This window comes from Triticum aestivum, chromosome 7D (genome assembly GCF_018294505.1).
Source record: "Triticum aestivum cultivar Chinese Spring chromosome 7D, IWGSC CS RefSeq v2.1, whole genome shotgun sequence".
Lineage (NCBI taxonomy): Eukaryota > Viridiplantae > Streptophyta > Magnoliopsida > Poales > Poaceae > Triticum > Triticum aestivum.
The window spans coordinates 287,724,313-287,796,401 of NC_057814.1; positions in this window are offsets into that span (position 1 = coordinate 287,724,313).

Here is a 72,089-nt window from a genome sequence, read left to right on the forward strand (position 1 = left end):
CCAATTGGTGAATAAACTTCAGCAAATAGGCCCCTGGAGGAAAAACTGAACGTGCCTTCGGGCCGAATACGTTTTCTGAAAAGCGAAACGTATTTTATGCCGCAGAAGAAGAGAATACGCTTTCCTGAAGGGAAAACGCATTTTGGATAAAAGAGGAAGGAAATACGCTGTCATATAGCGAAAACGCATTTCAAGAAAACGTTTCCACTTATAGACGCGGGCCCGGGGCGGGGTCAACGCCGAGACACTGCCAGGTGGGGTCGAGGAAAGCCCGGGGCCCGCCTGGCCTCGTCTTCTTCCTCCTGCTTCCGGCCCCGACGGAAGCAGAGAAGGGCCCGACCAGGGGCGCTGCCGACGATGTGGCGGGCGACTCCGGCCACCTCAGGCGACGACGAGGGCACCGGCGGCTGTGGCCAGGTCTCCCGCATCCATCCCGAGGGCTAGCAGATGAGAAGAAGCAGAGCTTCGAGGGGAATAGAGGAGCGGGCGGCGGCTGTTGCACGCGGGGACGACGGCCCTGGTGGCTCCGGCGGTAGGAGAAGGGTGTGGGGAGAGTCCCCGGAGTGGGAGGAATCTGGTGGTGGCTACTGGAGGGAGAGAAGAGCACCGGATGGCCGAGACGACGAGGCGACTGAATGGTGGAGGCGGCGGCTGAACTTGGGAGACGCGGCCACGGGGCTCTCCGGCGAGGGGCAAGGGGTTGGGGCGAACCGCGGGGACGAGGGGAAGCTCGTGGACAGCTCGGGAGGAGAGGAGAGGGGCTAGGTTTGCCGGAATCATGCCGAGACCGAGGCAGCCATGGCGACCTCCGGCAAAAAGAAGAGAGGGCCGAGGAGTCCGGTGGGCTAGGGAGGCAAGTGAGGAGTGGATGAGCTGCGGGAGGGCTCGGGCACGCTTATATAGCCGAGGGGAAGGCTCTGGAGCACGCTAGCGAGCTCGAGCAGTGCTCTAATGGAGGTCAGTGGCTGGGCATCACACGGGCATGGAGCTAGCGGCTCATTTATGGCGACCACGACGAGCCACCGATGCAGGGCGATGCAGTCGAGCACGGGCGAGCTCCAGGACACGAATGGAGGTCGAGACGAGGAGGGAGGAGACGAGAACAGTGGCCGGAACAAGCCAGAGCACGTGTTCAGCCATGACGCAAGCGTGATCACCACGCGCACTGGCGCAAGCGGCACTCTTTGGCGTGGCCAACCATGTCCAGTAGATTGACCTTGGTGCCCTTAGTCCAACTGAAGAAATAAATCGGTGCAGGGGCAAAGAAGAGATTTGCACTAACCTCCAAAGTAAATCAGTAAGAAGGTGTTTGTAACTCTCTGTGGTTGAACCGGCCTGGTAACATGGTAAAGGGTTTGTCTGCTGATGATCACGCACTAAGGTGATGCTGATCACCAAAAATCAGACCAAGAGGAGGAGTTTAGATGAGGGTTGCTGTAGAAAGTGCAAAACTGGCCAGAATTAGGGATTTGGATGATACACTCACATACTTGATCTCTGTGAGCTGAAGTTTGGTAGAGAGGGGTTATATGATGGTATGAAGCTGCTGTAAAGATTTCATGCCATTTGGAAATACCAAAGTGGCACTTGCTTCACAAAGCTTCATTCTGGACAGAAACTTGCAAAACTTCTAGAGGAATAATGGCTTGATGAACCATGCCCAAAATGGGTGGAGGTAAGTTATATGGATAATAGAAGGCCTGGAAAAATTGGCAGACATAATGGAGCAAGATAAAATGTACTTGCTTCACAAACTGAAATTTTGGACAGAATCAAAGAATTGAAGATGAGCTCACATGGAGGCATAACATGAGCTCTACTTTTGTGAAGGGCTACGATATGATGATATGAGGGATCATGCAAAATGGCAACTCATTTGGATATGTCTAGCTTGCACCTCCTTCACAAAGCGTCTTTCTGAATAGAAACTTTGGAAAATCATAATTAAATAATTACTAGGCAAATGACATTGCATTTTGGCATGTGGCAATGATATGGACAGGAAAAGGTGTCCAAGGAGTTTGAGGTCAATTGGGAAGAGGAAAATAGCACTTGCTTCACAATGTGCCATTTAGGGTAGAATAGGAATTGAATTATTTGAGCATGATGATAAACATGACAAATGAAATATTTTGCCATATTAGAGAAAGATATGACCCAAACAATTTATGAGAATTATTTGGGAATTTTAGGAGTGATGGAAATAAAGGTTTCTTCACAACCTCGGGCAATTTGAGTTATTCCTTTAATAGAAAAGGAATATTCCTAATAAAAAGAATATTGGGATTTGGGCTAGGATGAAAATGACAGGGTCTAGGGAAGGATTTGGGTATGACAAGCCACTCTGGAAGCAAAGAAGAGTTCATCTTCTTCAGTTTCTAGACCACATAGCCACGGAAAAAGGAAATCTCAGGCAAAAACCTCAGAACAACAAAAGAAAAAGAAAGGGCCAAAAATCAGGCTGTCACATGCTGGCATGAGGAACTTGCACACGCTCGCGAAGAAGAAGCATGTCATTGGCATCGAGGGCATCAAATTCCTCAAGGATCACCTGTATGGAGCTTGTGAAGCTGGAAAGATGACCAAGGCCAAGCATCCCTCAAAGACTATCATGACTACCACGCGTCGATTTGAATTGCTTCACATGGATCTCTTTGGCCCTACTCATTATACCACATTCACAAATGCCGCATCTTTATATGGCTTTGTTATTGTTGATGACTATTCTCGTTACACATGGGTGCATATCATCACTTACAAAACTGAAGTGCAAGAAGTCTTCAAACGATTTTCCTCGAGGGCTTAAACCAATTTCGGTGTGAAGATCAAGCACATTAGAAGTGACAATGGGACCGAGTTCAAGAATATTGTTCTTGATGACTATATTGATGAACTTGGTATTACTCACGAGTTATCTGCTCCTTATACTCCTACGCAGAATGGCGTCGTGGAGCGCAAGAACATGACTCTTGTTGAGATGGCTTGCACTATGCTTGATGAATACAAGACGCATCGACACTTTTGGCCTGAGGCAATTGATACTGCGTGCCACATTATCAATAGGGTATATCTTCACAAATTCTTCAAAAAGACCTCATATGAACTCCTCACGGAGAAGAAACCCAATGTGAGTTATTTCAAAGTCTTCGGTGCTAAATGTTGGATAAGAGATCCTCATCACAATTCTAAATTTGCACCGAAAGCACATGAAGTTTTTATGCTTGGTTACGGAAAGGACTTGCACAACTACAGAGTCTTCAACACCGTTCACCACAAGGTTGTTGAAACTGTAGATGTGCGGTTCGATGAAACTAGTGGCTCGCAAAGAGAGCACCTACCTCCTGTGCTAGATGAAAAGTCACCCGAGGAATCCATTAAGTTCAAGGCTATTGAGGATGTCATTCCTACCGAAGAATTTGCTGAAGAAGTCATTCCAGATCGTGAAGAACATCATGCTGGTGCACCTGAGGAAAATGGCTTTGAAGAAAATGCTGAGCCAACACAACGTCGTCAACCCTCTCATCCTCGCGTTGCAAATGAAGTGCAGATCGAGAAAATTATCAGCGACATCAACACACTAGGTCCTCTCACATGCTCAAAGGCTTCACATTTGTCTAAATTTTGCGGGCACTTTGCTTTTGTCTCTATCACAGAGCCCACCAAAGTAGATGAGGCATTTTTGGAGCCTGAGTGGATTCAAGCGATGCAAGAGGAATCACATCAGTTCGAGCTCAACAATGTCTGGGAACTTGTCAAGCGACCAGACCCACGCAAGCGCAATATCATCGGTACCAAATGGATCTATCGTAACAATCAAGATGGAAATGGCCTTGTGGTGAGGAACAAGGCACGGCTTGTAGCTCAAGGCTACACACAGGTTGAAGGAATTGATTTCGATGAAACTTTTGCACCCGTTGCTAGACTTGAGGCTATTCGCATATTGCTTGCTTATGCTAACCATCATAATATCATCTTATATCAAATGGATGTGAAAAGTGCATTCCTCAATGGCAAGCTTGAGGAAGAAGTATGTGTTGCTCAAGCCCCAGGTTTTGAAGATCCAAAGCATCCCGACAAAGTCTTTAGACTCAATAGGCCCTCTATGGCCTCAAGCAGGCCCCTCGGGCATGGTATGATACTTTGAAGGAATTCCTCATGAAGAAAGGCTTCAAACCCGGTTCACTTGACCCAACCCTTTTCACCAAAACCTATGATGATGAATTATTCATGTGCCAAATATATGTTGATGATATTATCTTTGGTTGTACTGACCAACATTACAATGACGAATTTGCCTATATGATGAGTGAGGAATATCAAATGTCTATGATGGGAGAATTGAAATTCTTCTTAGGTCCTCAAATTCGTCGACAACACAAGGGCATCTTGATATCTCAAGAGAAGTACCTCAATGATGTGTTGAGGAAATTCGGCATGCAAGATTGCAAAGGCGTCAAAATCCCTATGCCCACAAATGGCCATCTATGCACTGATGAAAATGGTATTGACTTCGATCAAAAGGTATACCGCTCCATGAATGGCTCTTTATTGTATCTATGTGCATCTAGGCCAGATATTATGCTTAGTGTTTGCATGCGTGCCCGTTTTCAAGCTACACCGAAGGAATCACACCATAAGGCTGTGAAGCATATTCTTCAATATCTAGCTCACACTCCAACACTTGGATTATGGTATCCCAAGGGCTCAGCTTTTGATCTCATTGGATATTCTGACTCTGACTATGCTTGTGATCGTGTGGACCACAAGTCAACATCAGGCACATGCCATTTCCCTGGACGATCCTTGGTATGTTGGTCCTCGAAGAAGCAGAACTGCGTATCACTCTTTACTGCTGAAGCTGAGTACATTGCTACTGGTTCGTGCTGTGCTCAATTGCTATGGATGAAGCAAACCCTCAAGGACTATGACATCAGTGTGAAGAATGTGCCTCTCTACTGTGACAATGAGAGTGCCATCAAGATTGCTCATAACCCAGTTCAGCACTCGAAGACAAAGCACATCCAGATTCATCATCATTTTCTTCGAGATCATGTGTTGAAGGGCGTCATCTCTATCAAGCACGTGAAGACTGAAGAACAGATAGCCGATATCTTCACAAAGCCCTTGGATGAGAAGAGATTTAGCAAGTTGCGGTGTGAGCTAAATATCTTAGAATCTTCGAATGTCGTTTGAAAAGGACACACATCCGAACACTTATGCAAAATTGATGACTTAGATGTGCAACACACGAAGTAACGTTTTTCTTCGATCAATGAAGACTAACCCTCTAAGTGTGAAGAAATTAACGAAGAATTTGATTCTCAGAGCCCTACGACAATTGTACGCGGCGTCTGAAATCACCATTCTTATACGGTGGGTCACGCCACGAACAAAAGTTGAAAATCTTCAATTTGAGTTTTTTTGAAATTCCTCAGTTGTTCAAATTCTTCAACTTTGCATTGTCTTCACTCTTTCCGACTGTGTTCTTCATTGACTATATATATTTGAGTTTTCTGTCCTCTACAGCATTCACTTATTGTCAATTCTTCAAGTTGACTTTTCTGCGAAGTGAATGTGATCAGACCCGTCCCCTTCTATGCTAAACTCAACGCAGTCTGTTCACAAATTCTTCATGTGCGTTCTATTTGAAACCCGTTCAAAATCTTCACTGTATCCTTGACAGCTGAAGAATTTGCGAACGAAACTTTAAAATATTCTTATCTGAATTTTCAGCTTTTGCCGCTCAAACTGTTCCACATCCCTCGATATGATTATTATATTCACCCATGATCTCACACGATCTCCACTTAATAGTACGTGGGTGACACATGTCACTAGGATGAGAAGGTTCAGGGGCACGTTCGTCCATTTTCCTCGGACGAGCAGTGTTTCACCTCAGCTATAAATACCCCTCACCCTCCTCAGACCGCATTTACCCCGCTCGACATCACTCCCCTCGCTCGAGCTCTCTGACCTAGCGCCGCCGCTACTTCCATCGTCACCGGTGAGGAAGAGCTTCACTGCCTCGACCTCGTCGCCGTCGTGCTCGCGCCGGCCGCGGAAATCTTCACTCCGCCACCACCGTAGCTGTCTTCCGCCGCCAAGTTAGGGCGTGGAAGATCTGAACGGACGAACTTCTCAAGTCCTACTCCCAGTTCGTCGTGTTCTTCGTCAAGGGTAAATAAAATCTATTTTTACTACCCTTGTTGATTCTGATTATTTCCACAAAATGTTCAAAAGGTGTTTATTCTTCAACTTCCACACTCGTAAACACCACACTTGCATCTGTTTCTTGATTTGTTTCTGTAAGCAACATTTTTCTTCAAGATTCCTCAGTTGTGTGGATTTTCAATCTATACAACTCTGGAACCTAAGTCAAAGACCGCTTAGTGAAATTCCTTAAGACACTCCTGGTCAAATTCCTCAAACTTGTTTCTTTTGAAAAACTTCTGAGAACGCATATGACCTCTCCAAATTCAACGCACCTATACTCTGTTCACAAGTACACATGTCCGCTGCTGAATATCTAGGTTCTCATCAACTTAACTCATTTGCAGCGTTCCTTGAAGACAAATTGCATACCTCGTCAGAGAATTCTATTGTTCAAAATCCTCAGCTGAAGAAAATGGCTGATGGCAAGAGACCTCAGAAGGGAGGCAAGAGACCAGAAGTGAATACAACTTTTGAGATCCTGATGAAATTTATGAGGAATATTGTACTCCTGATGAAGCCAAAGATGGCAAGGAGAACAAAAATTAGCGCAAGGTGCGCATTCAGAGGATCGAAAGGAGATGGGCACGAGAATGGAGGGAGTACAGATATGTAACTCCAAATTACATGAAGAAATTCGCCTTACACCCTCCTTGCCCAAGACCTCCATTGGCACCTGGCCAAGTTGCTGACCCCACTAGCATCAAGCGTGCTGAGGACTTTCCACAAGAATGGGCCAAGTGGCAAGCCAAGTTGCCCAAAATGGCCAAAGAAGCAGTGAGGAAATTCAATGAAGATTCTGCTGCTGCCGCTGCTGAGGCCTCTGCTAGCAAGCCTAAGAAGGCTATGCCAAACAAGCCTGCTCACAAGCCCAGTTCCTCAGCAATGCCCTCATGTCCAAGCTCATCAAAACCCTCACGGCAAATTCCTCAAGCAGCTCAAGTACCCACTGTTACAAAACCTTCAGCTGCTGCTGCAAAGTCCTCGACACCTGCGCATCTCGCCTATTGCCAAAGGACCACTGGTATCTCTATTGCTTCAGGAGCATATGCAAGTTCTTCAGCTCCTCCTCGGTCCTCAACAGGCCCAACTCTGCTGAAGAAAAAGGTCACTGCTGAACAAGGCACAAGGACAAGTCCTCACAAGAAGCAGGTTGCCTTCCAAGTGCCGTCTAGTGAAGACGAAACTGATGATGAGGAATTAGCAGAAATCATCAAAGACAGACAGCAAAGGGCCACTAGAGCCAAAGGCAGTAATGTGCCTCTTCTGCTGGATCCCAAGCTGATCCTGGACTTCATTGATCTCTAGCACAAGGACCCCAACACTCCTATGCCTGAGTTCAATCTCACACCTGGCCAAAGTCATATGTTGACAGCCTTCATAGGCGAAGAAAAACAGAAGTTTGAAAAGGCCAGGCAACTGAAGAAAGCTCAGTACAAGAAGGAGCGTTTTTTGAAGAAAAATGTTGTCAAAATGACTCCTGACGAACTTGTGGCCACGCAAACTAAGATCAAAGCACTCAGTGATGAATTTGATGCATACCGTGTAGATTGGCTAGGATCCAAGGTCCGATTTGTTAGAATGGCAAAGGGATTTACCTCAAATTTTGCAGCTTCAACGCAACATGAAATTCCTTAGGCTGAGGCATCTACTCAGCCTACTGAAGAACATGCAAGCACAATTGATGAAAATCAGGCTGTTGAAGAAAATGAGAGCACCAGGGCTGATGAAGATATTCCAGCCGCTGAAGAAACTGCCAGGGCAACCTCTAGTGTTGCGCCTGAAGAACAAGCCAAGCCAGTTGAAGCATCTACTACTACGCCTGAAGAAATCGAACATGTCAGGGCATCTGCATCAGTTGCGCGTGAAGAAATCGCACCAATTTCCTCTGCTCCTCCTGCACAGACGACAAGTTATCACCTTCCTTCTGCATCAGAAGCGAAGAAAACCAAAGCTGCGGAGCGAGCAGCTATGAAGAAAAGGAAAGCATCTGCATCCTCAGAGTCTTGAGCTCCAAAGAAAGTGAAGACTTTGACAAGCTCTTATGAAAATCCCATAGATGCTGTTCCTATATCAAGCATGCCATCAAAGGAGATTGTTCCCTTTGGTGAGGAATATGTGATTCCAAGTGAATCAGATGAAGAAGATCCTTCTGCTGCTTCGTCAGAGCAGTTGGATGAAGACATTAAAGTGGATGATATCCCTTCAACTCCTCTGGTATCATCGCCCATGCCTCAGTTCACAGCTGAAGAGGCTGGCGTTGAGGAAATTGATGAAGAAGACGAGGACGTGGACATTGGGTCAACAACGCCAATCCTGAATGATGACTATTGGGAAAGTCTTCACCCCAATTCTCCACTGACCACACCACTGCACCAACTTCCTCAGTCCCCAGTCCAAACTGAAGACATTCATATGGGCTCTGAAGAACGTCAAGCTTCTCTTCTCACTATTCCTGAAGAAGTTCCAGCCACTAGTGCTGATGTAAATGTTGCTGAATAAAATGGAGGCCAAGGCTGCTACTGATGACATTGCTCCTGAAATTCCACAGCGTGTGGCTGGAGAGACTGTGATTCAAGAGGCTGTAAAGACTTCAACTGCTAATCTTCAGCCCAAGCCACATAATCCTCACTCCAAGAAGCAGAAGTTCAAGGCTGAAGACTTCTTCAATGAGCATATTTTCTTCACTGACTACAATCCTTATGATGCTGCTCGACTTCGTCGCAAGCGCTTTTGAAATTCTATTCCTTGCTACTGTTTGATAAAGACAAGATCTTTGACCATGAGAAAATTACTCCTGTGGAGATGGAGTCTCTACCGTGCTTCACCCCAGTCCTCAATGTTCTTCATGATGCTGGGCTGCTCAACATCTGCACCGACATCTATGACTGGAATGAAGAACTCATTCTTCAGTTCTATGCCATGTTGCACATCACTGGCAACGTTGAAGATGTGAATTCATGGATACTGGACTAGATGACTGAAAACACTCACTATAAAGCTCTGGCCTCTGAATTGCTTCATGCCGTCCCAGTCAGTCCTCCCGTTGAAGGTGCAAGGATCATCTATGCTGAACCTGAAATCTCGGAAATCTGATGCAAGTGCTGATGAAGCCTTTGAAGCCAGGCCAAGCTCCAAGGACCAAATTCCTCGTCAAGGAATTGCTCTATGTGCCAAGGATAGTATACAGAATATTTACCAAAACCCTCAGTCCGATCAAGGGACACAACTTCGATGAAGAAGAGGTTGTTGGCATCATGAAGAATCTGCTTTTCAACATCATACATGGTATTCCTATCAACTACCACGATTTCTTCATGAGGACTTTGGCCAATGTAGCTTTGTCACCATTTGAATTGAAGCCTTACACTCCCTGGATTATGAGATTCATTAGATCAAGGTCTTCAATCAACTACAAGGCTGACATTCTAAATCATCACAGCTACTTGCCCCCAATCGAAGTCCTCAAATGGCCTATTTCCTCCGCTGATGAGAAGGGCAAGGCTGCTGTTATTGATGAAGGTACACGTCCATTGGATGGACAGTTTTGCAAAGCTGTATCCTACTCCACCAATGATGACTCTGCCACACATGATACTGCCACAAATGCTTCAAAGCAATATCCTCAAGCCACAACTCTGCGTGTGATAACTGATCGTGAGGTTCTCCTCAGTCTTCATCAGAAGGTCATTCACAATCACAAGTGGGTCAAGCGTCAATTTGGTTCAATTCTTCAGAACATGACAAGCATGCAAAACACTGTGAAGAAGAACCATTACTATCCACATGAAGTTTTTGATCGCATTTGGGCTGTATTCTCTCACCTCTACGGTGATGAAGATCTCAAGCAAATGGGCTTCAAGCAGGACTTTGACTGGTCTCAGCCGCCTTCAAAGAAATTCAAGAAGGTCAAAGTTCCTCATGTGGTGGCTAGCTCATACTCTTCATCACGCGAGACAGATGAAGCTGAAGATTTAAACGACACCGCGGCAGGCCCTACTCCAACGGACGACCCCAACAATGCTGGTGCTCCTCCATGGACATCATGATGATATTCTTTAGGGGTGTTAGTCCTCATTTTTCATCCCTTTTGGTCATTCGATGACAAAGGGGGGTAAATTTGAGTTAGACTTCAAGCGGGTCTATTTATGGGCGTTTTTTGTTAAGTTACAACTCTCGCTCTTCTGAAGAATTTGTTGGGTCAAGTTGTAAACTTAAGTCCTATGGTGGTCTGATACTTTTTCTCTATTTCTCTGCATGCTATTTCCTCAAGTTAGTAAATGCACGCATATTGAATTTCATCAGTCACCATATTTCATCACGCATTTGAAATTCTTCATATCATATGTTAAATGCGTGTATGAATTACAAGATATAGGGGGAGATCTCCATGATTCTACTCTACAATGTGCATTTGCTATTCAAAGCAAATTCCTCACATATGCACATCTTCAGGGGGAGTTCTTCTATATCTTGTAATCAAATTCCTCAATATCAGTATTTACACTTCATATGTTTATCCCCGTTGAAAACTTAACCTATATTGTCATCAATCACCAAAAAGGGGGAGATTGTAAGTGCATCTAGTGCCCCTTAGTGATTTTGGTGTATTGAAGACTTATAGGTTAAGGGACTAATGTGTTTGTGAGTGTACACAGGTCTATAAGTCTATGAGGAGTTTGATATTTACGATGAAAGTTGGCCCCTAAAAATGAATGTCTTCAACTGAAGACTTTGGCTTTCTGAAGACTTTGAAAGTGAAGAAATTGGTGTGACCATGAAGACTTGATATTCATGCGAGGAATATGAAGCGTGAAGACTTTTGTTTTCGTAGTTTTGTTTTTCTCTTCCTTGAGTCATAGGAAACACCGTATTGTTAAAGGGGGTCAAGGTAAAACTAAGGAAAAGTTTCCAAGTGATGCTCATCTCAAAATCCTACACCCACCAAGCCTTTCGAGTGAAGCCATTGGAAATCTCATACAGTTCAGTCAAGTTCTTCAGTGACAGAGATGAAGATTTTCTGGTCTCTGAGGAATTTGTTCTGACTGAGGAGTTAGGAATTCACCAGTGCGGATTGCCTACAAGTGTGGAACATGATAGCCCTGAGTAATTTGATAGATCAAATATCCAACCATTGTTGTGCTATGCGCCAGCTGTCCCAAAATATCTACCCACCTAACGGTCATATCATGGAAAAGCATTTATGTCTTATCATGTCGGGCTGCTCCCTAGGTTATAAATAGCTGCCCCCTACAACCACTAGCTGGTTGGCTGCTCCGAGAGAAGCTGACACTTTTCATTTAGAGCATCCCATCCTCCGAGGACTTTGAGCGAAAATCATCAAGTGAGGAAAACCCAAGCCCAAACACCTAAAAACCCAAAGTGATTGAGCATCACTGAAGAGATTGTTCCTATGTGGAACCGACGCTTGTTACCTTTGAGGATTGTGCATCCTCCAGACGGTTAGGCGTCATGGTCTAGAGCATCCAAGAGGAAATTGTGGATCGCCGAGTGACCGAATCTGTGAAGGTTTGGAAGTCACCTGAAGACTTATCACGAGTGATTGGGCGAGGTCTGTGTGACCTTAGCTCAAGGAGAATACGGTGAGGACTGTGTGTCCTCAGGTTTAATTACCTAGCCGCTCCAACAAGATGTACGACTGTCACAACAGTTGGAATTGGTCTACCAAATCACTGACTTCACCGAGCTACTGGTTCTATTTCCTCAACCCTTCCATTTCCTCATTCATGTACTGCTGTACTTGATCGTTACTGTTTGAAGACTTTGACTGAAGACTTTCTCAATTTCCTCAGTCCTAATTCTCCAGTCACTCTGTCTTTAGCCTGCTTATCCTATGTTTACGCTACTTGTACTCCGTGCTTGTTTTCATTTCATCCTGATGACTGTGCTATTGCTCTGTTGTGCTTGCATCTGAGTACTTATTCCGCTGCTAGTTGTTCGTGACTTAGGAATTTCCTTACTTTGAAATTCCTCAGTGACGAATTTGTAAAAATCGCCTATTCACCCCCCTCTAGTTGATATAACGCACTTTCAGCGGCGCGCTCTGCTTGCGTCCGTCCGCGCATTTTGCTCACCATTGAGGCGGCTGCGGCACGCTCCACTTTGGCATCCCTGCGCGCGCTCTGCTCGCCGTTGAGGCAAATTTACAATGGCAACGGTTAATAATTCTTAATAATTGTCTTACATATGCAGGATAATTTAAAATGCCCCATGCGGCAAGGCCCAGAACACTCATGACCTATCATGTGCGATACTCCTAGCCACCGCAAGCAACTAGGTTGCATTTTTCAAAGTTTTTTGTACACACAGAATCGCACACGATCTAACTGTATTAACCGCCTGTATTGTAATTTCTCATCGCGAACAGTTCATCCGAGTCGGCTGTTTTCCACGTATCACACACATCTTATTAAGTTCAACTGTTTTTGTTGTGTTCCCTAATCGAAAATTGTTCGTCCGAGTGAACCGTATGCCGTATATCACACACACCTTGATTTGGCTAACCGTTTCTGTTGCACTCCCTAATAGCAAAAAGGTTCATCAGAGCGAACTGTATGCCGTATATCACACACACATTGATATGGCTGCCTATTTCTTTTGTTCCGCCTCATTGCAAATAGTTCGAATGGATTAATCGTGTGCCCTCCATTGCAGACGCAACTAAAATCTGAACCGTGTTTGATGGCTCTGCCATCGCAAACGTTTTGCATATTTTTGACGGTCTTTCTACATCCCCATTTGTGATTAATGCATCGCACAGTTTCGTCGAAGGGTCTCCGATCGTAGTGTCACGTTAGCAGCATCCTGCAGTAGTGAGAACAGTTATGTCAGTGAACACATACTCAAAATGTCTATGTATCATAACCACTTGACTCAGCTGAGAGTTGAACTTCCGGTTGATAGTGTTATTGACAGAGTTCTTCAATCACTGCCACCAAGCTACAAAGGCTTCGTGATGAACTATAATATGCAAGGGATGAATAAAACGATTCCTAAGCTCTTCGCAATGCTTAAGGCAGTGGAGGTAGAAATCAAGAAGGAGCATCAAGTATTGATGGTTAACAAGACAACTAGTTTCAATAAAAAGGGCAAGGGAAAGAAAGGGAACTTCAAGAATAATGGCAAGCAAGTTGCCACTCCCGGGAAGAAACCCAAAGCTGGACCTGATACGTCACCAACGTATCTATAATTCACGAAGTATTCATGCTGTTATATTATCATTATTGGATGTTTTACAATCATTTTATAGCAACTTTATATCATTTTTGGGACTAACCTATTGACCCAGTGCCCAGTGCCACTTGCTGTTTTTTGCTTGTTTTTTACATCGCAGGAAATCAATATCAAACGAAGTCCAAACACCGCGAAACTTTTTGTGGATTTTTTATGGACCAGAAGACATCTATTGGGCCAGAGCAGCACCTGGGGGGTGCCCCGAGGGGGGCACAACCCACCGGGGCGCGCCTAGGGGCCCAGGCGCGCCCATGTGGGTTGTGCCCACCTCGGTGGCCTCCCGCACCCTCTCTTTACCCTCTAAATCCCCAAATATTCCAAAAACCCTCGCGGTTACTCTAGATCAGAAGTTTCGCCGCTGCAAGGCTCTATAGCCACCGAGAACCAATCTAGACCCTATTCCGGCACCCTGCCAGAGGGGGAAATCATCACCGGTGGCCATCTTCATCATCCCAGCGGCCACCACGATGAGGAGGGAGTAGTCCACCCTCGGGCTGAGGGTTTGTACCAGCAACTATGTGTTTAACCTCTCTCTCTCTGTCTCTCTCTCGTGTTCTTCAGATGTCATGATCTTGACGTATCGTGGGCTTTGTTAATATAGTCGGATCATATGGTGTTTTCCCCTCTTTATCTTGTTGTGATGAATTGAGTTTCCCCTTTGAGATTTCGTTTTATAGGATTGAATACTTTTATGGATTTGAGAGCACTTGATATATGTCTTGCATATGAATACTCGTGGTGACAAATGGGTATCATATTGATTCACTTGATATGTGTTTTGGCACTCAACTCGCGGATTCCCGAGGTGACTTTGGGGTAATCTACGCATAGGGGTTGATGCACGTTCTTGTCTTTGTTTCACTGGTAGAAATCTTGGGGCACTCTTTGAGGTTATTTGTGTTGGATTGAGTATTATGAACCTGAAATTATTTGGTGTTATTTTAGTATGAACTCTTGGGTAGATCAATCGGAAAGAATAGCTTCGAGGTGGTTTCGTACCCTACAAATGATTTCTTCTTATGTTCTCCCTAGATAGGAACTTTGGAGTGATTCTTCATCGCACTTTGAGGGGTGGTTATATGATCCAATTACATTAGCACTGTTGAGAGATTGCACTAGCGAAAGTACGAACCCTAGGACTCATTTCCGAGCATTGCAATACCATTTGTGCTCCGTTTTGTCAATTGCTACCTTGCTGTATTTTATTGTTCCTATTGCAAAAATCAATATCTACTATCCATATTACACTTGTATCACCATCTCTTCGCCGAACTAGTGAACCTATACAAATTACCATTGTATTCAGTGTGTTGGGCACACAAGAGACTTTTTATTATTTGGTTGCAGGGTTGCTTGAGAGAGACCATCTTCATCCTACACCTCCCACGGATTGATAAACCTTAAGTCATCCACTTGAGGGAAAATTTCTATTGTCCTACAAAACTCTGCGCTTGGAGGCCCAACACGAGTCTACAAGAGTAAAGTTGCGTAGTAGACATCAAGCTCTTTTCTGGCGCCGTTGCTGGGGGGTGAGTGCATGAAGGTATATCTTTATATCTTGCAATTGAATCTTTAGTTTCTTGTTTAATCACTAGTTTGGTTTACAAAAAGAAAATTAAAAAATGGAATTGAGGTTGCATCATATTATTCATCTTTATATTGTCTTTCGTGAAAATGATGGAAAGGAAAATTGTGCTCAATTGATAGAAGAAGAATTTGATAGAATTTTTGGTATAAATGATGAGCATGATTGCAATGTTGTTAGTAGCCCCGCCTCCTCCACCGCCCCGCCCCGGCCCCCCGCCGGCCGGGCCCCCGCTGCCCCGCCTCCTCCACCGCCCCGCCCCGGCCCCCCGTCGCCGGCCCCTCCCCGACCCGTCGCCGCCCCCCACAGTGAGCCCCTCCCATTTTTTTCTTCTGTTTTTTTGTTTTTCTTTTCTGTTTAGATAAGGTTTTTTAGTTCAAGTTTTTTCAGTTTGGAATTAATTAGTTTAGGTTATTTAGTTTAATTAGTTTAGGTTTAATTAGTTTAAATAGTTTAGTTTTAATTAGTTTAGGTTTAGGTTAAGTAGAAGGGGGAAGAAGAAGAAGAAGAAGAAGAGGAGGAGGAGGAGGAGGAGGAGGAGGAGGAGAAAGAAGAAGAAGAAGAAGAAGAAGAAGAAGAAGAAGAGGAGGAGGAGAAAGAAGAAGAAGAATAAGAAGAAGAAGAGGAGGAGGAGGAGGAGGAGGAGAAAGAAGAAGAAGAAGAAGACGGGGGATGAGAAGAAGTAGAAGAATGAGAAGAAGTACAAGTAGTAGAAGAATGAGAAGACCACCTGACCCCCTGACCCCCCAACCCCGACACCACACCCCGACACCCGACCCCGACTCCACCCCGACACCCAACCCCCTAACCCCCTGACCCCGACACGACACCCCGACCCCCTAACCCCCTGACCCCGACACGACACCCTGACCCCCCGACCCCGAAACAGCACCCCGACCCCGACACGGCACCCCGACACCGACACGGCACCCCGACACCGACACGACACCCCGACCCCCGACACGACACCCCCGACACCCCGACACCCCGACCCCGAGACCCCGACCCCGACCCCGACACCCCGACCCGAGCCTGACCCGACACCCCGACCTCGACACCGACACGGCACCCCGACCCCGACCCGGCACCCCGACCCGGCACCCCGACCCCGAGACCCCGACCCCGACACGGCACCCCGAGACCGACACGACACCGCGACCCCCGACACCTCCCGAAAAGGTGTTCTTTGGCCTTCCAGAAGCCGACGGGGTCATATATTTGTGAATTATTAGTTAGGTCATATATCTTTCGATTTTGTTATGAAAAACATCATATATAATTGTGTTGATCGGGTAGTTTTAAATGTGCAGTTGTTTCATCGCTGCGAGGTTTGGTGTTCGACGACCTCGCCGTGCGTTTGACGAGCTCTGCCCCTTCGTTCGTGGGTGAGCACAAATGACATGTCCTCCTCCCCCATTAATTATTTGATCTATTCCGATGAAACTTGATAGCTAGATATATATGTGTCTTGAATCATCAGTATGCGTAACCAATATGTGTCTCCCGTTCGAAAGCGTCATAGTTATAAATATGCATGCATTTGCATATTTATAACCTTGATTCTTTTGAATTGTCCAACGCTATCCATGGATAGCCCGAGTATGTTTAGATTGGGTTCGTTTTCCCATATGCTTTGCTCCGGATCCGACGCATAAATTTCGTCAGTGCCTCCCCTGTTGTTCTCCGGGTACACATCCTCTCTGTTTATTGCAGAGACGTGTATCAGGAGAACAGTGGGGAGGTGCTGCCGAAATTTTGCGTAGGATCCGGGGCATAGCATGGGAAAATGAACCCAATCTAAACATACTCGGGTGGGATTAGGACCTATCATTACCTATTAGAGTGTAGGTTGCATGGACGTAATAAAATTGACAAAGTTGATCAACTGATGAATACATACATGGTGAATTATATATATATATATATATATTTGTTGTGTGTCTAGTAGCTCTGAAAGTCAAGATGAGTGATCGTGCATGGATGTACACCGGTCACACTGGTCAGAACAAATGGAACAAATGGAGCAGGTGTTGAAAGATGGTGGGCGCTAGTCGGGAGCGCGCCAAGGCCCCTTCTTCGTCGGCGCGTGGTCTGAGGTCTTCGATTCCAGACGTACCTCTCCGCCGAGCGTTGCTGGACAGTATGTCCACACCGCCAGGCCCTTCTTCGTCGACCGCGGTGCCCAGCAGGGGACGAGGTAGGAAGAGAGGAGGTGGGGCACGTGGTCGCGGGAGAGGAGGTAGGGTGACTGCTACGGCGCCTTCCTCGCCGCCACCCCCAGCTGTTTCACCCGAGCACGTGACTGCTAGGGTGGACTCGTCCGAGGAGGAGGCTACACGGACTCCGGTCCACGAGCCTCCGGTCCACGGGTCTTGGGCGCACGAGGCTCGGGTCGACTGGCCTTCAGCCCACGAGAGTTCGGCCCACGAGACCCCGGAGGAGCACACGTCCGGATGGGGTACCTGGCCGGATCAGCCCGAGGAGCCGAGTGGCCATGCTGATGATGGCGGGGAGCCGACTGATCTTGAGGAGGAGGGTGGCACCGTCTACCAGCGTGGTGCTACACGGCTCCCGTCCGTGCCGGCGACCCGCGAGCAGAGGTGGTTGATCTTCCCTGATGGGGAGAGGTACGTAAGTGCATTTAATATTTTTGTACCTTCTGCATTCACGTTTCTTCAAATAACTAATGCGTTGGCCTTGTCATGCTGCAGGGGTTGGGACCACCATCATAGTGTCCGCCGGCCCAACTCCGTCCTTGGAGTTCTTTGCCAGCAAAACTTCCCGGGGTTTGTCACGTTGCCTGGTGAGGGTCGGCTTCCAGAGCTTGGGTTGAGCTGGGAGCACTACGTGGCTGCCCCGGCCCCGCCGGATGTCATTATCGACGGTGTCGTGTGCGACACGAGGGCAGACATGTTGATCAGGACGTTCTGGGTAATTTCTCCTTACACATTTGAAAATCTTCAACTAGCTAGTTATTAATTGTACTAATCAATATTGTCTCATTTGATTGTAGACATTCTACAGGTGTGAGGAGGGATACGAGGAGGACAGCGCAAATTTTATCCAGAACGTCTGCAAGCGCCTACTCCAGAACTTACGGCACGAGGCTCGGGTGCAGGCTGTTCGAGACTACTACGCCTTGCGTGGTATCAAGAAGACCAAGCCGGCGTGCCGCGATAAGTTCCTGAGTAAGGAGCAGTACATGAAGGTAATTCTTAAGGCCTTCTACTTAAGTTCCTTCATTTAGTAATTCTTAGCCGTAGCGCTCAAGTTTCTATTTGCTAACTTAGGCGCCTCCGAGATGGTGTGCGGATCGGATGGATTGTTGGGAGGTGTTGGTCGATGAGTGGTGCTCACAAGAATGGTAGCCCTCCACAACTAGGCCAAGGACAAACGTGCCCAAATGGAAGGTGTGCCACACCATCAAGGCAGCTCCAACTTATATCAGTTCGGGCGCAACTGGGTATGTGGTTTGCTTCATGGTTCATGCAATTCATTCATCATGCTAGCTTGAGCCCTTTAATTACTAATTTTCATTGTTTCTCTCTTTCAGGCACGCTACAATAAGGCGGATAAGGTGCCAGAGGTGTACGACCTGTATGCCATGGCCCACACTGGCTCTTTCAAGAAAGTCAAGGCTTTCTCTCAGTCTGACCTCGATGATGCAAACAACTTCACCAACATCTCCTCCCACAACAAGCTCGTGAGATATAGAGATGAGGGGAAGGCGAGGAAAGGGGAGGACTTTAACCTGAGCCAGGGTCCCATTGATCCAGAGCTGGTGATGATATCTGGTGGCGGGAGGTCCCATGACTCCATAGCCATTGGAGATGGACTTATCCGTTGTCCTAGCACTCTCCCGGAGATCAAGGTGCGCCAGTCGAGCTTCGCTCCTGAGATAAGGCCTCGTGAACGGCCAGTGCAACTCGCCATCAAGGTTAGTGATACGTACTCAGTTATCTTTCTCCATTACATTGTGTGCGCTTCCATCAATGATTACAAATGGTCATGTGAGTGGTGTTGCAGGCTGCTATACAGACTGAGAGAGATAGAACGGAGAAACTTCTGGCGGAGGCGGCGGAGAGGCAGCGGGAGATGGAGGAGAGGACGAGAAAGATGATGGAGGAGGAGAGGGCACGGAATGACATGCAGGCAAGGGCCATGTACGAGCTCCTTGTGGTAAGTTTCTTCTGCAGATTACTTGCTAGTCTTAACATTTGAGTCTCATTACTAACTAGTATGACTCTGTTCTGAAAACCAAATGTGCAGTCTGTGTGCGAGAAGTCCGGTCAGCCCGCTCCGCCGATGCCAGTGATTGCTCCTGGGAGCACGGTGAGTTTAGTTTGAATGGACATTACTTGGTAGTCTTAACATTTGAGTGTCGTAATGCTAATGAGACATTGGATCTTTGGTGCAACTTAACTCCAGAAACGCATCGCACGATCCTTCTCCAGGTAGCGGCACTAGCCAGCCCGCTCCTACACCTCCCTGATCACGGTAAGTTTCTCTAGTGTTTTGCTTAACAAATGCATAAAGACCTAGACTTAGCTTTATTTCCTCCAATATGCTTACCATAATGACCTAGAGTTAGCTTATTTTCCTCCAAAATGACCCATTTTACCTAGGTTAGCTTATAAATGATGCAGTTCATCCAAGTTAGCTCAAAAATGACCCATTTTACCTAGATTAGCTCCTAAATGATCCATTTTACCTACGTTAGCTTTAAAATGGCCCATTTCACCTACGTTAACTCCAAAATGACCCATCTTACCTAGGTTATCTCATAAACGATCCATTTCAACTAATTTAGCTCATAAACGATCCATTTGACCTAAGTGAGCTAAAAAAGATCCATTTCACCTAAATTAGCTCTTAAATGATCCATTTCACCTAAGTTAGCTCAAAAAGATCCATTTCAACTAAATTAGCTCATAAATGATCCATTTCACCTAAGTTAGCTCAAAAATGATCCATTTCAACTAAATTAGCTCAAAAATGATCCATTTCAACAAAGTTAGCTCAAAAACGATCCATTTGACCTAAGTGAGCTAAAAAACGATCCATTTCACCTTAGTTACCTCAAAAACGATCCATTTCACCTAAGTGAGATAAAAAACGATCTATTTCTAACTTTCTTATTTTGCCATTTTGCAGATTTCATTATGTGCTGGATAGAGTGCTTGTTCTACTCTTCTTGTTCTTGTCTTCTCATTCTTGTCTTCTCATTCTAGTCACCTTAGCTATGGAGTGCTTGTTTATGTATGGATGGAACTTGTTTATGTATGAAATGATGGATGGAACTTGTTTATGTATGAAATGATGGATGGAACTTGTTTATGTATGAAATGATGTATGAACTTGTTTATGTGATGAATGCCTGTGAAATATATCTATATGTCATATATATTTTCTGTGCAAATTGTGGGATTTAATAAAAAACAGAAGAAAAAAACCCAATATGCAGGCTCTTTGCCGTCTGCCATAGACGGCAAAGGCCTCTTTGCCGTCCGCGGCGGACGGCAAAGAAGCCACGTGGCAGCCAACTGTGCTTCCTGGGAGCTGACCCATTTGGTCAGTTTGCCTACAGTGGCAGACGGCAAAGACTTTGCCATCTGTGGCAGACGGCAAAGAACCTGCACTTTGCCATCAGTGGCAGACGGCAAAGAACCTGCCATCTAGTGACGTGTAGATGACATCATACAGCGGACGGCAAAGACCAGAGAAATTTTGCCGTCAGCGGCGGACGACAAAGGTCTGCCGTTAGCCACTTAACGGACTGACAGCACAATTATTGCCGTCCGCCCTCTTTGCCGTCCGCCGCAGACGGCAAAGGGCTCTTTGCCGTCCGCCGCCAGGAAGCAGACGGCAAAGCAGCTATTTACCGTAGCCTTCTTTGCCGGAGCCTTTTGCCGTCCGCGGCTGACGGCAAAGGTCTTTGCCGTCCGCCTTTCGAGCCTTTGCCGTCCGCCGTGGCAGACGGCAAAGTAGCTGTTTCCTGTAGTGACAGGAGCTACGGAATAAACGAAGATTGGCTAAGGACGAGGTGACGATGCGCGTCAGGAATGGTTCCAAGGTCGATGTGATCGCCTGCGGCACGATACCTCTACATCTACCTTCGGGATTAGTTTTAGACCTGAATAATTGTTATTTGGTGACAGCATTGAGAAGGAACATTATATCTGGATCTTGTTTAGTGCGAGACGGTTATTCATTTAAATCAGAGAATAATGGTTGTTCTATTTATATGAGTAGTATCTTTTATGGTCATGCACCCTTGAAGAGTGGTCTATTTTTGTTGAATCTCGATTGTAGTGATACACATATTCATAATATTGATGCCAAAAGATGCAAAGTTGTAATGATAGTGCAACATATTTGTGGCACTACTGTTTAGGTCATATTGGTGTAAAGCTGCGCATGAGGAAACTTCATGCAGATGTGCTTTTGGAATCACTTGATTATGAATCATTTGATACTTGTGAACCATGCCTCATGGGCAAGATGACTAAAACTCCGTTCGCCGGAACAATGGAGTGAACCAATGACTTATTGGAAATAATACATATCGATGTATGCGGTCCAATGAGTGTTGAGGCACGCGGCGGGTATCGTTATTTTCTGACCTTCACAGATGATTTGAGTAGGTATGGGTATATCTACTTGATGAAACACAAGTCTGAAACATTTGAAAAGTTCAAAGAATTTCAGAGTGAAGTGGAGAATCATCGTAACAAGAAAATAAAGTTTCTACGATCTGATCGCGGAGGCGAATATTTGAGTTACGAGTTTGGCCTTCATTTAAAACAATGTGGAATTGTTTCACAACTCACGCCACCTGGAACACCACAGCGTAGTGGTGTGTCCGAATGTCGTAACCGTACTTTATTAGATATGGTGCATTCTATGATGTCTCTTACCGATTTACCACTATCGTTTTGGGGTTATGCATTAGACACAGCCACATTCACGTTAAATAGGGCACCGTCTAAATCCGTTGAGATAACACCGTATGAACTGTGGTCTGGCAAGAAACCTGAGTTGTCGTTTCTTAAAGTTTGGGGTTGCCACACTTATGTTAAAAGGCATCAACCTAATAAGCTCGAACCCAAATCAGAGAAGTGTGTCTTCATTGGATACCCTCAGAAAACAATTGGGTACACCTTCTACAACATATTCGAAGGCAAGATCTTTGTTGCCAAGAATGGATGCTTTCTCGAGAAGGAGTTTCTCTCGAAAGAAGTGAGTGGGAGGAAAGTAGAACTTGATGAGGTAATTGTACCTTCTCTCGATTTTGAAAGTAACACATCAGAGAAATCTGTTCCCATGATGCCTACACCAACTAGAGAGGAAGCTAATGATGATGATCATGAAATTCAGATCAAGTTACTATTGGAGCTCGTAGGTCAAACAGAGCACGTTCTGCACCAGATTGGTACAGTAATCCTATCCTAGAAGTCATGTTATTAGACCATGGTGAACCTATGAACTATGAAGAAGCTATGATGAGCCTAGATTCCGATAAATGGCTTGAGGCCATGAAATCTGAGATAGGATCCATGTATGAGAACAAAGTGTGGACTTTGGTAGACTTACCCAATGATCGGCAAGCTATTGAGAATAAATGGATCTTCAAGAAGAAGACAGACGCTGATGGTAATGTCACCATCAACAAAGCTCGACTTGTCGCGAAAGGTTTTCGACAAGTTCAAGGGGTTGACTACGATGAGACCTTCTCACCCGTAGAGATTCTTAAGTCAGTCCAAATCATGTTAGCAATTGCCACATTTTATAATTATGAAATATGGCAAATGGACGTCAAAACTACATTCCTTAATGGATTTCTGAAGGAAGAGTTGTATATGATGCAACTAGAAGGTTTTGTCGATCCTAAAGGTGCTAACAAAGTGTGCAAGCTCCAGCGATCCATCTATGGACTGGTGCAAGCATCTCGGAGTTGGAATATACGCTTTGATGAGGTGATCAAAGCATATGGTTTTGTACATACTTATGGTGAAGCCTGTATTTACAAGAAAGTGAGTGGGAGATCTGTAGCATTTCTAATATTATATGTAGATGAAATATTGTTGATCGGAAATGATATAGAATTTCTGGATAGCATAAAAGGATACTTGAATAAGAAATTTTCAATGAAAGACCTCGGTGAAGCTACTTATATATTGGGCATCAAGATCTATAGGGATAGATCGAGACACTTAATAGGACTTTTACAAAGCACATACCTTGATAAAGTTTTGAAGAAGTTCAAAATGGATCAGTCAAAGAAAGGGTTCTTGCCTATGTTACAAAGTGTGAAATTGAGTCAGACTCAAAGCTCGACCATTGCAGAAGATAGAGAGAAAATGAAAGTCATTCCCTATGCCTCAACCATAGATTCTATCATGTATGCTATGCTGTATACTAGACCTGATGTGTGCCTTGCCATAAGTTTGGTAGGGAGGTACCAAAGTAATCCAGGAGTGGATCACTGGACAGCGGTCAAGAATATCCTGAAGTACCTGAAGAGGACTAAGGATATGTTTCTCGTTTATGGAGGTGACGGAGAGCTCGTCCTAAATGGTTACGTCGATACTAGCTTCAACACTGATCCGGATGACTCTAAGTCACAAACTGGATACGTATTTTTATTGAATCGTGGAGCTATCAGTTGGTGGAGTTCCAAGCAGAGCGTTGTGGCGGGATCTAAGTGTGAAGCAGAGTACATAGCTGCTTCGGAAGCATCAGATGAAGGAGTCTAGATGAAGGAGTTCATATCCGATCTGGGTGTAATACCCAGTGCATCGGGTCCAATGAAAATCTTTTGTGACAACACTGGAGCAATTGCCTTGGTGAAGGAATCTAGGTTTCACAAGAGAACCAAACACATCAAGAGACGCTTCAACTCCATTTGTGAAAAGGTCAAGGATGGAGACATAGAGTTTTGCAAAATACATACAGATCTGAATGTGGCAGACCCATTGTCTAAGCCTCTTTCACGAGCAAAACATGATCAGCACCAAGACTCCATGGGTGTTAGATTCATTACAATGTAATCTAGATTATTGACTCTAGTGCAAGTGGGAGACTGAAGGAAATATGCCCTAGAGACAATAACAAAGTTGTTATTTTATACTTCCTTATTCATGATAAAGGTTTATTATTCATGCTAGAATTGTATTGATCGGAAACTTAAATACATGTGTGAATACATAAACAAATACCGTGTCCCTAGTAAGCCTCTACTAGACTAGCTCGTTAAGCAAAGATGGTTAAGGTTTCCTAACCATAGACATGTGTTGTCATTTGATAACGGGATCACATCATTAGGAGAATGATGTGATGGACAAGACCCATCCGTTAGCTTAGCATATTGATCGTTCAGTTTATTGCTATTGCTTTCTTAATGTCAAATACATATTCCTTCGACTATGAGATTATGCAACTCCCGGATACCGGAGGAATACCTTGTGTGCGATCAAACATCACAACGTAACTGGGTGATCACAAAAATGCTCTACAGGTATCTCCGAAGGTGTTTCTTGAGTTGCCATAGATTGAGATTAGGATTTGTCACTCCGAGTATCGAAGAGGTATCTCTGGGCCCTCTCAGTAATACACAACATAAGAAGCCTTGCAAGCAAAGTGACTAATGAGTTAGTTGCAATATGACGTATTACGGAACAAGTAAAGAGACTTGCTGGTAACGAGATTGAACTAGGTATGCGGATACCGATGATCGAATCTCGGGCAAGTAACATACCTCATAAGGTTCGACCGATAAAGATCTTCGTAGAATATGTAGGAGCCAATATGGGCATCCAGGTTCTGCTATTTGTTATTGACCGGAGAGGTGTCTCGGTCATGTCTACATAGTTCTCGAACCCGTAGGGTCTGCACGCTTAACGTTCATTGACGATATTGTGTTATATGAGTTATATGATTTGGTGACCGAATGTTGTTCGGAGTCCTGGATGAGATCACGGACATGATGAGGAGCTCCGGAATGGTCCGGAGGTAAAGATTGATATATAGGACGATGGTATTCGGACACTAGAAGTATTTCAGAGTGTACCGGATAGTCATCGGTATACCGGAGGGGGTACCGGACACCCCCTGGAGGGTAATGGGCCTATTGGGCCATTAGAGGGGAGCACACCAGCCCATAAGGGGCTGGCGCACGCCCTATGGCATCCGGCCAAGTGGGAGAAATGAAAGGGGGTATTCGGCCTCCCCCTTCCTTCCCTCTCCCTCTTTCCTTCCCCCTCCGACAAATATGGTAAGGGGGCGCCATTTGGGGAGGACCCCAAGTAGGATTCGACCTACTTGGGGGCGCCTCCTGGCTGCTCCCTCCTCCCCCACCAATATATATGTGGGAAGGGGGTGCCACAGATAACCACGATAATTGCTTATCCGTGTGCGGCGCCCCCTCCACCGTTTACACCCTCGGTCGTATTTTCGTAGTGCTTAGGCGAAGCCCTGCAAAGATAACTTCACCATTGAAAGTGCGTTATATCGACTAGAGGGGGGTGAATAGGTGAATTTTACAAATTCGTCACTAAGGAAATACTACTTGAGGAATTTGCTAAGTGAGGAACTACAAGCGGCGGAATAAGTACTCAGGTGCATGTATAACAAGATGGAAACATAGTCATCATGATGAAATGAAACATACACAGAGCACAGGCAGCATGTAAACATGATAAGCAGGCAGAAGACAAAGTGACTGAAGAGACATGATTGAGGAATTTGGGTAAGTATTCAGTTAAAGTCTTCAACAGTAACGATCAATTTCGTCAACACATGAGCAAGGAAATGAAAGAGTTGAGGAAATAGAACCAGTAGCTCGGTGAAGAGAATGATTTGGTAGACCAGTTCCAACTGCTGTGACAGTTGTACGTCGGGTTGGAGTAGCTTGGTATTTAAACCAAAGGACACACAGTCCTTAATGTATTCTCCTTGAGCCAAGGTCACACAAACCTCGCCCAATCACTCGTGGTAAGTCTTCACAGGTGACTTCCAAACCTTCACAGACTTGGTCACTTGGCGATCCACAATTCCTCTTGGATACTCTAGACAAGATGCCTAACCGTCTGGAAGATGCACAGTCTTCAAATGTCGGGGAAACGACACCTATGTGATCACAGGGAATCCCTACTACGGTTGACGGGGCGCAGGGCTGTGGAAAGAGTGGGTTTAGAAGATCAACACGGGGGAGTTTTATCCAGGTTCGGGCCGCAAGCGATGCGTAATACCCTAATCCTGCTTTGGTGTATATTTGGTGTTCTTGAGTTCTTGAACTAGCGCGCTGCATGCCTAGCCCACAAAGTCCGAATCCTTCCTCAGTACACCTCGGTCCTCCTTTTATAGTCAAAAGGGGTTGCCACAGTGGCACACAAGAGGTGGAAAGTATGTACAGTGTACGAGTCTATCGCCTGGCACCGTAGGACAAAACGCATTTAATGTGCTACCGACGTGCCCTCTCGCTTTATCGGGGACAACAAGGAAGCTCGTCCCGTCTGTCGCCGCTTCACCTTGCTCTGACGCGCGTCGACGCTGACGAGGCGTGCAGTGCCACGCTGGCTAGCTGGCTGCTGAGCTGGTGCGGTGGCAGAGTCTTCACGAAGATATGCCGCCACACACGTGCTTGGCTAGTTGGCCTAGCAGTGGCTTGCTGCCACGTAGGGGCATGCCTAGCTGGCCTGGAAGCTGCATGCTGCCACGCAGGCGCTTGCCATGTTGGAACGGCCGCGGGGTGGCAGAGCCTTGGTAGGTGTGGGCCTGGCCGCGGCTCTGCAGATGCCCCCGGCAAGGGCCTTGCCGGGGTCCCAGCAAGGGTCTTGCCGGGGTCTCGAGGTCGTCCCCAGCAAGAATCTTATCGGGGGCCTTCGTCTTCTGGTTCTCATCTGGATTTGTAGGCCTTCAGTCTTCACAAAGATCTACATGCCACCATGCAGGCGCCTCCCGAGCGTTGGTTCAAATGTTGTCGATGGTGTCGGAACTGTTAGGCTCAAGGGTGGCGGCCTTGCTGGTGTTGGGCAAGTTGCCCCGGCAAGGCTCTTGCCGGGGGCACGTAGGCCGCCCCGGCAAGGCTCTTGCCGGGGGAAGCCCACCTTGTCCCTTCGCTTTTCGCGCCTCTGGCTTGAGCGCTGCTCTGGTAGTCTTGTTCCTTGCTTCCTCTGCCCCGCCAAGCGTGGCCGCAGGTGTGGCTCAACTGCCCATGCACAAGTAAGGGGTACGGAAGGCCCCTACTTTTGTACACCGACAGGAGCCCCCGGGCCTGGTTCACACATAAGCGCAGAGCGTTCTTCGGCCAGGCCCAGAACGGTGCGCGGGCGCGCGTGGCAGAGTTTTTACCGCGGTAACCCCTTCGCCAGTTGCGCTTCCCCATGACCCGCATTGAATGCATGACATGGGGGTCGTGCGCGGAGCGGTTGCTTCCCGCTTGCATCACGTCGTGGTAAATGGTAAAGAGGCGGCCCGTGCCTTCCCCATAAAAGGGAAAACTGCAGGGGCGCTGCTCATTTACCCTCTGTGCCTTTTCCAATCTCAGAACCGCCGTTCCCCTCTTCTTCCTCCTCAAGCGCGCATCAAAGTTTTCGCCTCGGCTCGCCGCCGCCGCGCCTCCATTGCCCTTTATCCCTCGTCTCCTCTCAGGCACCATGGCACCCAAGACAGGCAAGGGCAGGGGAGCGGCTAAAGATGACGGAAGGAAGGAGGCGCCGGAGAGTGAGTTGGCGGTGCTTCGGACGCAGCGCGCCCTCTTCCCCTCGACGGTCGATGTGGTCACCCTCAGGGACTACTTTAGGTCCCTATGGGGGAGGGAGACATCGGGGCACCGTGCCACGCATATCGTCCCTGCCGATTTCGCCAAGGCTGGTCCGAATCGGTACCCCTTCTTCGTCGATTACTTCTCTTGCGGGCTCTGCCCCCCTTTCTCTGATTTCTTCAACGACGTCATGCACACCTACGGCTTCCATGTTCTGGACCTTACGACGAATGCCACGGCGTGCATGGCCTTCTTCGCCCATCTCTGCGAGGGCTTTGCCGGAGTGCTCCCCAGCACTCCGCTCTTTCGCCATTACTTCTATCCTCCCATCCAGCCAGGGGGCGCCGTCTCTGGGTGCATCACCTGGATCCCGAGGACCCAAGGGAAAGGTACGTACCCGGAGGGTGCCCAGAAGGAGAGGTGGGAAGAGTGGCAGGGCCGGTGGTGCTAGATTAAGGAGGCAGATCCGCAGGAGTTCTGCCGGGTCCGTCGGGCGCCGCTGGTCCGCAGAAAAGACTTGGGCAATGTCGATGCTAACGACAAGAAGCTCACGATGGCCACCACCAGGATCCATCGCCTCACTTCGGCCGGTTTCACCCTCGAGATGATCGGGGTCGATTTCATCCACCGCCGGATTGCCACACTGCACAACAAGGGGAGGCTGCCGGCCTGGGACTTCAGGAATGCGGCCGACATCATGAGGCTCCGCCATAGCTTGAAGCACAATTTCACAGTGCTGGGGCATGCCCATTTTTGCCAGAGGCTCTTTCAGCTCAAGGTGAATGAGGATGGCAGGGTCGAGAGGACCGGCAAGGCCGAGAAGGCCGTCAGGGCCGGCGGGTCTCTGTTTGGGTTGTCAGCAGGGGTGGTCCCGTTGAGCAACAACTCTCGCCAGAACGACATCATCGCATATATTGCCGCCAGGGCGGAGGAGGCGGAACTCACCAGGGAGGCCGGCAACATTGGCACCATGGAGGACGAGGCCGACACGGCGGCAGAGGACAAAGAGCTCACCGAGTGGGCGGGATCTGCCGGGGAGGCCAGCGGCGCCGGCGCCTTGGCCCCCCTTGTTGAAGGCGTGGCCGAGGAGTTGGACGAAGAGGAGACCGAGGCGGATGACTCCTCGGACCCCGAGCCGGTCCGGCCCGGCAGGACCACGCAGCGGCAACAGGCCCAGGCGCAACCCGTGTGCCAGACGAGGGCCGCGGTAGCGAAGAAGAAGGTAGTGGCCGCCGCCTCTTCCTCGTCCAAGTGGCACGGGATGCCTTCCCCTTCTCCTCCCCCTTCGTACAGTGACCCAGAGGCCGACTTCGATCTCGGGTCCTTCAGCCCGAAGAGGAAGAGGAGGCCGGCGGAGGAGGACGAGTAAGCATCTCGCCCTTCATCATTCCTCACCCTCAGCCTGTGCCATCTTCTCTGACTTGACCTTATCATTGCAGGGACACGGAGACGCTGGCCCAGAGGGCGGCGAAGAAGGCCAGAGCTTCGACGGGCGACAAGCCCCCGGCGAGAACTCCGCGCACGCCGGCGTTGGTGGTGATCAGCCCGGACACCAGCCCTCGCCGCAGCCCCCACCTCAGCCCCCAACGTAAGTTCATTACTTAGTCCTCGCCGATGATCGTTGGGGCATGAATCTTGGTGCTGACCTTGCCGGATTTGCAGGAGGTGAGCAGCAACACGAGGAGCCGCTGAGGGCCACCCCTGACACGCCGCCCCCATCGACCACGCCGCCCAAAGGGGCGTCCCTGGCAAGGACAACTACCGACGAGCCCATGCGCACGAAGGAGGAGGAGGCGAGGTTGGGCGCTGGCGGCTCCGTCGTGGCCACGAATGTCGGCGGGGAGGGAACTTCTTCTCAGCTTGCCACAGGTAAGCGGCCTGCCTTCCATCCCTGTCTTTTTTCTTTTTTTTCCGTTTTCTTCGAATCTTGGCCTTGGCCTCGCTTGATTCTCCTTTCTGGCCCCCAGACCCTCCCTCGATGGACCAGGAGGACATCGACATCTTCATTGGGGAGGTCGCCAAGGATGCCGAAGCTGAGGCCGCCAAGATCGCGGCTGGAGAGGCTGCCAAGTCTGCCACCGAGGAGGCTGCCAAGGGGCTTACCGGGGAGCCCGGCAAGGGCCCTGCCTGGGAGGCCACCAAGGAGACCACCGAGGAGGAGTTGGACATCGAACAACCTTCCTCCCCCACAGCTCCCACCCCGGGCAAGTAGCTGAGGGTGGGCGACGACCTGTTCATCCGCTTCCCAGGGACGGCGAGCAGCAGAGCGCCAGCCGAAGGGGAGGTGTTTGACGACGAGGTGCTCGCCACCGCCGGGCTCCAGGTTGTTAACGAACCGAGCATCGGCGGCGACGGTTCCCAAGAGGAACAGCTCCTCCGAGCCATGAGCACTAACTTCCAGAAGCTCCAGGCGCTCCATCGTGCCCGCCAAGACAAGGTGAAATCCAGGATGGTGGTGGTGGACAAGGCGGAGGCAGATTTTGAGGAGCGCGTCGCTCAGACGCAGATCTGGTTTGGCGAGGCCCGGGAGAACTGAGGGCTGCCCAGGGTGATCTGTATGAGCGCAAGCGAGAGCTCATCCTAAAGCAGGCCGATATCGAGAAGGCCCAGGAGGTGGCGAAGGAGTAGGCCGCCAAGGACGAGGCTGCCCGGCAGCAGCAGCAGGCTCTGCTGAATAGCCAGGAGGAAGACCTCGTTGCTCGTGAGCAGGCGCTTGCCGCCACGCTCCACGGCAAGGACGAGGAAATCGGGAAGATCGTCGCGTAGCGGACCCAGGAGCTGGAGCAGAAGCACAAGAACACACTCAATGCTCTAGCCATAGATCACGTCGGCGAGGTGAAGAAGCTGGAGCTGGAGCGGGAGGAGCTGACGAAGAAGGCCTCGGAGCTGACGGGTGAGAGGGACACGGCCAACCGCACTCTGGCGGAGGTGCAGGTCGCCATCTCCGACAAGGCCAAGCTGCTCTCCGAGGCCAACAACTCCATCAATGACCTGAAGCTGAAGCTGGATGGCTTGGAGGGGAAGCTTTCGGAGGCCGGGGCCCGTGAGGAGACCCTGAACAAGGCCCTGGAGGACGAGAAGCGGCTATGGAGCGATGACGCCGCTGCCCACAAGGATTAAGTGAAGAGTGTAAACCTCTGGATCAGCCGCCTCGTCGATGTTGCAGGGAGGCTCACCGCGCACCTGGCCGCCATGGGCCTGCCGGATGTCAGGTACTCCTAGGAGCCGAACGTGAGCCCCAATGCCAGGCTGACCCTGTTCTTCGAGCGCGTCCTCGACGCCCTGGAGCAACTCCGCTCCAACCGAGCAGTTTATCTGGCCAACGAGTGCCGGAGGCTCTGCCGGGGCATCCTGACCAAGGTGGTCACCAAGGTGGCGTTTTGGAACCCCAGCGTCGACTTCGCCGAGGCGCTGGAGAGCCTGCGGGGGGATGCGGACCTCGTGGCGCTTGAAGAGCGTATCAAGCCCATCATCAGCTACGTCGATGGAGTCCAGAGGGTGGAGGGCCAGCGCGCCGGGACTAGCCACCCCATTTCCCCTTGCCGCCGCGGGTTCATGCCCAAGACAATTTTATCTTAAGTTAGAACTGCAACAACTATTGATGTAATATAACTCTGTAGTACTTTGAAATGAAGCATGCTATCTTCCTGTTCGATCTTTCCTTGTATGTGCACACCCTACGCCTAGTTGGATAGGTTTGCCGGCGCGTAAACCCATGCTATGGCGCTTTGAAGGACAGATCCTTAGCAGCCCGCCGGGGGGTGCTTGCTGCCGAGCAAACCACCTTGCCGTTCTCAACGCTGCCGCTTGAACTGTTGAGCAGACTCAAAACAGAACAAGGGCGTTGCCAATAGCGGAAGGGTTCAATTGCATGCAGGTTTTCCATACAAGGAAAAAGATCTTTCATGGAGGATAAACTTATATTAAAAAGGAATTGGCTCAAGGTTTTGCATGACTTAGCTTTTTCGTCGCCACGCAGAGGGTTGTTGCGGCTGCGGACAACATTGCCTCGCCTAGCTGACGGCACCAGAGCGTGGCTGATCGACGTCGCCTTCCTCTCTCGAGTCATCGCGACGAAGGAGTCGATGAGTTGGCTCCAAAACCAGATTTCCACAGCTTAAGCGCCCCTTACCTGGTGTCACGACCGGATTTTCGGGATATTAATTTCCCAGAAAACGGCCTTTGTGCTCACCAGCCCCAGGATTACTGTTAGCTGATGAGGCACCAACTTGATACAAGGATTCCAAGCAAGGTACAAAATATGTAGTACAAGACCATTGTGGCCTAGGAGTACAACACTTGGTTTCTAATGGTTGATGGCGGAAGCGGTTTGTGGTACATTTGCGTCTATGGGACTCCATTTCCCACAAGAACAGCTGACCAGGATAACTCCTATCTTTGCGAGGCTACTATCGTCAATACGCAGGTTCCGGGGCTGTCGTCGCAATGCTGTCACCATGCGCGATATCTGGCCAAGACAATAGCCAGGTACAAGCCAGTGAGTACGTTTGAATGTACTCGCAAACATTAAGAACACGGGTAAATATATAACAAGAGGTAATCATACTCCGAAATATTTTATGATCATAACGTCTGTCCCGAAATGAACGAAAATCAGAGATGCACACATGTAGGTAGAATATGAACATGTAATACGGGAGTAAAAATAGGATGCACTGACCGAGTGTCTGAAATGACTCCTCGAAAGGTTGCAATTAAATTAACAATGCCGCAGTCGGGCGTCTGAGCGACACCACATAAAGGGCTTATAAAGAAAAGTTAGATAACAAACATGCCGTAGTCGGGCGTCTGAGTGACACCACATAAAGGGCTTATAAAGGATAAATAAATAACATACATGCCGCAGTCGGGCGTCTGAGCGACACCACAGAGAGGGCTTATAAGGGATAAATAAGTAACAAACATGCCGCAGTCGGGCGTCTGAGCGACGCCACATAAAGGGCTTATATAAGAATAATCACAGTGAGCATCCAGGAGGTAGAACCGTCCCAAGGATACTCAATAATGCAAATAAAGTAACTGGTTAGTCCACATTAAAAATAATCATAATCCTCATATGACAGAGGTCATAAACAAAGTTCTGGTATATCCGTTTCTCCATCCGAAGACCGTCATTGTGCTCTAGTTTAACCGTGTCTCCATCCGAATACCGTTACTATGATCTAGTTTAACCGTGTCTCCATCCGAATACCGTTACTATGATTTAGTTTAACCATGTCTCCATCCGAATACCGTTACTATGATTTATCTCAGACTGAAGTCCTTACTCATGAACATGGCTATAGGAAAGGATATATCCTCTGCAGAGGGTGTACTATTTTCCCACGAGTAACAGATTTACATAGCCCATCGGGACTAATTCCGTCTATGGCCTTTTAATTGAAAACACGCCTGACCTGCACACACCAGCTTAACTTACCGGTGTCTGGAATCGCCCACGACACCTGTCAAGCAAAACTCTAAGTGGGGAGGCTACAACCTCGACGTAGCATGGGATCAAATTTATATTCGCGCGCTCTAAGGGGTGCCCCCCTCTCGGTCCCAACCGGAAACACCCATGCCCCCGGACCAGGTGGCATGCCTACCGGATGCACCCGGTATCTTCCACCATGGCATCTCTGTACGGTGTGTGCTTTGGTAAGGGGTTGACAACTTACTGAACCATACCCTACCCGTGGCAGGGACAAGTGATAGCACAAAACAAGTAGGGAAAGTCACCGAACAAGACTCGACTTACGTCCGACTCAGGTGGTCCAAGTATTCTCTGAATGATAGCATAACCAAATATTTCCACCAACAGACAGAGTCACTGCTCATCAAAACTCATCATGCCATACCGGACACACTTGTCCCGACGAGGAACTAGGGACAAGCTCATGTCTACCCAAGACCACGACTCTCCCGGCTTCCTGCCGGTATGCATGAAAAGTCCACGAGGATGAATCACTATCACAGCATATCCATTTATAACAGCAAGGAAATCTCCAATATGCATTCATGCAATGAGACTATACCATTGCATAAGAATAACGTATGCTCCAAGTCAAAGTGGTGTTGTAACCGCATCAGAACACCACACAAAATATTATGCCAGGGTTCAGAAATACTTGCCTTCAATAGTATGCAAAGGATGCACTTTTTGAAAGCTTTCTCTTCTCTCTATTTCCTATTTTGAAAAAATATATTCAAACAACAAATATTTCAAACACAATACAAAAAGTTGTCTCAAATATTTTTGAAATAAAACTTAAAATAAACTAGATGAAATTTGAGAGAGGTAGGAAAAAGAATCAACTCATTTGGAGTTTTATTTTAAAAGATATAGCTAGTCAAAGTCTGGTCAAATCTCTGTTTTTAATAAAAACCAGAAAAAGAAAACGTTCGGGAGAGAATACGCTTTTGCAGCTGTGGAAACGTACTCAGGACTTCTGCGCCTTCAATTAACCAGAGTGGACGGCGCGCGGGTCACTGACAGTGGGTCCAGGGGCCCACCGGTCAGGTTTGACCGTTCTTCCCCCTCCCTCCTCTTCTCTGCCCGACTTGAGTGGGACTCCGGCGATCGCCGGTGACGAACGGCGGCTCCTCGGGGGCACCTGAGGGAAGGGATGGGCCCGCCAGACTGGGGCGGTCCTCTCGGTGGTCGTCGGGTCGACGGTGGTGGGAGGAGTCGCCGGCGACGAGCTCCGCGGCGGAGAGGGCTACGAGAGGGAAGTGAGTTTAGGGCTCCGGTGGTCTCCGATCGAGGCTGAGGCGCTGGGCAGCTCCGCGAGGGCAAGGGGAAGCGATTGGTGGCGTTGGATGGGGGGAGATAGCCTGGTTGCAATGAATGTCACCGGACGGTAGCGGCGGCCGAACAGGCCGGAGTTGGGGAAGATGGCCTCTCCGGGCCAATCCACTGCTTGGGGAGAACTAGGGGGAAAGCCTGGGGTCGCCTGAGGTCTTGAACGAGTTCGGGGATCCCTTAAATAGGAGCTCGAGGTCGGTCCCGCGGCGGCGGAGGATAAGAACGCCGGCGACCGCGATGCTGTAGCTGCAGGGCGACGTGGCGGCGACGAGCGCGTGCCGATGAGCTTGGGGATAAGCTCGAGCTGTTCATAGGGGCAGCTGGCGCGCTGGTGTGGTTTGGGCGGCGCCGTGCATGGCAGAGCTCGCTGCCGACACCGGCGTGCCGCCAAAAGCTCTGCCAGCGGCGCTGTAGGGCGCCAGAGGTGGCGTGGAGAGTGGGCGAGCGTAGTGCGCGGTTCAGAAGGTGAGCAGGGGCCAGGGACGGGACGCGACGAGGGCGGCAGTGCGACGCGGCGGCTCAGTGCGCGCGCGTGCAAAACATGCGCTCTGGGCGCGCCCAGAGCACGCACGGGACATGCTCGACGAAATGCCAGGGCAGCCTAGAGTGCGAGAGTGAGGCTGGCAATTAACAGGACTAGGGTAGGGATGGTTAGGAGCTTAGTGGACAAGGTTGCTGGGTCAGTGGAACAAGATCATAGTGCAAACTAGGAAACATGCCCAAAACTGGCTGTGCACACCAAGTGTTCGACATAATGCCAAATGCATCTAGGCAACTCTTGGAGTGGCCACAAACTCCAGATCAGGGTCTCCCTGGATGGAGGTGATGATGGTAGGATCACTTGGGTAAAACCAGAAACTTGCTAGTGCAAGTTTTGCAAAACCACAGTTTTGGACAGAGAGAAGAAGGTCTCATTGCAAGCACTTAAGATCCTCCAATGGGTCCATTCTCCTGGACTTAATGGTTTGGTACGGAGGTCTACAAGCAGGAAAAAGCTCAGGGTCACTAGAGCAAAATAAAATAGGGTTGCAGTACAAATCACCAATCTGGACCAGAATGAAAAGAGGTTGATTCACTCAAATTTTTCAAAGATCATCACTGGGTTTTGTGCATGAAGTTGAATTGTATGCATCTACTGACATCTCCAAACACTTGGAAGAATTTTTAAAGAAATATTTAAATAGGTTGTAGTGCAAAGATACCCACTGGACCAGATTTGCAAAGATGATGTAGAGCTCAAAATCTCCAATAACCAACAGATATTTTTGTATAAAAGTGATGTGGAAACATCACATGACATCCTCAAATTTTGGTGATTTTTTTAAGGTATTTGTCAAATGGTTGCAGTGCAACAGAAACTCCAAATTCCAAAGAAAAAATTTCTAAAAGAATAAAGCTCTGAGAAAACAAATCTTGCAATAAAATCCACTGATAAAGAATTGTTTTATAGAAAGAGTATACAAATCCAATAATACTTTTGGAAAGTTTCCTCTTGAGGTAAAAACCCATAATATCAAAAGGGTAAATCAAGACAAATGGAAAAGTTTTATTTCCTGGCAAAATTTTAATTAATAAAACAAGGTAAAATTTTTGGGGTGTCACAACACTACCCCCCTTAAGAAAAATCTCGTCCTCAAGATTTGTTAAAAGCAGTTTTGAACAAACATTGCTCTTACTAAAAGAAATCATTCAATTGTGCAAAAACAAAGAAGCTACAGTGGGAGGGCAATAAGTGGTGAAAAACCACAGTGTGGTACACCGGCGTTGCGTGGAAAAATCCAAGGTCGGGGAAAACGAGATATTTCTACCCGGAAACAGTAATCCAGAATAAATTATAAAATACTTAAACACGCTGGTCGCACCCAAGAGCACAGTGCTCTCTCTGGCTGACTGGTGGACCCGGGGCCCACTGTCGGCCTCTTCTTCTACCTCTGGCTCTCTCTTCTCTCTCGCGTGTTCTCCCGTGCTTCCTCCACCAGCGACGCCTAGCGCGTAGGGCACCTAGACCGTACTGCGGTAGTGCGCCGCGTGCTAGCTGCCGGCGCAGCGTGCACTCACCTCGCGGGCCAGTGCGCTGTCGGCACTGCTCGCGGACTCGCCTCCGAACACCGGCGATCGAGCGACGATTGGTGCTGGTGGACCTCGCCCACCGTACACCGATCCCGAGCTATAAAACGATCGCGGTGCTCCTCTCTTCTTCCTCACACCTGGCCTTGCTTCTACTCTGCCTTCCTTCTCCTCCATTGCTGTTAGCAGGAGCTCGAGACGGGGCTCTAATGGCGGAGGCGATGCCGGACTGGTACGTGGTCCTGATGTGTGGAGGCTTGGCGGTGCTGCTGGGGCTCTCCGTGCTCCTGTGCGCGATGATCCTGGATGATCGTCGTGATGCTGCCGCTCGAGTGTTGGCTCTTTGCGGTGGCGGCGATCATGAGGATGAGGTGCGGCATCAAGTGCTAACTGCTGTTGGTGTGCTGGGGCAACTCGCGCCCGAATGATTACTCACAAATCTCTCTTACTGATACTGTGGTGTCCTCGGGTGTGATCAATTAGGTGCAAAGTGTGTACGAGGATTTGTAATCAGCACACAAGGTCGAGAGGTTGTGGTCGTCAGTCTGCTGTTACGGTGCTGCGCGAATAAAATCTATGTCGTGAAGATATATATACGCTGCAGCGACTCGGGAAAAGAAATGTCATCACAAAAATTTACCGCGAGCGAAAATTTGATAAAACAAAATTAACAGCAGTAAAACTGCTCACATAATTGAAACCAAAGAAAATCGGATCCGTCGCACCAATTTAGATAACACGTACAAGTTACAACACATAAATAAAAACTGGAGTAAAAAAAATACAGCGGTGACGTTTACAAAGAAAACGGCAAAAGGACAGGGTCCTGAGAAAACGCCTCTGGCACTGGGGCACACTCCTCTTCTATCGGGGGAAGCGGGTTGACCAGTCGATGAATGCGCCTCTCCTAGTCAGGCCTCGGTGGTCTTCCAATAGCGATCCGAGGATTTAAATCAGTGAGGCTCTGGAGATAACCCATCACCCGCTGAGTCAAACGCTCCTGAGCGATAACGTACTGAGCAAGGTTGGTCAGTATTGGATCTCTCTCAATTCGTCCACCGGGAAAAGATGCAACTTCTCCGGGTGCTGCACGACTCGGAAAATAATAATATCCTCGTTCGCTGGCATAGGGTACCGCGAATCGAAGACGAGCGAGCGCCTCGTACGCAGCAGCTTCTATGGCCATATGCGGAGTCGGCATGGATTTCCCCACGAAGGAAACTTCCGTTGGGTCTTGGTTTGGGTATGCGGGAGGGATGTGCACCACTGCCCAATATTTCGAGGTGGAAGGGGTGATCCTCGATTTGAGCAACTCGTACTGGGGTGGATGGGTGGCACTCATGGTACTGCAGGTAAAGTCCCACAATAATTTAACAAAACTACCCGGGGTTGCGTCTGGGGTTCTCAGGTAAATACTGGGGGTCGGCATGGCAAGGAAAAGGCTGTGAGAGTAGTGCACAAGGTGAGGGGTACTTGGCAAGGTCACGAGGTGGCCTTTTATAGCATTGGGGCTGGGTTATCTACCGGGGTGAAGGGTAACTGGTTGTCGATCCTGTGCTCGGGTCAAAGCCACAGATATATATATCACATAAATGTGACGCATTACTGTGGGAGCCGTCGGGGTTGGTCCTGGTAGCTGCGCCCGAAATTCAAAAATGCAACTGTACACCAACGTACATATGCATAGCTACTACTCCAAAAACAGGGGCGTTCAAGCAGATAGCATTAATTAAAAGCGATACAAGGTCACACCGTTACAAAGCGTAGGAAAACTAAGGCTCGATACAACTCGAGCGACTTAGTCTACTTCGTTAATGTCTAAGTGGGCTGGCCTGGCGGATGCCGAGGTTTCTCCACGGGCTTCTCCGTTAAGATTAGCTGGCTGAGGTTGAGGGGCTGCAGGGTCGGGGTAGTGGTGATGACCATCACGGGGGTTGTTGGCCACAATCCCGTTGGAATGGGTTCCCAAAAGGCGACGAAGCGCTTCTGGGGACACCAAAGTACTCTGGTTGATGGCTGGGGCAGACCTCAAGGGATCGATCGGGTGTCCGAACAGCACGACTGGGTTGTCGGCGTCAGGCTCCATTTCTCCTCTCGCCGGGGCTCGGCGAACCAGTTCTCCACGAGCTGCGATCAGATCAAGGGTGGCCTGATCGAACAGTTGCTCTAGTGCGCTTACATAGCGCACCAGATGCAATAGTGCAGGATCTGTCTCGTGATCTCCGTTGGCAACCTGGGGCGGCCTACCATACCCGTCACGACTGGGGTAGTAGTAGAACGAGCGACAGTTAACTCTGGGCGACAAGTGCCGGAGTTGAACTATAGCTTCTCGGGCTGCCAGTTGGATGGCTTGTGGCTCAAAGGAAGTTGTCCTTCCAGTGAACCTGTAGGGGCGTTCTGGCGACAGACCCCTACCATAGATGTGCACAGTGGCCCAGTACTGACGGCTCTCACCGTACATGGGTCCTTGGTACACAACATATTCAGGAGGCTCTTCTAACGCATAGGCACGCGGGTGAGGTTTGCGAGCATGGTCACAAAACCTCCAAGGTTGGTTGCTGTGGTCTCATTGTGAACAATGGGGCCAGGCATCGTGGCTTGGTTTGGGAAAGGGGCTGTGCTGTGCTGGGTTGAGGCTAGCGTGCCCTTTTATAGGAAAAGGGGACGGAGTCTTCCTTCGCACGCTTGCGAATGAGACGGGTTGGGTGTCGGTCACTGGCGCGTGATCGACGGGCTAGGCTGATAGGTTGGGCACCGTCCGCCGAAAGGCGTCGGGTCACTGTGGGGCTATCTTACGCGGGAAGCTTGGCCGGGGTTAGGTTAAGGTCTGGTGGTTTGGTTAACCTAGGTTTATTGACCTGGCTAAGATAGGATTAGCCAATGGTCAGCCTGGCTCTGATACCAAGTCTGTCACGACCGGATTTTCGGGATATTAATTTCCCAGAAAACGGCCTTTGTGCTCACCAGCCCCAGGATTACTGTTAGCTGATGAGGCACCAACTTGATACAAGAATTCCAAGCAAGGTACAAAATATGTAGTACAAGACCATTGTGGCCTAGGAGTACAACACTTGGTTTCTACTGGTTGATGGCGGAACCGGTATGTGGTTCATCTGCGTCTATGGGACTCCATTTCCCACAAGAACAGCTGACCAGGATAACTCCTATCTTCGCGAGGCTGCTATCGTCAACACGCAGGTTCCGGGGCTGTCGTCGCAATGCTGTCACCATGCGCGAAATCTGGCCAAGACAATAGCCAGGGACAAGCCAGTGAGTACGTTTGAATGTACTCGCAAACATTAAGAACACGGGTAAATACATAACAAGAGGTAATCATACTCCGAAATATTTTATGACCAAAACGTCTGTCCCGAAATGAACGAAAATCCGAGATGCACGCATGCAGGTGGAATATGAACATGTAATACGGGAGTAAAAATAGAATGCACTGACCGAGTGTCTGAAATGACTCCTCGAAAGGTTGCAATTAAATTAACAATGCCGCAGTCGGGCGTCTGAGCGACACCACATAAAGGGCTTATAAAGAAAAGTAATAACAAACATGCCGCAGTCGGGCGTCTGAGTGACACCACATAAAGGCTAATAAAGGATAAATAAATAACATACATGCCGCAGTCGGGCGTCTGAGCGACACCATGGAGAGGGCTTCTAAGGGATAAATAAATAACAAACATGCCACAGTCGGGCGTCTGAGCGACGCCACATAAAGGGCTTATATAAGAATAACCACAGTGAGCATCCAGGAGGTAGAACCATCCCAAGGATACTCAATAATGCAAATAAAGTAACTGGTTAGTCCACATTAATAATAATCATAATCCTCATATGACAGAGGTCATAAACAAAGTTCTGGTATATCCGTTTCTCCATCCGAAGACCGTCATTGTGCTCTAGTTTAACCGTGTCTCCATCCGAATACCGTTACTATGATCTAGTTTAACCGTGTCTCCATCCGAATACCGTTACTATGATTTAGTTTAACCGTGTCTCCATCCGAATACCGTTACTATGATTTATCTCAGACTGAAGTCCTTACTCATGAACATGGCTATCCGAAAGGATATATCCTCTGCAGAGGGTGTACTATTTACCCACGAGTAACGGATTTATTTAGCCCATCGGGACTAATTCCGCCTACGGCCTTTTAATTGAAAACACGCCTGACCTGCACACACCAGCTTAACTTAACGGTGTCTGGAATCACCCACGACACCTGTCAAGCAAAACTCTAAGTGGGGAGGCTACAACCTCGACGTAGCATGGGATCAAATTTATATTCGCGCGCTCTAAGGGGTGCCCCCCTCTCGGTCCCAACCGGAAACACCCATGCCCCCGGACCAGGTGGCATGCCTACCGGATGCACCCGGTATCTTCCACCATGGCCTCTCTGTACGGTGTGTGCTTTGGTAAGGGGTTGACAACTTACTGAACCATACCCTACCCGTGGCAGGGACAAGTGGTAGTACAAAACAAGTAGGGAAAGTCACTGAACAAGACTCGACTTACGACCGACTCAGGTGGTCCAAGTATTCTCCGAATGATAGCATAACCAAAATATTTCCATTAACAGACAGAGTCACTGCTCATCAAAACTCATCATGCCATACCGGACACACTTGTCCCGACGAGGAACTAGGGACAAGCTCGTGTCTACCCAAGACCACGACTCTCCCGGCTTCCTGCCGGTATGCATGAAAAGTCCACGAGGATGAATCACTATCACAGCATATCCATTTATAACAGCAAGGAATCTCCAATATGCATTCATGCAATGTGACTATACCGTTGCATAAGAATAACGTATGCTCCAAGTCAAAGTGGTGTTGTAACCGCATCAGAACACCACACAAAATATTATGCCAGAGTTCAGAAATGCTTGCCTTCAATAGTATGCAAAGGATGCACTTTTTGAAAGCTTTCTCTTCTCTCCATTTCCTATTTTGAAAAAAAATATTCAAACAACAAATATTTCAAACACAGTACAAAAAGTTGTCTCAAATATTTTTGAAATAAATCTTAAAATAAACTAGATGAAATTTGAAAGAGGTAGGAAAAAGAATCAACTCATTTGGAGTTTTATTTTAAAAGATATAGCTGGTCAAAGTCTGGTCAAATCTCTGTTTTTAATAAAAACAAGAAAAAGAAAACGTTCGGGAGAGAATACGCTTTCGCAGCAGAGGAAACATACTCAGGACTTCTGCGCCTTCACGTAACCAGAGTGGACGGCGCGCGGGTCACTGACAGTGGGTCCAGGGGCCCACCGGTCAGGTTTGACCGTTCTTCCCCCTCCCTCCTCTTCTCTGCCCGACGGGAGCGGGACTCCGGCGATCGCCGGCGATGAACGGCGGCTCCTCGGGGGAACCTGAGGGCAGGGATGGGCCCGTCAGACCGGGGCGGTCCTCTCGGTGGTCGTCGGGTCGACGGTGGTGGGAGGAGTCGCCGGCGGCGAGCTCCGCGGCGGAGAGGGCTACTGGAGGGAAGTGAGTTTAGGGCTCCGGTGGTCTCCGATCAAGGATGAGGCGCTGGGCAGCTCCGCGAGGGCAAGGGGAAGCGATTGGTGGCGTTGGATGGGGGGAGATAGACTGGTTGCAACGAATGTCACCGGGCGGTAGCGGCGGCCGAACCGGCCGGAGTTGGGGAAGATGGCCTCTCCGGGCCAATCCACTGCTTGGGGAGAACTAGGGGGAAAGCCTGGGGTCGCCTGAGGTCTTGAACGAGTTCGGGGATCCCTTAAATAGGCGCTCGAGGTCGGTCCCGCGGCGGCCGAGGATAAGAACGCCGGCGACCGCGATGCTGTAGCTGCAGGGCGACGTGGCGGCAACGAGCGCGTACCGACGGGCTTGGGGATAAGCTCGAGCTGTTCATAGGGGCAGCTGGCGCGCTGGTGTGGTTTGGGAGGCGCCGTCCATGGCAGAGCTCGCTGCCGACACCGGCGTGCCGCCAAAAGCTCTGCCAGCGGCGCTGTAGGGCGCCAGAGGTGGCGTGGAGAGTGGGCGAGCGTAGTGCGCGGTTCAGCAGGTGAGCAGGGGCCTGGGACGGGACGCGACGAGGGCGGCAGTGCGACGCGGCGGCTCAGTGCGCGCGCGTGCAAAACGTGCGCTCTGGGCGCGCCCAGAGCACGCACGGGACATGCTCGACAAAATGCCAGGGCAGCCTAGAGTGCGAGAGTGAGGCTGGCAATTAACAGGACTAGGGTAGGGATAGCTAGGAGCTTAGTGGACAAGGTTGCTGGGTCAGTGGAACAAGATCATAGTGCAAACTAGGAAACATGCCCAAAACTGGCTGTGCACACCAAGTGTTCGACAGAATGCCAAATGCATCTAGGCAACTCTTGGAGTGGCCACAAACTCCAGATCAGGGTCTCCCTGGATGTAGGTGATGATGGTAGATCACTTGGGCAAAACCAGAAACTTGCTAGTGCAAGTTTTGCAAAACCACAGTTTTGGACAGAAAGAAGAAGGTCTCATTGCATGCACTTAAGATCCTCCAATGGGTCCATTCTCCTGGACTTAATGGTTTGGCAGGGAGGGCTACAAGCAGGAAAAAGCTCAGGGTCACTAGAGCAAAATAAATAGGGTTGCAGTACAAATCACCAATCTGGACCAGAATGAAAAAGAGGTTGATTCACTCAAAATTTTCAAAGATCATCACTGGGTTTTTTGCATGAAGTTGAATTGTATGCATCTACTGACATCTCCAAACACTTGGAAGAATTGTTAAAGAAATATTTAAATAGGTTGTAGTGCAAAGATACCCACTAGACCAGATTTGCAAAGATGATGTAGAGCTCAAAATCTCCAATAAGCAACAGATATTTTTGTATAAAAGTGATGTGGAAACATCACATGACATCCCCAAATTTTGGTGAAATTTTTAAAGGTATTTGTCAAATGGTTGCAGTGCAACAGAAACTCCAAATTCCAAAGAAATTTTTTCTAAAAGAATAAAGCTCTCAGAAAACAAATCTTGCAATAAAATCCACTGATAAAGAATTGTTTTATAGAAAGAGTATACAAATCCAATAATACTTTTGGAAAGTTTCCTCTTGAGGTAAAAACCCATAATATCAAAAGGGTAAATCAAGACAAATGGAAAAGTTTTATTTCCTGGCAAAATTTTAATTAATAAAACAAGGTAAAATTTTTGGGGTGTCACACCTGGCGCGCCAAAGATGTCGGGGAAACGACACCTATGGGATCAGATGGAATCCCTACTACGGTTGACGAGGCGCGGGGCTGTGGAAAGAGCGGGTTTAGAAGATCAACACGGGGGAGTTTTAGCCAGGTTCGGGCCGCAAGCGATGCGTAATACCCTAATCCTGCTTTGGTGTATATTTGGTGTTCTTGAGTTCTTGAACTAGCGCGGTGCATGCCTAGCCCAAAAAGTCCGAATCGTTCCCCAGTACGCCTCGGGCCTCCTTTTATAGTCAAAAGGGGTTGCCACAGTGGCACACAGGAGGTGGAAAGTATGTACAGTGTACGAGTCTATCGCCTGGCACCATAGGACAAAACGCATTTAATGCGCCGTCGACGTGCCCTCTAGCTTTATCGGGGACAACAAGGAAGCTCGTCTCGTCTGTCGCCGCTTTGCTTCGCTTCGACGCGCGACCACGCTGATGAGGCGTGCAGCGCCACACTGGCTGGCTGGCTGCTGAGCTAGTGCGGTGGCAGAGTCTTCACTAAGATCTGCATGCCACCACGCAGGTGCTTGGCTAGTTGGGCTAGCGGTGGTCTGCTGCCACGTAGGGGCGTGCCTAGTTGGCCTGGAAGCTGCACGCTGCCACGTAGGCGCTTGCCATGTTGGAACGGCCGCGGGGCGGCAGAACCTTGGTAGGTGTGGGCCTGGCTGCGTCCCTGCAGATGCTCCCGGCAAGGGCCTTGCCGGGGTCCTGGCAAGGGTCCTGGCAAGGGTCTTGCCGGGGTCTCGTGGTCGTCCCCGGCAAGAATCTTGCCGGGGGCCATCGTCTTCTGGTTCTCATCTGGATTTGCAGGCCTTCGGTCGTCACAAAGATCTGCATGCCACCATGCAGGCGCCTCCCGAGACTTGGTTCCAATGTTGTCGATGGTGTCAGAACTCTTAGGCTCAAGGGTGGCGGCCTTGCTGGAGTTGGGCAAGTTGCCCCGGCAAGGCTCTTGCCAGGGGCGCGTAGGCCGCCCCAGCAAGGCCCTTGCCGGGGGAAGCCCACCTTGTCCCTTCGCCCTTCGTGCCTCTGGCTTGAGCGGTGCTCTGGTAGTCTTGTTCCTTGCTTCCTCTACCCCGCCAAGCGTGGTCGCGGGTGTGGCTACAAATGCCCGTGCACAAGTAAAGGGGTACAGAAGGCCCCTACTTTTGTACACCGACATCAAAGGTAACAAGCATCGGTTCCACACAGGAACAATCTCTTCAGTGATGCTCGATCACTATGGGTTTTAGGTGTTGGGTTTGAGTTTTTCCTCACTGATGATTTTCTCTCAAAGTCCTCGGAGGATGGGATGCTCTAAATGACAAGTGTCAATCTATCTCTCGGAGCAGCCAACCAGCTAGTGGTTGAAGGGGGCGGCTATTTATAGCCAGGGAGCAGCCCGACATGATAAGACATAAATGCCCTTCAATCATATGACCATTAGGTGGATAAGATATTTTGGGACAGCAGGCACGTAGCACAACAATGGTCGGAAATTTGAGCTCTCAAATTCCTCAGGGCTACGCACTGGCGAATTCCTAACTCCTCAGTTAGAACAAATTCCTCAGAGACCAGAAGATCTTCTTCTCTGTCACTGAAGAAATTGACTGAACTGTATGAGATTTTGCAAAGGCTTCACTCGAAGGATTGGGCAGGTGTAGGATTTGAGATGAGCATCACTTGGAAACTTTTCCTTAGTTTTACCTGGACCCCCTTTAATAGTACGGTGTTTCCTACGACTCAAGAAAGAGAAAATGAAACCACGAAAACAAAAGTCTTCATGCTTCATAATCCTCGCATCAATATCGAAGTCTTCATGGTCACACCAATTTCCTCATTTTCAAAGTCTTCAAGAAAACCAAAGTCTTCAACTGAAGACATTCATTTTTAGGGGCCGACTTTTTTCGTAAATATAAAACTCCTCATAGACTTATAGAACCTGTGTACACTCACAAACACATTAGTCCTTTAACCTATAAGTCTTAAATACACCAAAATCACTAAGGGGCACTAGATGCACTTACAACCATCACCGTCACCACGCCGTCGTGCTGCCAGAACTCATCCACTACTTCGCGATCTTGCTGGATCAAGAAGGCGAGGACGTCACCGAGCTGAACATGTGCTGAATGCGGAGGTGCCGTACGTTCGGTACTCGATCAATTGGATCACGAAGAAGTTTGATTACATCAACCGCGTTAACATATGCTTCCGCTTACGATCTACGAGGGTACATAGACACACTCTCCCCTCTCGTTGCTATGCATCTCCTTGATAGATCTTGCGTGTGCGTATAATTTTTTTTGTTTTCCATGTAACATTTCCCAACAGTGGCATCAGAGCCAGGTCTATGCATAGATGATATGCACGAGTAGAACATAAAGAGTTGTGGGTGATGATAGTCATACTGCTTACCACCAACGTCTTATTTTGATTTGGCGGCATTGTGGGATGAAGTGGCCCGGACCAACCTTGCATGTCCCCGCACATGAGACCGGTTCCACCAACTGATATGCAATTAGTTTTGTATAAAAGGTGGCTGGCGGGTGTCTGTTTCTCCTACTTTAGTTGAATCGAATTTGACTACGGCCGATCCTTGAAGAAGGTTAAAACAACAAACTTGATAATCACCGTTGTGGTTTTTGTGTAGTTAAGAATTGTTCTTTCTAGAAGCCCGTAGCAGCCACATAAAACTTGCAACAACAAAGTAGAGGACGTCTAACTTTTTTTGCAGGGCATGTTGTGATGTGATATGGTCAAGATATGATGTGATATATGTTGATGTATGAGATGATCATGTTTTGTAATATTGACAACCGGCAGGAGCCTTAGGGTTGTCTCTTTATTGTATGAAATGCAAGCGCCATGTAATTGCTTTACTTTATCGCTATGTGTTAGGAATAGTTGGCGAGACGACCCTGACGCAACGACGCTACGATGGAGATAAAGGTGTCAAGCTGGTGATGATGGAGATCATGACGATGCATTAGGGATGGAGATCAAAAGCACAAGATGATGATGGCCATATCATTTCACATATTTTGATTGCATGTGATGTTTATCCTTTATGCATCTTATTTTGCTTAGAACGGCGGCAGCATTATAAGATGATCCCTTCACTAAATTTCAAGATAAAAGTGTTTTCCCCGAGTATGCACCATTGCCAAAGTTTGTCGTTTCGAAGAACCACATGATGATCGGGTGTGATAGACTCTACGTTCGCAAATAACGGGTGTAAGACAGTTTTGCACTTGCAAAATACTTGGGTTAAACTTGACGAGCCTAGCAGGTACAGACATGGTCTCAGAACACTTGAGACCGAAAGGTCGAACGTGAGTCATATAGTAGATGTGATCAACACAGAGATGTTCACCATTGATGACTACCCCATCTCACGTGATGATCAGACATGGGTTAGTTGATTTGGATCATGTATCACTTAGATAACTTGAGGGATGTTAATTTAAGTGGGAGTTCATTAGTAATTTGATTAATTGAACTTAATTTATCATGAACTTAGTCTTAATAGTTTTTGCATATCTATGTTGTAGATCAATAGCACGCGATATAGCTCCCCTATTTTTATATGTTCCTAGAGAAAACTAAGTTGAAAGATGATGGTAGCAATAAAGCGGACTGGGTCCATGATCTGAGGATTATCCTCATATCTGCACAAAATAATTATGTCCTTGATGCACCGCTAGGTAACAGACCTATTGCAGGAGCAGATGCAGACGTTATGACCGTTTGGCAAGCTCAATATGATGACTACTTAATAGTTTAGTGCGCCATGCTTTACAGCTTAGAACCGGGACTTTGAAAATGTTTTGAACGCCACGGAGCATATGAGATGTTCCAACTGCTGTGATAGTTGTACATCTAGTTGGAGCAGCTTGGTATTTAAACCAAAAAACACACAATCCTTATTGTATTCTCCTTGAGCCAAGGTCGCACAGACCTCGCCCAATCACTCGTGGTAAGTCTTCACAGGTGACTTCCAAACCTTCACAAACTTGGTCACTCGACGATCCACAATTCCTCTTGGATGCTCTAGACCAAGACGCCTAACCGTCTGGAGGATGCATAGTCTTCAAAGGTAACAGGCGTCAGTTCCACACAGGAACAATCTCTTCAGTGATGTTCGATAACTATGGGTTTTAGGTGTTGGGTTTGGGTTTTTCCTCACTGATGATTTTTCTCAAATTCCTCGGAGGATGGGATGCTATAAATGACAAGTGTCAATCTATCTCTCGAAGCAGCCAAACAGCTAGTGGTTGAAGGGGGCGGCTATTTATAGCCAGGGAGCAGCCCGACATGATAAAACATAAATGCTCTTCAATGATATGACCATTAGGTGGATAAGATATTTTGGGAGAGCTGGCGTGTAGCACAACAACGATCGGAAATTTGATCTCTCAAATTCCACAAGGCTATCATGTTCCTCACTTGTAGGCAATCCGCACTGGCGAATTCCTAACTCCTCAGTCAAAACAAATTCCTCAGAGAATAGAAGATCTTCATCTCTGTCACTGAAGAAATTGACTGAACTGTATGAGATTTCCAAAGGCTTCACTCGAAGGATTGGGTAGGTGTTGGATTTGAGATGAGCATCACTTGGAAACTTTTCCTTAGTTTTACCTCGACCCCCTTTAATAGTAAGGTGTTTCCTATGACTCAAGAAAGATAAATGAAACTACAAAAACAAAAGTCTTCATGCTTCATAATCCTCGCATCAATATCAAAGTCTTCAAGGTCACACCAATTTCCTCATTTCCAAAGTCTTCTAGAAAACCAAAGTCTTCAACTGAATACATTCATTTTTAGGGGTCGACTTTCTCCGTAAATATCAAACTCCTCATATACTTATAGAACCTGTGTACACTCACAAACACATTAGTTCCTTAACCTATAAGTCTTCAATACACCAAAATCACTAAGGGGCACTAGATGCACTTACAATCTCCCCCTTTTTGGCGATTGATGACAAATAGGTTAAGTTTTCAACGGGGATAAACATATGAAGTGTAAATACTGATATGGAGGAATTTGATTGCAAGATATAGAGGAACTCCCCCTCAAGATGTGCACATTTGAGGAATTTGTTTTGGATTGCAAATGTACATTGTAGAGCAATATCATGGAGATCGCCCCCTATATCTTGTAATCCATACACACATTTAACATATAATATGAAGAATTTGAAATGCATGATGAAATATGGTATCTGAGGAGATTCAGCATGCGTGCATTAAGGTACTTGAGGAAATAAGCATGCAGAAAGCAGTTCAAAAAGTATCAGACCATTATCGGACTTAAGTTTACAACTCGACCAACAAACACTTCAGAAGTGCGAGAGTTGTAACTTAACAAAAACATAGCCCATATATAAGACCGGCTTGAAGACTAACTCAAATTTCTCCCCCTTTGTCATCGAATGACCAAAAGGAACGAAAAATGAGGTCTAACGCCCCTGAAGAATATCATCATGATGTCGATGGAGGAGCTCCAGCGTTGTCAGGGTCGTTTGTTGAAGTAGGGACCGCCGCAGGGTTGTTGAGATCTTCAGCTTCATCTATCTCGCGTGATGAAGAATATGAACTTGTGACCAGCTGAGGAACTTTGACCTTCTTGAATTTCTTCGAGGGAGGTTGAGCCCAGTCAATGTTCTGCTGAAAGTCCATCTTCTTGAGGTCTTTGTCACTGTAGAATTGAAGAGATCAGCTCTTCATTCCAATGGCAGATATTAGCACAAAAATTTAAGAGCCCAGCTTCATGAAGAACATTGAGAACTGGTTGGAAGCACGGAATGGACTCCATATCCACATGAGGAATTTGACGGTGCTGAAATACTTTGACCTTATCAAAGTGAAGTGATGCATAGAAATTCATCTGGCTTGCAGTCCAGAACCACTTACGCCGAAGTCTTGCTGAGTCATATGGATTGATGTTAGTGAAGAAATGATGCTTTGCAAAGAAATCATCAGCCTTGAATTTTGGTCTCTTTGCATGAGGATTTTGTGGCTTGGGCTGAAGATTTGAAGCTGATGGTCTCACAACCTCTTGCGTCACAATTTTTGGTGCTGCTGACTGAGGAATTGAAGCTTCAGGTTCTTCAGCAGCAGTCTGGGTCTCCATTTCTTCAGCTGTTGTAGATGGAATTTCTTCATGAATGGAATGGAGAGAAGTTTGACATCCTGCAGACCCTGTTAGTATTTCTTCAGTCTGCACAGGGGACTGAGGAATTGGATGCAGAGGTGTGGCCATTGGTGAATTGGGATGAAGATTTTCCCAATAGTCATCATTCAGCACAGGAGTAGTTGAGCCAATATCCACATCTTCTTCAATTTCCTCAACTCTCACCTCTTCAGCTGTGAACTGTGGCACATGCGATGATACCAGTGGTGTGGAAACAACATCATCCACATTGATCTCTTCATCCAACTGCTCCGAGGAAGCAACAGAAGTATTCTCTTCATCAGAGTCATCTAGAATGACATAATCTTCACCACATGGAATGAGCTCCTTTGATGGCACTATAGAAATTGAAACAACATCAATTGTTTCCGTGAAAGAGCTCGTCAAAGTCCTCACTTTCTTGGGAGCCAAGGACTCTGTAGAGGTTAATGCTTTCCTTTTCCTTGCGGCTTCCTTCTCCGCAACTCTCGTTTTCTTCACTTCTGATGCAGAAGGAAGAGTGATTTTCTTCACCTTTGAAGATTTTGCAGGAGGAGCAGATGAAGTTGGTTCTGTTTCTTCAGGCACGACTGATGCACTCGCCCTGGCATTCTCAGTTTCTTCAGGCACAACAGTTTCATCAGCTGGCCTGGGTTGTTCTTCAGGCGCAACATTGGTGGTTGCCCGGGCATGTTCTTCATGAGCTGGAATTTCTTCAGTAGCCCTGGTCGCTTCTTCAGCAGCCTAATTTTCATCAGCTTTGCTATCATTTTCTTCAGTTTGCTGAACAGAGGCTTCAGCCTAAGGAATTTGCTGTTGCAATGATGCTGCAACGCCTGCCTTGAGGTTCTTGGCAATCTTGACAAATCTGAATTTGGCTCCGAGCCAATCTGCATGATATCTGTCAAATTCATCATTGATATCTCTGATCTCCCTCTGAACAGTTACAAGTTCTTCAGGAACCAGTGTAGGAACGTTGTTCCTCAGGAATATCTCCTTCTTGTACTGGGACTTCTTCACTTGTCCGGCCTTCTGAAATTTCCACTTTTCATCGCCTATGGAGGCATTCAGCATGTGATTTTGACCAGGAGTGAGGTTAAAGTCTGGAAGTGGAGTGCTGGGATCTTTGTGCCATAAGTCGATGAAAGCGAGGATTTTCCTCAGATCTAGCATGAGAGGCATAGAGCCGCCTTTGACTCTTGCAGCCCTTTCCAGTCTATCCTTGATGATTTCAGTTAATTCTTCATCATCAGCTTCATCATCGTCATGAGACGAAACATGGAATGCCACTTGCTTCTTGTGAGGACTTGGCCTCGTTCCATGACCAGCAGTGGTCTTGACCTTCAGCAATGTTGGACCACTTGAAGATTGTGGTGGAGCTGAGGAGGATGCAGATGCCCCTGAGGCAATAGAAAAGCCTGCAGTCCGCTGACACGTTGCAAGATGCAGAGGTGTTGAGGACTTTGTGGCAGCAGCTGAAGATTTTGATGCAACTGAGGGGATTGGCACAACCCTTGAAGAAGTTGCTTGAGGAATTTGCCCTGAGGGCTCTGTCGTTGAAGAACTTGGCCGTGATGGCATTGTGCTAGAAGATTTCTTCACATTAGACTTCTTCAGCATGGCCTTGTTTGGTGCATTTAAGAGGCCGCAGCAGCAGTGGCTTGAGAATCCTCATTGAATTTCTTCACTACTTCTTTAGCAACTTTTGAAAGCTTAGCTTGGCGCTTGGCCCATTCCTTTGGAAAGTCCTCACCGCACCTGACGCTGGTGGGATCAGCTATTTAGCTAGCAGCCAAAGGAGGTCTTGGACATGGAGGGTTTACGGCAAATTTCTTCATGTACTTGGGAGTAACATAGCGATATTCCTCCATTCCTTAGCCCATCTCCTCTCAATTCTCTGTATGCGCACTTTGCGATGATTCTTGTTTTCTTTCCCATAAATTTCTTCATCAGGTGTGCAGTACTCAGCATAGATATCCTCAGGGATCTCAAACGCAGTGTTCGTTTCTGGCCTCTTGCCTCCCTTCTGAGGTCTCTTCGCATCTGCCATTTTCCTCACTTGAGGACTTTGAACTTTGGATGTTTCTGAGGAAGTATGCAAATTTTCTTCGAGGAACACTACAAATGAGTTAAGTTGATGAGAACCTAGTGATTCAGCAGCGGACATTTGGTACCTGTGAACAGAGTATAGGTTCTCAGAAATTTTTCAAAAGTTTCAAGTTTGAGGAATTTGACCATAGGTGTCTTGAGGAATTTCACTAAGCGTTCTTGACTTAGGTTCCAGAGTTGTATAGATTTGACAATCCACACAATTGAGGAATCTTGAAGAAAAACATAGCTTAGAGAAACAAATCAAGGAACATAATCATTCATGTGTTTAAGGAGTGGGAAGTTGAAGAATAAACACCTTTTGAGGATTTTGTTGAAATCATAAGAATCAAAGTAGGGCAGTAAACTCAGATTTTAATTACCCTTGATGAAGAACACGACGAACTGGGAGTGGAGTTGGAGAAGTTCGTCCATTTAGATCTCCCACGCCCTAACTCGGCGGCGGGAGACAGCTACGGTGGCGGCGGAGCGAATATTTCCGCAATCGGCGCGAGTATGACGGTGACGAGGTCGATGCAGTGAAGCTCTTCCTCACCGGTGATGATGGAGTGTAGCGGCGGCGCTAGGTCTGAGAGCTCGAGTGAGATTGAGGTCGAGCGGAGTAAATGAGGTCTGAGGAAGGGATGGGGTATTTATAGCCGCGGTGAAAAACTGCTCGTCCGAAGATTTGGACGAACGTGCCCCTGACCCTTACTATTTTAATGACATGTGTCACCCACGTACAGAGAGGTGGAGTCGCGGGGATCGTGGGTGAGTTGTTTCATCCATCGTGGGAAGCGGAACGGTTTGAGCGGCAACAACCGAAATTTTAGATATGAAAATTTTAATGTTTCGTTCGCAAATTCTTCAGCTGTCAAGGACACAGTGAATACTTTGAACAAGTTTCAAATAGAACACACATGAAGAACTTGTGAACAGACTGGGTTGAGTTGAGCATAGAGGGGAACGGGTCCGATCACATTCACTTAGAAGAAAATCAATCTTGAAGAATTAGCAATAAGTGAATGTTGTTGAGGACATGAAAACTCATATATATATATAGTCAATGAAGAACAACAGTCGAAAAGTTGAAGACTTTGCAAAGTTGAAGAATTTGAAAATTTTAAGAATTTGCAAAATGATGAAAAACTCAATTTTGAAGATTTTCAACTTTTGTTGGTGGCGTGACCCACCGTATAAGAATGATGATTTCAGACACCACGTACAATTGTTGTAGGGCTCTGAGAATCAAATTCTTCATTAATTTCTTCACACTTAGAGGGTTAGTCTTCATTGATTGAAGAAAAAGGTTACTTCGTGTGTTGCACTTCTAAGTCATCAATTTTGCATAAGTGTTAGGATGTGTGTCCTTTCAAAGAATATTAGAAGATTATAAGATATTTAGCTCACACCGCAACTTGCTAAATCTCTTCTCATCCAAGGGATTTGTGAATATATCCGCTAGCTGTTCTTCAGTCTTCACGTCGTCGATGGAGATATGACTCTTCAACACATGGTCTCAAAGAAAATGATGACGAATCTGGATGTGCTTAGTCTTCGAGTGCTGAACTGGGTTGTGAGCAATCTTGATGGCACTCTCATTGTCGCACTAGAGTGGCACACTCTTCATATTGATGCCATAATCCTTGAGGGTTTGCTTCATCCACAACAATTGTGCACAGCAAGAACTAGCAGCAATGTACTCAGCTTCAGCAGTAGATAGTGATACACAGTTCTGCTTCTTCGAGGACCAACATACTAAGGATTGTCCGAGGAAATAGCATGTGCCTTATGTTTACTTCCGATCCACCCGATAACCAGCATAGTCAGAGTCAGAATATCCAATGAGATCAAAAGCCGAGCCCTTGGGATACCATAATACAAGTGTTGGAGTGTGAGCTAGATATCGAAGAATATGTTTCACAGGCTTATGGTGTGATTCCTTCAGTGTAGCTTGCAAACGGGCACACATGCAAACACTAAGCATAATATCTGGCCTAGATGCACATAGATACAATAAAGAGCCAATCATGGAGCGGTATACCTTTTGATCAAAGTCTTTACCATTTTCATCGGTGCATAGATAGCCATTTGTGGGCATATGGATTTTGACGCCTTTGCAATCTTGCATGCCGAATTTCCTCAGCACATCCATGAGGTATTTCTCTTGAGATATGAATACGCCATTTCGTTGTTGACGAATTTGAAGACCTAAGAAGAATTTCAGTTCTCCCATCATAGACATTTGATATTCCTCACTCATCATATTGGCAAATTCATCACTGTAACGTTGGTTAGTACAACCAAAGATAATATCATCAACATATATTTGGCACACGAACAATTCACCATCATAAGTTTTGGTGAAAAGAGTTGGGTCAAGTGAACCGGGTTTGAAGCCTTTCTTCATGAGGAATTCTTTTAGTGTATCATACCACGCCCGAGGGGCCTGCTTGAGGATATAGTGGGCCTTGTTGAGTCTGAAGACTTTGTCAGGATGCTTAGGATCTTCAAAACCTGGGGGTTGAGCAACATATACTTCTTCCTCAAGCTTACCATTGAGGAATGCACTTTTCACATCCATATGATATAAGATGATATCACGATGGTTAGCATAAGCAAGCAATATGCGAATAGCCTCAAGTCTAGCAACGGGTGCAAAAGTTTCTTCAAAATCAATTCCTTCAACCTATGTGTAGGCTTGAGCTACAAGATGAGCCTTGTTCCTCACCACTAGGCCATTTTTGTCTTGCTTGTTGTGGTAGATCCATTTGCTACCGATGATATTGTGCTTGCGAGGGTCTGGTCGCTTGACAAGTTCCCACACATTGTTGAGCTCGAATTGATGCAATTCCTCTTGCATAGCTTGAATCCACTCAGGCTCCAGAAATGTCTCATCAACTTTGGTGGGCTATGTGATAGAGACAAAAGTGAAGTGCCCACAAAAGTTAGATACGCGTGAAGCTTTTGAGCGTGTGAGAGGACCTGGTGCGTTGATGTCATCAATGATTCTCTCAATCTGCACTTCATTTGCAACGCGAGGATGAGCAGGTTGACGACTTTAATTGGGCTAAGCATTTTCTTCGGTGACATTTTCTTCAGTTGCACCAGTATGATTTTCTTCACGATCGGGAATCACTTCTTCAGCAGATTCTTCAGTGGGTATGACATCCTCAATAGCCTTGAACTTGATGGATTCCTCAGGAGACATTTCATCTAGAATAGGAGGTAGGTGGTCTCTTTGCGAGCCATTAGTTTTATCAAACCGCACATCTACAGTTTCACCAAGCTTGTTGTGATAGGTGTTGAAGACTCTGTAGGTGTGCGAGTCCTTTCAGTAACCAAGCAAAAAACCCTCGTGTGCTTTCGATGCAAATTTAGAGTTGTGATGAGGATCTCTAATCCAACATTTAGCACCGAAGACTTTGAAATAACTCACATTGGGTTTTTTGTCAGTGAAGAGTTCATATGAGGTCTTCTTGAAGAATTTGTGAAGATATACCCTATTGATGATGTGGCATGCAGTATCAATAGCCTCAGGCCAGAAGCGACGAGGCATCTTGTATTCATCAAGCATAGTGCGAGCCATCTCAAGAAGAGTCATGTTCTTGCTCTCAGCGACGCCATTCTGCTGAGGAGTGTATGGGGCAGATAACTCATGAGTAATACCAAGTTCATCAAGATAGTCATCAAGACTAGTATTCTAAAACTCGGTCCCATTGTCACTCCTAATGTGCTTGATCTTCACACCGAAATTCGTCAAGGCCCTTGAGGAAAATCATTTGAAGACTTCCTGCACTTTAGTTTTGTACATAATGATATGCACCCAAGTGTAACAAGAATAATCATCAACAATAACAAAGCCATATAGAGATGCTGCATTTGTTAGTGTGGCATAATGAGTAGGGCCAAAGAGGTCCATGTGAAGCAATTCAAAAGGACGAGTGGTAGTCATGATAGTCTTTGAGGGGTGCTTGAATCTGGTCATCTTTCCAGCCTCACAAGCCCCGCAAAGATGATCTTTGAGGAATTTGACACCCTTGATGCCAATGACGTGCTTCTTCTTCACAAGCGTGTGCAAGTTCCTCATGCCAGCATGACCGAGTCGACGATGCCATAGCCAACCTTCTGAAGCTTTTGCAAGTAGACATGTGGCAGGCTAGGGTCCTACACATAAATCAACAATATACAAGTCTCCTCTCCTAAAGCCTTCGAAGACGTTGGAATTGTCAGATTCCATGAGCACAATGCAGCAATATTTGCCAAAGACGACAACCATATCAAGATCACAAAACATTGAGATAGACATGAGGTTGAATCCTAGGGACTCGACAAGCATGACTTTGTCCATGTGTCGATCCTTTGAGATTTTAACCCTACCTAGACCCAATACCTTGCCTTTTCCTTTATCAGCGTAGGTGATATGCTTCAGATGCGATGGAGATAAAGCAGAGTCCATCAATAAGTTCTTGTCACCGGTCATGTGATTTGTACATCCACTATCGAGGACCCACTCAGTAGCTTTGGGTGTTTCATCCAACAGATGAATTAGTGCATCTTACGAACTCATATACTTTAGAGTGAAGAATATGACATCAGATTCATCAGACAAAATTTCATCAAATAATGCAACATATATAGCAGTATGAGGACGTGATAAATGAGTGAATCGTTTCTTCATCATTAGCTTGCATCCTTTCAAGCATTCTCAGGTCTCCAGCAAATTCTTCAGACGATTAAAAGCGTCTGGAGACCTGACCCTGCATAAGATATTAGTTCTTTTTCTTCACCACCCACATCTGGAGGGGTGGCAAAGAGTTCATCATTCTGTGAGCTCCATAACAGAAAGGTGGCATTGAAGCCAGTGCACTTTGTTTCACAGAAGAGGGTTTAGAGTATGCAGATGAATAAGAAGAGAAATTCTTCGAGGACTTCTGAATATAATGATTTGAAGAATAATGTACATATTCACGACTCTTAGAGTTTCCTTGCAAAACGGATGCATTAGCACGATGATGTTTAGATGAGGAATTTGATCCATATGAGGACTTGGAACCATATGAGGAATTTGATCCACGTGAGGACTTTGATCCATACGAAGAGTTCAGTCCATATGAATAATTTGATCTTGGGTTCCTATTCTTCACAGGTGGTGTCATGAGGACATTCACCTGAAGACTTTCAAGTCACCTTTTGGGAACCCAGATTTTCTTCATAGGAGGACCGTTCTATAGTTAGTTCCAACATATCTCGCAAATACTTCACCATTCTGATTTTTGAACAGCTTATAGTTGGAATCAAATGACTCATGAGATGAATATGAAGATTCACACGTAAAGCCAGATAAAGTGGATGGATCTATGGGAGGTCCTTTTGCAGCAACCCATGTGGTTTTGGGGTACTGCTCAGGTTTCTAGCAGGACCCATCAACATTGAGTTTCCTCTCAAATGCAATACCCTCTTTCCTAGGGTTCCTGTTGAGGATTTGCTTTTTAAGCACATCCCAGAGAACCTGATGCCCTTTGAGGCTTTTGTACATGCCTATCACATAAAATTCCTTTAACCCTACATTGTCACTGATACTTGTGGTATCCTCAATTGAGGAATTTGTGACCACATAAATAGTTGAAGAATTTACAGTAATAGAAGCATTTGAACTTTCAGGTGAGGAATTAGCAGATTCTCGTTCAATGCATTTCAAACATGGTGGAATGAATTCTTCTTGAGCGGAACTGGTCTGTTGAGCAAGCAAAGAATCATGTTCCTTTCGAAGATCATCATAACTCACCCTTAACTTCTCATGATCCTGCTCTCTTTGAAGAAATTCATAAGAAAGCTTCTCATGATCAACCAAGAGTGTTACATGATGACCTTGAAGATTAGCAAACTTAGACTGTAGTCGTTGAAGATTATCATTCAAAGTTTGTGTCCGATTCAATTCCTCACCCAATAGGTCATCGCTTTTGTCTATGTCAGGACCCTGATCCTAAGTCACACCAATCTACAATGTAACACATTATATCACTTTGCGGCCTCACGCACAGTATACCCACGGGTGCCACATTACCTGGCCCGTGACCGTTTGCGCCTTTTGGCTCACGTATATGATAGTGTCGCTAGCATCCATATGACAGAGAACCCAGGCCGACATGACTAGTCGTGAATCCAAAGTGGCAGTAACTTACAGGGACAGGCATACATGACCCAGCAACGAACATGTCGGTCATCAGCGAGTGAATCCGGGCTATAGCAAGCTAACAGGACTCCGATAGACACCGCGTGCCATTTCCCCGTAGGGACAGATACAGGAACGAAGGAGACATGCCGGCCAGCCTAAGTGTTCCGGAGAAGTAGCAAGCTACCATGGCTCAGTGGAAGCACTAGGAGACATTTCCACATAAGAGAGGCTACCAAGAATAAACAACTAGGTTGTCGGATCCCACACATACCAAACATTTCAATAACATACACACAATATGCTCGATATGTGCAAATACAACATGGCATCACAAAATAACTCTATGACTCAAAGTATTTATTCATTAGGCTCCGAGGAGCCAGATATTACAAACATGGGTCTGATGACCCAACATTCAAGTCATACAAGCAACAACACAGGCGGAAGCATAAACATGTCTGAGTATAGACATCTGAAAAGAGAGAAGGCTAGTAAGCCTATCAATCTACAAGACCCTCCAAAGGGTACAAGGTTGTAGCTGAGGTAACAAGCTAAACGTTGAAGTCCACGCGGAACTGTCGGTGTCAAAACCGGCAGATCTCAGGTAGGGGGGTCCCGAACTGTGCGTCTGGGGATCGAAGGTAACACGAGACGGGGACACGATGTTTTACCCAGGTTCGGGCCCTCTTGATGGAGGTAATACCCTACTTCCTGCTTGATTATCTTGGATGAATAAGGGGGTTACAAGAGTTGATCTACCTCGAGATTGTAATGGCTAAACCCTAGATGTCTAGCCTGTATGATTATGATTGCTTCTACAGACTAAACCCTCTGGTTTATATAGGCACCGGAGGGACCTAGGGTTATACAAAGTCGGTTTACAGAGGAAGGAGTCTTCATATCCGGACGGCAAGCTTGCCTTCCATGCAAAGGGGAGTCCCATCCGGACACAGGAGGAAGTCTTTTGTCTTGTATCTTCACGGCCCATTAGTCCGGCCCACGTCACATAGCCCGGACGCCTGAGGACCCCTTAATCCAGGACTCGCTCAGTAGCCCCCGAACCAGGCTTCAACGACGATGTGTCCGGCGCGCAGATTGTCTTCGGTATTGCAAGGTGGGTTCCTTCTCCGAATACTTCAAAGCATCTGTCCCGAAGAATTATACTCGGCTCTTCATTTAATGTCACACCCTTTGGCTTCTGCACCTCCATTGCTTCTGCTTCCACGTGTCGAGCGAATACAAAAGGTCAGAGTATCTTTTGCACATAACACCCTGGCCATATAAGAAAGGCGTCTATTTAAAGGGGTTGGATCTCAGATGCTATTCCACACCAGGCGGAAAATTCTTAGAGCTTGCTAGGAGAAACCATTCAAACATGGCTAGCGCTCCCAGTTCTTCCTCCCGCCCCCATGGTTCCGAAAAAGGCGATTGGGAGAGATGTTCAGTATCCCATGACCAGCTGAGTAAGCTTCAGACGCAGCGATTCCTTCCCCCCGTGGATCTAGTCCCTCTTCGGGCAGGATTAACCTCTTTTACCAGCGAAGCCCTGGCGGAAAATTTCCCCAATCCAACCAGGGGGGAGCAAGTGTGCTTCATATCCTTCTTATTAAGAGGCGTCGGATTTCCAATCCACCCTTTCCTCCGAGGTCTCCTGGAGTACTATGGCCTCCAACTACACAGTCTTAGTCCAGCCTCCATCCTGCACATCACGGGTTTTGTCGCTCTTTGCGAGCTATTCCTGGGCTGCGAGGCCCATTTTGCGTTATGGAGGAAGCTTTTCTGCCTCGTCCCTCGCACCCAAAAGGGATCGGTAGTCGAGGTGGGCGGCGCCAAGATATGGCGCATAGCCGGGACCAGATACCTGTCCGGCACACCGAAGAAGGCGTCCGAAGAGTGGCCCTGAGAGTGGTTTTATATTGAAGATGTCGCTCTCCCCAACCCGGTCCGAATGGGTCTTCCCGAATTTTCCAGCGCTCCATTGAGGAAACGCCACAGCTGGCGTCCTCGGAGCCTCGAGGAGGATATAGCGCAGAAGTCCAACAATTAATGGGCAAGATAAGGACGCTTGCCCAGTCCGGATTATCAATAATCGAGGTAATGGCGATTTCCATAGCGCGAGGTGTTCTGCCACTCCAATTCAGAGGGCTCCCTATGTGGCACTACAATGGGGAAGATGGCGCCTCACGCTACGTACGAAAGGGTCTGGACACCCCTACCGCCCTGGCCACAATATTGGCCGATCTGTACAAAGGGGAGAAAGAGGAGTTCACTCATCTTAAGCGCCGAGAGGGATTTTCCATGTACAATCCTCCTAACTGGGTGAGTTTTAATCCCACCACCTTACTCAATCCTCTCCCTGAGTTATGTTTGATTGACACTAACCCGTCCATTTTTAATAGGAATGGCGGATGGTTGTCGCGGGGATCCATAGCCCCGCTCCACAGCCGGAGGACCATAACCGGGACCTCGATCCCCGACACGAAGAGCATCCAGACATATTTGTTGAGCTCAAGGAGGGAGTCTTCTACCAGGCAAGCTATGATGGCACAGAAATGGCCATCATGGCCGATTATCCTGGCGTCCTTCCTGCTTCACATGTAAGTAGTCAGGAGACATCTCCCCCCAAAGAACTTCCTCATTATGCCTCACCCGCCGCACTGTCTCGTGCTCCAAAGGGGAAGCACTCGGCGCACCATGCTACACCAGCGGCGTCTCATAAGAGAGCGGCGCCTACGCTGGGCGGGTCTTCAAAGAGGAAGCTGAATGGCAGCACGGCCAAGCCTTCATCAAAGAGGTATGACATTAAATATGCCCTCTGGCAGTCACATAGAACTGTGACATTGTCCGCTATGTTTTATCAGGAAGAGTATTCGACGGACTGTGTCCAGGGATCCTGCCGGTCGCGCCTCCACCCATCAGGTTCCAGACCCTGCCTCTTCGGCAGGGGCTGACACGGGAGTGACGCCGGATTGTCCTCCTTTAGAGGATTCAGATGATGTATCCGTCACAAACTTTGAAGTAGAGAGATCCTTGAATCATCGGCGCCAAAGGGCTGCTCTTCGCGACCCCAGCTTTACTATAGAGGCGTTCAACACCTTCAGCTCGGCTGATGCGTACATACGAGCTGCTCGGGATGGGCTTGTCAGAGCCACTGACCAGCATTTGAAAGATATGCGGGTAAGTACGCATTGTACAAATCTGGTAATCATATACCAGTAGCCCCCGAGACTTGAAGCAGTTGAAACAACTGATTTAAGGATCATTGTATAATCAGGCACTCACGGAGAAGAACAACATGCTGTCTCATGAGCTAGAAAAATGTCGGACCTAGCTAGTTGTTGTTACCGCCGAACTGGACAAATCCAAGGAGGCACCGCCTGGTAATGTTCCCCTCCATCCAGAAAAATATTACTAGTAATGTTAATACTGTCGTATTTCCCATGGCAGGATCGTTAGATCAACTAAAAGAGGATCTGAAGGTCGCGCAGGCGGGTAAACAACAGGCCGAAAGGCAACTAGCCGCTGGCGAACGTGTGTTGACGCGGACCAGGGATGATAAGAACAAGCTGCAGGATTCCAACACCCAGCTGGGCGAAGAGCTAAAAGACGTGGGAGCCCAACTAGTGGATGCCGTAAAAGAAAACAGGAGGCTACGGGGCGGCATATTCATTATGCTTTTGAACTTACCTTCGTGTAGTGCGGTAAAGAAATGAGTTAACAGATTTATGTCTACAGGTATGCTGACTGGCCGTCCCGAAGAGGAAATGTCTGGATCCCAAGGCGATCTGCTGCAAGAGCTATCCCAAGTGCACGATCGAGCTCGGAAAGCAGTGCGGAGCGTTACCAAGGCTTTATGTCCATCCGCATCCCCTTCAGGAAGTATGGAGGAGCTTGTGAAGCTATTCAAGGGAGCTCAGGGCCGCTTTAGATTATGGAAGATATCGGCTTACCGGGAAGGTGTCAGGACCCCGATTCTAAGTCACACCGATCTAGCATGTAACACCTCATATCACTTTGCGGCCTCACGCACGGTATTCCCACGGTTGTTGCCTTACCTGGCCCGGGACCGTTTGCACCTTTTGGCTCACGTATATGATAGTGTCGCTAGCATCCATATGACAGAGAACCCGGGCCGACATGACTAGTCGTGAACCCAAAGTGGCACTAACTAACGAGGACAGGCATACATGAAACAACATCGAGCATGTCGGTGAGAAGTGTGTGAATCCAGGCTGTAGCAACTTGGCTAACATGACTCCGGGAACCCGGGCTGTAGCAGGCTAGCAGGAGTCCGGATGTCATCGCGTGACATTTCCCCGAAGGGACCGACACATGAACGAAGTGTATCACATGCCGGCCAGTCTAGGTGTTCCGGAGCAGTAGTGCTGGGCTAGCAGGACTCCGGTAAACCGGGCTGTAGCGGACTACCAATGTTCAGTGGAAGCACGAGACTACATTTCCCATAAGAGAGGCTACCAAGGATAAACAACTAGATTGTCGGATCCCACACATACCAAGCATTTCAATCATACACACAATATGCTTGATATGTGCAAATACAACATGGCATCACAACAAGACTCTACGACTCAGAGTATTTATTAGGCTCCGAGGAGCCAAGTATTACAAACATGGGTCTCATGACCCAACATACATAGCATACAAGCATCAAGCGGAAGCATAACAAGGTCTGAGTACAGACAACTACAAATGAAAAAGGACGAGAAGCCTGACTATCTACAAGACCCTCCCAAGGGTACAAGATCGTAGCTGAGGTAACAAGCTAAACGTCGAAGTCCACGCGGAACTACTAGTGAGACTGAAGTCTCTCTGCAAAACATAAAATAAGCAAACGTGAGTACAAATGTACCCAGCAAGACTTACATCAGAACTATCTACATATGCATCAATATCAAAAGGGGGTGGTGGAGTTTAACTGCAGCAAGCCAGCTTTGACTTAGTGGCTATCCTGAACTACGAATGCTGGTAACTCTTTTGAGGTGGCGCACACGAGTCCATATATTCACCATATCAATACACCACTATGGATCCGCTCCCGTCACCCTACGAGAAGGCCATCCATAGCACTCACGCTTATCTTGCACATTTTTTAGAGTATCCACTTTCACTTGTCTATGAACTGTTATAGGCAACCCAGAAGTCCTTTACCGCGGACACGGCTATTCGAATAGATCATTTATAACCCTGCAGGGGTGTACTTATTCACACATGTTTCCACCACTTAGCGTCTGCACACGACATGTGCTCGGCAGACTTCAAGCGAAAGCCGACGTGGGTGTAGACCACGACCTGACTAACCACACAAGTCTCTAGTCCAGGTTTATCGCCTATTCGGGTTCCATCCGCGAGGAGATCCGGCCGGTGTTTCGCTCACAGCCCCAAATGATGTGTGCAGGGTTCCCGAGACACCAAACAGGCGCCCGGTACACCGTGTCACGGTGTATCTACCGCATCATAGCCCACCCCTAGGGTCAGCGCTACGCACGGCCTCCAACACATATCCTACAAACACCAGAAACTAGTTGCAACTCCTGGACAGAGGACAGGGGCGGTTAATAAGTCGAGCGGGGTCATATTCCAGGGCCCAATGTGTGGTAGTAGATGTTCATGGATCACAAACACAGAAGTCAGTTCCTAAGGACGGGTTCAATGAGACAACCCACCATGTACTCCTACATGGCCTCTCACCGCTACCTTTACCAAATCGTGTTCACACACTTAGCTCACAAACAGTAGGACATGTTCATCACCATTCCAATTCATGCCCGATGAATCAGACCTGACTCAACTCTAAGCAGTAGCAGGCATGACAAACAAGCATGAATGAGTAGGCACATCAGGGCTCAAACAACTCCTACTCATGCTAGTGGGTTTCATCTATTTACTTTGGCAATGACAGGTCATGTAGAGGAAAGGGGTTCAACTACTGCATCATGTAACAGTTGAATCGTTGTTGTCCTAATGCAGTAAAAGAGAGCAGGAGGGAGAGAGTGGGATTGTATCAGAATGAACAAGGGGGTTTTGCTTGCCTGGCATTTCTGAAGAAAGTATAGTTCTTCATCGTGTCATCGATCTCATCGTCGGAACACGTCTATCGAGAGGGGACAACCACCGGCAACAGAGAAAGAACACAATCAATGCAATGCACACTATGATGGATGATCATGACATGGCAAAATGAGTGTGTTGGGCTAATGCAACTACAACCAGATGGGTTTGAGCCATTTTGAACCAAAGGTTCAAAGTTCAAACTCATTTGTGATCTTAAATAGTGCCTTATCATGTTTTGCACTAAACAGCAAGTTAACTTGTTTAGACATGCATGAAACTAGTACAGATGGATAGATTGGATTTTTTTGATCATTTTTCATATATAACAATTTGCATTTGGAGTTACAGATTAATTTCTAAGATTTTTAGAAGTTAGCACTATTTTCTAGAATTTCCTGAATAAGAATAAGTCCAGAAAAACCTATTAATGCGTCAGCATTGCGTCATGCTGACCTCAGCAGTTCAATAGGTGCCGTCCAGGTCAAACCTGACCAGTGGGGCCCACTGTTCAGTGACATAACTAACTAACAGAGTTAGTTAGTGTTAGGTTAAGCACTAATCTAGGTTAATTAGCACTAAACTAAACCTAACTAAATATTAACAGGGCGGGCCCACGCGACAGTGACCCTGGGGGGGGTGTTAAACAGGGGTCAAACCTGGGTCAACTCGCCGGAGTTGACCCGCGGCTCGTCGCCGGCGGAGCCAGAGACGGCGGAGGGCGTCGGCTTTTGCCCTTCGGCGACCAAAAGAGCCGCGGAGGGGCTCTACGAGACGCCCAAGCTCGCGCGCATCCATTGCGGCCAGCGGCAGCAGCTGGGGTGCACTACAGCGACGGCGGCGATGGCAAGTGCGGCGGCCGGAGCTCGGCGAGCTCGGGCACGAGGGTTACGGTACACTAGCGAGCGACTTGAGGCGTGCTGCGGCTTCCTGGGGATGCCCGGAGCACGACTACGTGCTTGGTTTGGCCAGGCGGGGCGGCTAGCAACGGCGAGGTTCGCGGCGGCGGCGGGCTCCGGCCGAGGTGGGAACCATGGCTAGAGGTCGCAAGAGACGACAGGGAGAGGGGCGGAGGAAAGAGGGGCTCACAGGGAACTCGCAGAGCAGGCTAGTGAGCTCAGGGAAGGCCGGACGGCGACGTACGGGCGGTGGCGATCTCGGACAACCGAGGGGGAAAACGGCGGTGTTGGAGGTGCCACAGGGCTTCTGGCACCACGTGGCTCGGTGGAGAGGACGACTACGTCGTGGTGGTGCTCGGGGGCACGTCGGTGGGGCGATCGGCGGCGACGGCTGTGCTCGGGAAGAGAGCAGAGAGGGGAGGGGAGAGAGCTGCAAGGAGGGAGGAGGTGCAGAGGGTCGAGGGGGTGCGTGGTGCCCTCGGGTGAGTCCAGCGATGAGCAGGCAAGCAGGAGGTGGCCGGTGCGTGCGCGCGCGCGTCGGGCACACGCCCTGTGTCCTTCTGGCGCGGTGGAGACGACGACTGGCGTCGGCCAGCTGGGCTGGGCCGTGCTGGGCTAGGCCAAGTGAGCGCCAGGTAAGGTCCAGGTGGGTTTCTCTCTCTGTCTCTGCTTTCTGTCTTTTATTTACCTTTTCTATTTCTCTGTATTTTGTTTTGATTTCATTTAAAACATCAAATCATTTTTTTAACTTTCTGTAAATTGTTATGTGAGCTCGGAAACAAGTCCAAGGTCACAGGCAACTTACAAAAATATTTGAACTTTATTTCCTATATAACAGAAATAAATCCAACTCAAATACGTCATTGATTTAATCCAAAGGCCCCAAATAAATATTTCTATGATTCCAAAAATATTTGTTTGAATTTTACCTCTTACCAATATTTTCACAGAGTAACAGGAACATTTCCTTGGGCCCATTTGATGAGAATTAAACATTGATTATTTTTTTTGGAACCGCTTTCTGAGGGTTTCAACAAACCTCAATTCAACTTTCAGAAATTTTAGACATGATGCATGAGTGCAGAAGCAACTATTTGACTCAGGTATTCTAGGGTTGTGACAGAAGGCACGCGAGAGGCCTGGGCCATGGTGAAAATGCGGTACACCGGACTTGATCCGAATCATATGGCCCGGGTCGGACCTCGAGGGTCAGATGGACAAGAGATTCCTGTGAGCTTGGTATATGACTAAGTAAAGATAGCCGCCAAGTTTTTGCAACAGGATTGTAAGCTAGACAACCTGTTGGACGGTATAGAGGAAGAAGTTTTTGAGTCCAAGTTACTATGTACTTCAAATTGGCAAATTTGTCCCTAGCCGAAATGTGAAACCATTGTCATGGCAGACCTTTTCGCTTCGACCTCCAGACACGAAGGTGCGAAGTGTTTCTGAATACCGGACCGGGATAAATACCGGGGCATGCGTAGAAACCAGGCGTAGGGGTCATAGTTGCTTGAACAGACAAGTTGTATTCGGCTAGCTATGTTGTATTACTTATTGATTGTAAGAAACATCTTCCAGAGAGAATAGTTCCGTTAAGGGTTCCTTTCCCTGGGTGAACATGCGTTTAGTATGCATGCCCAAACTGTGATTCGAAAAATCGCAGCATACATAATATCCGGGGGTTCATAGTGCAACAAGGGTAAAACGTCTTTAGTCTGCCGACCGATTATTCCCTTAACAATGCTAGCTTTCGGCTTCACCCAGTCTGAGGTACAACTCCGGATGACCCGGCTGTAACAATCGCAGAGGTGCTCCCTTTATGCCCTAGCCGAACAAACGGGAACGTAGGGCATAAGCACAGGAGGCACGCAACCCAGCTTGGCAAAAACTTAAGTCATAAAGGTGCATATAATGGCGAAGAAAAGGTACATATGAGAGAAGGACACATATGTTGTGAGCTTGATGCTCGGAAAATGGTAATAAGCTTCTGTAAAAGAAGCCCCCAGGTATTATGGGCGTGTACATTTAAGGATGTGTACCTCATAAGTGTGTGGTCTAGCCGCACAAGAGCTATAAAGCTAAAGAAAAAAATTTAAAGAGAGGAAAAATGGAAAAAGGAGAAAAAGAAAACGAACAATGAGTCCGGCTCTACGCGAAGAATCTTCGGAGTCTGGCGGCATTCCACGAGTTCGGCTCTAAGCGATTATCCGATGCACCACGCAGGTGGTACACACCTCCAGTGAGAACTTCATCTATAATGAAGGGACCCTCCCATTTGGGCTTGAGTTTGTCCTTTTCTTTTCTGGCAAGTGTAGAACAAGTTCACCAATATTGTAAGTCTTGGCCCGCACTTCTCTGCTTTGGTATCTGCGAGCTTGTTGTTGATAGAATGCAGAACGGGCTTTCTGCAACGTCGTGCTCCTCCTCCAGGGCATCTAGACTGTCCTGCCGATCAAGCTCGGCTTCTCTCTCTTCGTAGATGCGCACTCGAGGTCAGTCATGAATGATGTCGCAGGGCAAAACAGTCGCTGCGCCGTACACCATGAAGAATGGTGTGTAATCGGTAGTGCGACTGGGCGTGGTCCGCAACCCCTAGAGTACGGAGTCGAGTTCCTCGACCCAGTTTTTGTCTGACTCTTTCAAAGACCGCACTAGTCTAGGTTTAATGCCGCTCATGATAAGACCATTAGCTCGTTCGACTTGACCGTTTGTTTGTGGGTGATAGACGGAGGCATAATCGAGCTTGATGCCTAGGTTAGCACACCAGGTTTTCACTTCGCCGGCTGTAAAATTGGAGCCGTTATCGGTGATGATGCTGTGTGGGACACCATAACGGTGTACGACACCAGATATAAAGTCTATCACTGGTCCGGCTTCGGCTGTTTTAACTGGTTTGGCCTCTATCCACTTAGTGAATTTATCTACCATGACCAGCAGATATTTTTTCTTATGGGTTCCTCCTTTAAGGGGTCCGACCATATCAAGCCCCCAGACCGCGAAAGGCCAAGTAATGGGGATTGTTTGTAGAGCGGTAGGCGGCATATGGCTTTGATTGGCGAAAAGCTGGCATCCTACATTAGGTTGGACAAGGTCTTGTGCATCTACTCGGGCCGTCGGCCAGAATAAACCGGTACAGAAGGCATTACTTACAAGAGCCCGAGCCACGGCATGGTGACAGCCGAGACCAGCATGGATTTCGGCCAGGAGCTGCGGTCCTTCTTCTTCGGAGATACATCTTTGAAGGACTCCGGTAGTGCTCTTCTTGTAGAGCTCTCCTTCATGAACCTTGTAGGCTTTCAAACATCAAACGATGCATCGAGCCTCATTCTGATCCTCAGGGAGCTCTCGCCTATTGAGGTAGGACAAGAAGGGTTCGGTCCATGGGGCAATTACTGCCATTATTAGATGGGCCGATGGTGTTATTTCGGTGGCTGAGCCCCCGATGACATCGGTATTGTGTTCAGAATCTAGGGGTATAATCAAATCCGGACTAGTGTTGCCGCTCTCGTCCTGCCACGCCACGGATGGCTTGAAGAGCCTTTCCAAAAAGATGTTAGACGGGACGGGGTCACGCTTGGCGCCCATGCAAGCTAGGACATCCGCCGCTTGAATACTTTCTCGAGCCACATGATGAAACTCGAGTCTCTCGAACCGAGCTGATATTTTGAGTAAGGCGTTACGATATGCCGCCATCTTCGGATGTTTTGCGTCGATGTCTCTATTTATTTGGAATATTGCGAGATTTGAATCCCCGCGCACCTCCAGGCATTGTATGCCCATGGAGACAGCCATCCGAAGTGTTGGGGAACGTAGTAATTTCAAAAAAATTCTACGCACACGCAAGATCATGGTGATGCATAGCAACGAGAGGGGAGAGTGTTGTCCACGTACCCTCGTAGACCGATAGCGGAAGCGTTAACACAACGCGGTTGATGTAGTCGTACATCTTCACGATCCGACCGATCAAGTACCGAACGCACGGCACCTCCGAGTTCAGCACACGTTTAGCTCGATGACATCCCTCGAACTCCAATCCAGCCGAGTGTTGAGGGAGAGTTTCGTCAGCACGACGGCGTGGTGACGATGATGATGTTCTACCGACGCAGGGCTTCGCCTAAGCTCCGCTACGATATTATCGAGGTGTAATATGGTGGAGGGGGGCACCGCACACGGCTAAAAGATTGTTGATCAATTGTGTGTCTAGAGGTGCCCCCTGCCCGCGTATATAAAGGTGCAAGGGGGAGGCCGCCGGCCAAGGAGGTGTGGTGCGCCAGGAGGAGTCCTACTCCTACCGGGAGTAGGACTCCCCCCTTTTTCCATGTTGGACTAGGAGTGGAAGGGGGAAGAGGTGGAGGGGAGGAAGGAAGGGGGGGCGCCGCCCCCCTCTCCTTGTCCTATTCGGACTGGGGGGGAAGGGGGGCGCGGCCCTGCCCTAGCCTCCTCTCCTCTCTTCCACCTAGGCCCAATAAGGCCCATTAAGTTACCGGGGGGTTCCGGTAACCTCCCGGTACTCCGGAAAAATCCCGATTTCACCCGGAACACTTCCGATGTCCAAACATAGGCTTCCAATATATCAATCTTTACGTCTCGACCATTTCGAGACTCCTCGTCATGTCCGTGATCACATCCGGGACTCCGAACAACCTTCGGTACATCAAAACATATAAACTCATAATATAACTGTCATCGTAACGTTAAGCGTGCGGACCCTACGGGTTCGAGAACTATGTAGACATGACCGAGACACCTCTTCGGTCAATAACCAATAGCGGAACCTGGATGCTCATATTGGTTCCCACATATTCTACGAAGATCTTTATCGGTCAGACCGCATAACAATATACGTTGTTCCCTTTGTCATCGGTATGTTACTTGCCCGAGATTCGATCGTCGGTATCTCGATACCTAGTTCAATCTCGTTACCTCTTTACTCGTTCCGTAATACATCATCCCACAACTAACTCATTAGTGACAATGCTTGCAAGGCTTATAGTGATGTGCATTACCGAGTGGGCCCAGAGATACCTCTCCGACAATCGGGTGAGAAATCCTAATCTTGAAATACGCCAACCCAACAAGTACCTTTGGAGACACCTGTAGAGCACCTTTATAATCACCCAGTTACGTTGTGACGTTTGGTAGCACACAAAGTGTTCCTCTGGTAAACGGGAGTTGCATAATCTCATAGTCGTAGGAACATGTATAAGTCATGAAGAAAGCAATAGCAACATACTAAACGATCGAGTGCTAAGCTAACGGAATGGGTCAAGTCAATCACGTCATCCTCCTAATGAGGTGATCCCGTTAATCAAATGACAACTCATGTCTATGGCTAGGAAACATAACCATCTTTGATTAACGAGCTAGTCAAGTAGAGGCATACTAGTGACACTCTGTTTGTCTATATATTCACACATGTATTATGTTTCCGGTTAATACAATTCTAGCATGAATAATAAACATTTATCATGATATAAGGAAATAAATAATACTTTATTATTGCCTCTAGGGCATATTTCCTTCAGTCTCCCACTTGCACTAGAGTCAATAATCTAGATTACACAGTAATGATTCTTACACCCATGGAGTCTTGGTGCTGATCATGTTTTGCTCGTGGAAGAGGCTTAGTCAATGGGTTTGCAATATTCAGATCCGTATGTATCTTGCAAATTTCTATGTCTCCCACCTGGACTAAATCTCGGATGGAATTGAAGCGTCTTTTGATGTGCTAGGTTCTTTTGTGAAATCTGGATTCCTTTGCTAAGGCAATTGCACCAGTATTGTCACAAAAGATTTTCATTGGTCCCGATGCACTAGGTATGACACCTAGATCGGATATGAACTCCTTCATCCAGACTCCTTCATTTGCTGCTTCCGAAGCAGCTATGTACTCCGCTTCACACGTAGATCCCGCCATGACACTTTGCTTAGAACTGCACCAACTGACAGCTCCACCGTTCAATGTAAATACGTATCCGGTTTGCGATTTAGAATCGTCCGGATCAGTGTCAAAGCTTGCATCAACGTAACCATTTACGATGAGCTCTTTGTCACCTCCATGAACGAGAAACATATCCTTAGTCCTTTTTAGGTATTTCAGGATGTTCTTGACCGCTGTCCAGTGATCCACTCCTGGATTACTTTGGTACCTCCCTGCTAAACTTATAGCAAGGCACACATCAGGTCTGGTACACAACATTGCATACATGATAGAGCCTATGGCTGAAGCATAGGGAACATCTTTCATCTTCTCTCTATCTTCTGCAGTGGTCGGGCATTGAGTCTTACTCAATCTCACACCTTGTAGTACAGGAAAGAACCCTTTCTTTGCTTGATCCATTTTGAACTTCTTCAAAACTTTGTCAAGGTATGTGCTTTGTGAAAGTCCAATTAAGCGTCTTGATCTATCTCTATAGATCTTAATGCCTAATATATATGCAGCTTCACCGAGGTCTTTTATTGAAAAACTCATATTCAAGTATCCCTTTATTCTATCCAGAAATGCTATATCATTTCCAATCAGCAATATGTCATCCACATATAATATCAGAAATGCTACTGAGCTCCCACTCACTTTCTTGTAAATACAGGCTTCTCCAAAAGTCTGTATAAAACCAAATGCTTTGATCACACTATCAAAGCGTTTATTCCAACTCCGAGAGGCTTGCACCAGTCCATAAATGGATCGCTGGAGCTTGCACACTTTGTCAGCTCCCTTTGGATCGACAAAACCTTCTGGTTGCATCATATACAACTCTTCTTCCAGAAATCCATTCAGGAATGCAGTTTTGATATCCGTCTGCCAAATTTCATA